Below are 72,089 nucleotides of genomic sequence, written 5' to 3'. Positions count from 1 at the left end.
GGGGCTTCCCTTCTTCCACCATCAACCCTGCTCTCAAACGCATCTCTCCCATTTCCCGCACACCTGCCCTCACCCCATCCGCCCACCACCCCACTCAGGATAGGGTTCCCCTTGTCCTCACCTACCACCCCACCAGCCTCCAGGTCCAACGTATAATTCTCCGTAACTTCCGCCACCTCCAATGGGATCCCATTACCATGCATATCTTTCCCTCCCTCCATCTTTCTGCTTTCCGCAGCGATCGCTCCCTACGCAACTCCCTTGTCCACTCATCCCCCCATCCCTTCCCACCGATCTCCCTCCTGGCACTTATCCTTGTAAGCGGAACAAGTGCTACACCTGCCCTTACACTTCCTTCCTCACCACCATTCAGGGCCCCAGACAGTCCTTCCAGGTGAGGCAACACTTCACCTGTGAGTCGGCTGGTGTGGTATACTGTGTCCGGTGCTCCCGGTGTGGCCTTTTATATATTGGTGAGACCCAAGGCAGACTGGGAGACCGTTTCGCTGAACACCTACGCTCTGTCCGCTAGAGAAAGCAGGATCTCCCAGTGGCCACACATTTTAATTCCATGTCCCATTCCCATTCTGATATGTCTATCCATGGCCTCCTCTACTGTCAAAATGAATCCAAACTCGGGTTGGAGGAACAACACCTTATATACCGGCTGGGTAGCCTCCAACCTGATGGCATGAACATTGACTTCTCTAACTTCCGTTAATGCCCCTCCTCCCCTTCTTACCCCATCCCTGACATATTTAGTTGTTTGCCTGTTCTCCATCTCCCTCTGGTGCTTCCCCCCCCCCCCCCCCCGCTTTCTTTCTCCCGAGGCCTCCCGTCCCATGATTCTTTCCCTTTTCCAGCTTGGTATCACTTTCGCCAATCACCTTTCCAGCTCTTAGCTTTGTCCCACCCCCTCTGGTCTTCTATCATTTCGCATTTCCCCCTCCTCCCACTACTTTCGAATCTCTTAATATCTTTCCTTTCAGTTAGTCCTGATGAAGGGTCTCAGCCTGAAACATGGACAGTGCTTCTCTCTATAGATGCTGCCTGGCCTGTTGTGTTCCACCAGCATTTTGTGTGTGTTGTTTGAATTTCCAGCATCTGCAGATTTCCTCATGTTCGCTCAGCAACCCTTTTAATGTGAAGTCCTGCACCCCCAATTCCCTTAGATTAATTCTCATCATCTCTCTCTGTATCCCATACTTCCTGCAACTCAGAACTACATGTTCTACTGACTCCTCTTCCTGACATTCCTCACACAGTCCTGTCTGGTGTTTCCCTATCAATTTCAGTGTTTGGTTTAGTGCACAGTGCCCAAACATTAACCTAGTCTCTTCTGTATCTACTACCTACCCTAGTACCTGCAACACTTTTTTGTATTTGACATAAATGCCTCCCTTTCCCCTCCCTGTCCCATCTTTCTTGCCACACTTGGTTGATTTTTTTCCCAGATAACACACTTAACCTCTGCTTTACTGAGGGAGGTCCATTTCTATATATTTTCTTTCTTTAACACCTTCTTTGCCAACTCACCCACCCTCTCATTCCCCTTCAGCCCTACATAAGCTGGAACCCATAGAAATTTAACCTGACCTCCCTGATTTGCAACTCTTGTGACTGACTGAAGGACTTCATGAAGTACATCTTGCCGGCCGTTTGAGTGAGAAGACCTTAAACTTGCTAGTACTGAAGATGAATCTGAGCATATCAACACTTTGACTAGTTTAGATTTCTCCACCCAACGCAACGCAACCAACACTGCCATCATCTCCACTGGACACACCGCTAACTTATCAGATGTTCTTCTGCTGATTGCAATTGCTTTTGTTGCTATAGCCACCCCAAACCCTGTCACTCCTGTCTCAGGTTCCTTAGCACCATCTGTACAGACCTAAGTATAATCACTATACTTTTCCATCACATGACAATTAAATGCACTTACCAAATCAGTTTTATATTTTCCTTTCCTTTTTACCTCTAACAAATGCCAGTCTACATCAGGCCATACAAGCTTCCATGGAGCTACAACCGGATAAACTACTGAAGGACTTATCCTTAGATCAAACACTCCACATGATCTAGCAATATCATTCCCTACCCGACTAAAGTTTTCCCTCTGAAACCTCCCATTTTCCCAAGACTCCTGCAACACTCCTTTAGCAGGGTGAGAATCATTGTGCCCCTGAAAATTAGCCCAGCAGTTTGCCATCAATTGCATCCTTCTTAATTCCAAAGGCATTACTCCCATTTCTACCTGCAGGGCTGATACTGGTGATGTTTTAAAAGCCCCACTGCACACTCTCAAAACCTGAGCCTGAATCACGTCCAGTTTCCTTATAAGAGACCTAGCTGCTGATCCATATGCTGCACTTCCATAATCCAACACAGATCTTACTAAAGCCACATGCATTCTCTTCAATGCTGAACAACTTGCTTCCCATTCCCTACCAGTCAAGCATCTCATCACGTTTATTACTTTTTTACATTTCTCCTCAACTTTCCTGATATGATCTGCCCATGTTAATCGTGAATCAAATATAACTCCCAGAAATTTAAATGATCCAACCCTTTCCAATTCAATCCCATACATCCTTAACTTCTTCCCTACCTCAATTCTTTTCCTGGTGAAAAATACAGTTTGAGTTTTTTCTACTGAAAATCTATGTCCCCAATCATAACCCACTCTACCACTTCATCAATTGCTCCTTGTAGTTTCCTGATTATATGCTCAGTGTTCCTGCCTCTTTTCCACAAGGCCCCATCATCCGCAAACAGTGACCTACCTATATCCACTGGTACCTTTGTGAAGACATCATTGATCATAATGATGAAAAGTAACGGGCAAACCCTGAGGTGTGCCATTTCCCACTATGTACTGTTTTGATAATTCTGATCCAATCCGAACTTGAATTTTTCTACCAAACAAAAAGTCTTCAATCCAATTAAAACCTCTCCCTGAAACCCCCATTTTGTGCAGTTTAATTAATAATCCTTCCTTCTACATCATATCATAGGCTTTTTCAATGTCAAAAAACACTGCAACTACTGATTCTTTATTTGCCTGGGCCTTCCTTATTTCAGTCTCTAACCTTATCACTGAGTCCATGGAATTCCTTCCCTTCCTAAAACCACTCTGATAACTTGCCAGCATTCCTCTCTTCTCAAGATCATATGATAACCTTTCAGTTATCATCCTTTCCATTACCTTACATATATTTGATGTTAGTGCTATTGGCCTGTAGCTAGTGGGTTTTGACAGACCCTTGCGAGGTTTCCTTATTGGAATGACTACTGCTTCTTTCCATGCACTTGGTAATCTTCCCTCCTCCCACACTCTGTTATAAAGATGCAGTAACTTCAAGAGCGCTCCATCTCCTAGATTTTTTAGCATAACATAGCATATTAGATATTTCTCTGGGGAGGTTGGTCTTGATCTCTTTATTGCTCTCACCATTTCTGCCAAAGTAAATGGATCATCAATTATGTCATATGTTTCTTCCTTCTTGTTTAACACACCCGGGTATTGACTCATTGTTCTTTCCCTTCTCCTTCTCCCTTCTTCAGACAAATTTTCTGAACTATGTATCTTTACAAAAGACTTGGCCATGATCTCAGCCTTATCCCTGCTGGAGACCTCTGTTTCCTCCTCAGATATCATTACTGGATATTCCCAATCCCTTCTATCTCCTCCCATCCTCTTAATCATTCTCCATACCTCTCCCACAAGTGTTGTTCTTCCTATTTTGTTGCAAAAGCTCCTCCAACTTGCCCTTTTAGCTTGACGTATAGTTCTTCTCACCACTGCCTGTGCTTTCTTATATTGAATCAAATGCTGCATATTATGGGTTCTTTTAACCAGACTGAATGCTCTATTTCTGTTTTTTACAGCCTGACAACATTCCTCTGTCCACCATGGCACTGGTTTTCTATTCATCCTATTTTTACTCCTGGGTATAAATCCTTCTGCTGCCATAATAATTGCTGAAGTCACCTGACTGTTTAATTCATCTATATTTCCAGAAATGTCAATCTTTGTCAAGGTTTCTTCACTTAACTTCTGGAACTTACCCCAATCTGCTTTTCCAGACACCCACTTTGGGATTCCACCACCTGGTCTTACTCCAACTCTTTCACCCACTGAACATACAACTGGGTAGTGATCACTGCCTACTGTTGAAGCAGTCCAAACTCCCCAGTTACTAATGCCAGCCAAGACATTAGACACTAACGTAATATCTAATACCGACTCAGTTCCTGTTGTCGTTTTTATCCTTGTTCCTCTAACATCATTCATACATACCAAATCCCTTTCTTCCAACAAATCTTCAATTACCGTTCCATTTGAATCTGTAATCGGATCCCCCCATATTGTGCTGTGAGCATTGAAATCTGCACACCACACTACTTTATGTCTGTTTGTCCTTGTATCCTTAGTAGGCTGTCCAAATCCAACCTTTTACATGGATTGTAGTAGTTAATTATCACCACTCCCTCCCCTCTCTCCCATATTTCCACCACGTATTCCTGATCGTCTCCTTTTTCCAGTACTCTATACAGTATACCTTACTTGATTAACATAGCACAACCCCCTCCTCCCCCTGGATTTATATCTTTCCTTATAATTATATACCCATATGCCACAAAGTCTAAAGCTGGTTTCAACCAAGTTTCCTGAGTACACACTACATCCGGTTTTACAACCATTTCCTTAATAAAGTGCTTGAATTCCTGGCCATTGGCCAGTAAGCTCCTTGCATTCCGTTGCAAAAGAATCACCATAATGAGTATTAACCAACCTATGACACTTCCTGGCTTGACTGATTAGTGAGGTTCTCCCTCACTTCTTCCCATGTCAGTCCTACTAACCCTAAATGGTTCACTGCTGCTTTGACCACCAGCTGAATTTTGTCACTTTTTGACTTAACCTCAGCCATACTATTAATCACTCCTGCAATGAATATTACTAGAGCTTTTTTGTCTACATAAATCCTGCCATTTGTTCGTTGCTGCATCTCTCGCATCCCTATTGCTCTCTGGTCATTAGAAGCATTATTCTGTTCTCTTGATATTCTTACAGCTTCTGCATAAGTGATCTTTCTTTTCACTCTTATTTCTTGAATTTTATTCTCCTGTCTCATAAGCTCACACCCACTATACGCCACATTATGAGCTGCTCCACAATTACAGCATTTTGGTTGCACTCCTGTTCCACACTTTCCATATTCATGATCACCCCCACATCTAGCACATCTCCTCTGCCTTTTACAGTTTTTAGCTATGTGTCCAAACCTTTGACAATTATAGCACCTCAATGGCTTTGGAAAATACACTCTTACTGGGTAACTCATGAAACCCAGGAACACTTTCCTTGGCATTCTTTCTTCTTCAAATTCAATCAATACTGATTCACTTTCCTTTTTCACTCCCTCCTTTGTTGTTTTCAGTCTTAGAACATTCATTACTGTTCCCCCTTTGATATTCTTCTTCAACTCCTCCATGTTTATACTCATTGGTACACCCGTGATCACTCCTTTACAACCACCATTTCATGCTCCCACCCTCCCTGTATATTCCACCTTGCATTTTCCTATCTCTTTTAGCTTGAGTGCTTTCTCAAGTTGTTCCTCATTCACACACCTTACCAATAGGTTGCCATCATTAAGGACTTTTGCAAATACTATTTCCCCTATCTTATTTGCCAGAGTTGTCGTTAGCACAAACAGGTTAATTTTCTTCATGTGTCTTTGCGTCTTCTCATTAAACCTAATTATGACAACACCTTCTCTCTGAACTTGTTCATCTTCATCACTTTCAGAGCTCTTTCCACTGTCATTTATTATTCTTTTATTCCCTTTGTCTCGGTTTTCATTCATCCATCCCCTCACTATCTCCTCATTCCCTTTATTTCTCCCTTCACAATAATCCATTTCTCCTCAGCTACCTACCTCTGATCCCAAATCCCTACCCCACTCCTTCTCCACTCTTTCCCTCAACCTCCCCCTCGCCTTGTCCACTATTACCAGACCTGGACGACCCCCTTCCAGCTATTCCAGCTCCTTCCCCACTCCCTTTCCCTCAACAAGTTCCAAACCACATTCATGCATGCACCCAGCAGTTCACAGCCGCAATGCCTGCCTGCCTGCCAGCCTGCCAGCCCGCCAGCCCGCACGCCCCACCTCTCCAATCTCCAGCAACCACACTCAAACCCAGGGCCACCTATATTCCAGCCCCAATATGAGAACCAGATGCCTGTGATTAAGCCCAACTGAAACAATGGACAGCCAGAAGACCCGGAGTCCAGAGACTATGGACCGGACTGTGAACTGGAACTCAAGAGTTTATGGACCGGACCATGACATACATTGCCAGAAAAAAAATTCTTTGAACTAGTTAATTTTATGTAAACATGTTTTTGTACTGCTTTATGGTAAATTCTAATAAGCTCATTAAAAGATTAATTATCATACAAAGTGAAATTAGATAAACTCTGTACCCTAATAAAATGGATATACTGTATAGAAAAAAAGCTAATGTCTCATTAATTCTTGCAGGGATTTCTAAGATGATGGAATAAAACAAGACACGCTTTAATAGTAAGTTTGGAGGGTAAAAAGAATCCATTTGGAAAAAAATTAATGCCGACAAAGGTTGGTCTATATAAAAACAAAAATCTTGCAGTTCGTTGCCAACAGTTGTTGAATACTGAGCAACTGAAAATAAACAAGTCATTATTAATACAGGCTTTCAAAATTGGCTTATTGACCTAAGGTTTTTTTTGCAGAACTTATTCTTTGGAATCCAGCGCATCCAAAATTATGTCAAAAGAAATTATTTGGCTTATTCACCAGTTTACAATCCCCAGTAATATACAGATACCTTAAGGTATCAGTGGATAAAAAAATCAACTCTCTACGAATGGAAATACAGGTAACAACAACTACGGAAGAAAAAGGGCAGGTCCTCGCCTCTTATTCCTTGCTCCCTCCTTCTCTCCGGCGTTGCTATTGGAGACTAATGCTTGTAACTCCAACTCTTGGGGAGATTAAAGTGGCCTCGGTTGGTTCAGGCGGCAGGAGGTCATCGAAATGATCCGCGAAGTAATTCGCTTTTGCAGTTTCCCACTGCGAACGATTCCTACGTCCTCTCAGTACCGAGCTCCCGAAGTGAACCCGCTGGCTTCCTGCCGCTCCCCCGCACTCAATTTCCGACCAACCTTCCCGCGAGTCGATCAGGCCTTTCTACCTGACCACTTTGTCGCGTTTCGGCGATGTTGGAAAACGCAAAAGCTTTTGCTCCCGTAGCTAAGTAACTTGAGAAACATCCGTAACATTTGGTTGCCGCCCCTTGACCCAGTGCTATCCGCCGCAGGTAGCACCGGCGGACAGAGCAGATATGACAATGGAGCGTCTGTGTGACCGCCTGACGCTGATGATTCAACCACTGTTACTGTGCCATTTTACGCAAGTGCAACCTAATCCTTGTTTGAATTTAGGGTCGGTGTGGAGTGCGGTTCTCTCAGGACCGAAAGAAGCTGCAGAGCTAGTCGACTCCATCTTGGACATTAGCCTATAAAGTCCCCAGGACATATTCAGGGAGCAGTGTCTCAGAAAGGCAGTGTCCATTATTAAGGACCTCCAGCACCCAGGGCATGCCCTTTTCTCACTGTTACCATCAGGTAGGAGGTACAGAAGCCTGAAGGCACACACTCGGCGATTCAGGAACACCTTCTTCCCCTCTGCCATCCCATTCCTAAATCTGTTTACTGAACCCATAAACCCACCACTTTTTTAATATGTATAATTTCTGTTTTTGCACGATTTTTAATTTATTCAATATAGGTACTGCAATTGATTTACTTAATATATCATTTTATTTTTATTCTATATTATGTATTGCATTGAACTGCTACTGAGTTTACAAATTTCAGGACACCTGCTGGTGATAATAAACCTGATTCTGATTCTCTAGTCATGTTTATAGGACAACAACTGATCCTGAGTGCAAATTCTGACGCGGTGGCTGAGAAAAAACAATAAACCTAATTATCTAACTGTAGTGTGAATGGAAGACAGGGGTGAGGCCTATGGGTTTCACGTCACTTGCCGGTGATAATAAACCTAATTCTGATTCTGAACTGGGCTGTTGTGATTGACTTGCATGTTGGCTCTGTCTTGTATAATCAAAAACTTGCAATCGCTCAGCATGTCAGATACATCCCTGGAAAGAAAAACAATTGGTGTTGCCTTGGATTTCCAGCATCTGCAGAATCTTCTGTGTTTACGATTTGCTACTCCACTGCGTAGTCTCCTCGAGGGATGCCTTCCCTGAAGGAGTTTAAATCTTCTCTTTGACAGGATTTCAGTGAGACCCTCTCTCACTACTACCCCAGCTGGGATCTCTATTGCTCTCCACCCCCCCCCCACTCAAGGTCAACTTTAATGTCATCTGACTACATTTACACAACCCAACATCCTCTGCACAGCATGCACCCACACAACATATATCACAAATAGCACATAGAGATATCATTCTATAAATAAGTTAATAAATATAATTAAAATGCATGTAGTCAAGTGCAGCACAGGTAAACAGTAAGTAGTAAACAGTTTGTTGTCCTAGTAACAAGACCTCGGTGGTGGCAGGGTATTCATTAGTCTCACAGCCTGAGGGAGGAAGCTGTTACCCAGTCCTAGTCCTGATGCTTCTGTACCTCCTGCCTGATGGTAGTGGGCCACAGAGATTGTGGGATGGGTGGTGGTGATCCTCAACAATGCTTTGAGCCTTTCATCTGCAACATTCCAGGTAAGTGTCACAAATGGGGTAAGGGAGACCCTGATGGTCTTCTCCGTGTTTTTTACTGACCCCTGTGGGGCCTTGCAGTCCAATACCACACAATGATGCAACCAGACAGGACACACTCAATGGTGCTCCTGTAGAAAGTTATTAGAATGGGGGTGGGCAGCCTGACACAACTCAATCTCCCCAGAAAGTGTAGACGCAGAAATGGCAGATGAACTTAATTGCATCTGTCTTGACTGTGGAAGGCACTAGCAGTGTGCCTGAGGTCTGTGAGTGTCAGGGAGCAGGAATGAGTGCCATTGCTATTACAAAGGAAAAAGTGCTAGGCAAACTCAAAGATTTTAAGATGGGTAAGTCAACTGGACCAGATGGACTACATCCCAGAGTCCTGAGAGAGGTTGCTGAAGAGATAACAGATGCATTGGTCATGATCTTTCAAGAATCACTTGATTCTGGCATGGTCCCAGAGGACTGGAAGATTGCAAATGTCACTCCACACTTTAAGAAGGGAGGAAGGCAAAAGAAAGGAAATTATAGGCCAGTTAGCCTAACCTCAGTGGTTGGGAAAGTATTGGAGTTATTATTGAGGATGAGGTTTCTAGGTACTTGGAGACCAATGATGAAATAAGTCAAAGTCAGCATGGTTTTTGTAAAGGGAAATCTTGCCTGACAAATCTGTTAGAGTTCTTTTAGGAATTAACAAGCAGGGTGGACAAAGGAGAGGCAGTGAATGTAATTTACTTGGGATTTTCGTAAGGTATTTGATAAGGTGCCTCACAAGAGGCTACTTAAAATAAAGTCCTAAGGCGCTACAGGAAAGATATTGGCATAGATAGGGGAATGGCTGACAGGCAGAAGGCAGCAAATCGGAATTAAAAAGAGCCTTTTCTGGTTGGCTGCCGGTGACTAGTGATGTTCCTCAGGGATTAGAGTTAGGGCCATTGCTTTCACATTGTTTCTCAATGATTTGGATAATGGAATTGAAGGCTTGGTGGCAAAGTTTGCAGATGATACAAAGATAGGTAGTGCTAAGAAAGCAATGCGATTGCAGCAGGACTTAGACAAATTGGAAGAATGGGCAAAAAAAAGTGACAGACAGAAAACAATATTGGGAAATGTATAACAATGCATTTTGGAAAAAGGAGTAATAGTGGGGACTATTATCTAAATGGAGAGAAGGTTCAAGTATCAGAGGTGCAGAGGGACTTAGGAGTCCTCGTGCAAGACTCCCAGAGGGTTAATTTGCAGACTGAGTCTGTGGTAAAGAAGGCAAATCCAATGTTGGCATTTCTTTCAAAGGGAAAAGAATATAAAAGCAAGGAGATAATGTTGAGCCTTTGTAAGACACAAGTCAGGTCGCACTTGGAGTATTGTCAATAGTTTTGGGCCTCATATCTCAGAAAGGATGTGTTGTCATATCAAGAGAGACCAGAGGAAATTCATGAGGATGATTCTGGGAATAAAGAGGTTAACATATGAGGAGTGTTTGGTAGCTTTGGGCCTGTACTCACTGGAATTTAGAAGAATGCGGGGGAATCTCATTGAAACCTACTGAATGTTGAAAGGACTAGGAAAGGTGGATGTGGAGAAAATGTTTCCTCTGGTGGGGGTATCCAGAACTAGAACGAACAGCCTCAAAATTGAGGGGCAACCTTTTAGAACAGAGTTAAGGTTTTTTTTTGGCCAGAGGGTAGTGAATCCGTGGAATGCTCTGCCACAGACTGCAATGGAGGCCAAGTCTGTGAGTACACTTAAGTCAGAAGTCATTCGTTTTCAGATTGGTCAGGGCATCAAAGGATATGGTGAGAATGCAGGTGTATGGGGTTGAGTGGGATCTGGGATCAGCCACGATGGAATGGCAGAGCAGACTCAATGGCTGAATGGCCTAATTCTGCTGCTGTGCCTTATGGTGTTGTGGGTCCAGATTAGATCGTCCATTATGTGCACACCAAGGTGTCTTTCCCCTTCCTTTCCACTCCTGGAGAGGGTCTCCGCTTGAAACGTCGACTGTTTATTCCTCTCCATAGATGCTGCCTGACTGCTGAGTTCCTCCAGCATTTTGTATTGATTGCTCTGGAGTTTCAGCATCTGCAGAATCTCTGATCTAGGCTGCAGGTAACCAGAACCGAGCTCCTCTCCACCTATGATGAGACCAGGGAACTACTTCTGATACGTACTTTCTGCTATATTTAAGATTTTCAGCATTCTAAAACACTTCATTTAGAATAAGAAATGTATTGTCCTCACCTGGCCAGGCCTTTATGTGGTCCTAATTTAAGGTTTTAAACTAGTCTCAGGAAAGGGGGGGGGGGTGAAGAGAGGAGTATGTGGATAGGGGAGAGAAGGGGAATGGGGAAAGGTGAGAGAGAGATTTAAAGCAGTAGGAAAACAGATTAAACGCTTGAAGCAAATAAAGAAGTTAAAGTTAACTAGCCCAGTAAGCAGGATAGGTAGGGGGAGTACAGGGACTGAGGAAGTTCTGATAAGACTAAACAGCATTATTTTAATGCAAGGTGTATAAATTGGCTTATTATTGTCACAAGCATCACAGTACAGTGAAAAATTTGTTCTGCACACCATCCATACAGATCAATTCATTACAACAGTGCATTGACGTTGTACAAGGTAAAGCAATAGCAAAGTGCAGAAGAAAATGTTACAGGTACAGAGGAAGTGCAGTGCAGGTAGATAATAAGGTGCAAGGCCATAATGAAGTATGTAGATTGTGAGGTCAAGGGTCCATCTTCTTGTACTAAGGGACCATTCAATAGCTTTATAACTATGGTATAGAAGCTGACCTTGAACCTGGTGGTACATGCTTTCAAGCTTTTGTATCTTCTACATGATGGAAGAAGGGAGAGAGTGCCCAGATTGGGTGGGATTTTGATTACGTTGTACACTTTGCCACGGCAGTGAGAAGTGGAGATAAAGTCCATGGAAGGGACTCCATGGACTCTTAAGTCAATGATGTGCTGAACTGTGTCCAAAACTCACTAAAGCTTCTTGCAGTCAAAGGCAGAGCAATTGCCGTATACTTACTATGATGCATCCAGAAAAGGGGATGCGTTCTATGGTGCATTGATAGAAATTAGTGTAAGTCAATGGGTACATGCTAAATTTCTTTAGCCAGCCCGTTAAGAAAGTAGAGGCACTGGTGAAGTTGTTTGGCCACAGCATCAAAGTGATTGGACCAGGACAAGCTTTTAATGATGTTCACTGCTAGAAACTTGGAAGTACTCAACCTTAGCACCAATGGTGTAAACAGGAGCACATGCACCACCCTCCTTCCTGAAGTCAATGACAAGTTCTTTTGTTGATATGGAGAGAAACATTGTCATGACACCATGTCACAAGGCTGCCGATCTCCTTCCTATACTTTGACCCATCATTATTTGAGATAGGGTCCACTCTGGTGGTATCACCTGCAAACTGGGAAATGGAGTTAGAGCAGACTCTGGCTATGTAGTTGTGAGTGCACAGGGAGTAGAGTGGGGGCTGTGGATGCAGCCCCATAGGCAGATTTGTTAAGAGTAATCATGGCAGAAGTGTTACTGCCTATTGTTACTATTGTTGCAGGTAGCAACATTTATACCTCCTTACATTTCATCAGGAAGTCAAGGATCCAGTTGCAAAGGAAGCTATTGATCCCAGGTTTAGGATTTGGAAATGAGTTTGCTTGAAATTATAGTATTGAATGCCAAGCAATAGTCTAATGTAGTAGGTGCTTTTACTGTCCAGATATTCCAGAGATGAGTGTAGGGCCAGGGAGATGGTATCCATTATAGATTTGCTTTGATGCTAGGTGAATTGCAGCAGGTCAAGGTTGCCTGGGAGGCTGCAGTTAACGTATACCAAGACCAGCCACTCGAAGCACTTGATGATGGTGGATGTCAGAGCCAGTGGACAGAAGTCATTAAACACATTGCTTTTCTTAGATACTGGGATGATAGTGGTCTTAGAGTATGTGTGAACATCAGACTGAAGCAGGGAGAGGAAATACCTCCACCAGCTGACCCATGTAGGATATGAAAACACAGCTCAGGATATCATCTGGGCCAGATGCTTTACACAGGTTCACTATCTAGAAAACTGGCCTTAAACCTTTGAAAATGACCATGGGTTCAGGTGCATTTTAGGTGCAGGGCAGGTGGTGACATTTCATTCTCCTTCTATTCAAATCATGCTCAAAATGTGTTAAGCTTTATCAGAAAGGGATGTGCTGTTGCTAATGATGCTGCCTAACTTTGCTTTGTAGCCTGTTATAGCATATAAACCCAACCACAACTGTTCGCTGGTCTTGAACCCAATTGTGATAATGGTACAGAGGATGCATAGGATATTGCCAAGACTGGATAGGCTGGGACTGCTTTCCTAGAGCAAAGTTGAGGGATGGCCTTAAGGTTTATAATCATGAAGGGCATAAATGCAGTGGATGGTCACAGTTATTTCCCAAGATAGGGAAGTCTAGGGGAAAGATTGGAAGAGGTTCTGTGTGTGTTTTTTTGTGGGGGGTGGAACTTGGGGGTTGATGATATTGCTGTCTTTCTTTTCTTTCTTAGTTTCAAGGCTACCAGGAGAACTGAAGAATCTTGGAGTTGTATACTTTGATAATAGATTAACCTGTGATCAGAAAAGGAAAGTGAAGATGAACCAAAGGAAATATAGTGAGCAGAGAGGATTTACTGCAAGAACTATACTGAAAACTATGGCTTTTGTCAGTAGATGGTTTGATCTAGTAAAATGTTCACACCCACAGTATAGCGTGTCCAGTAAAGAAGAGGTATCACTGATAGTGGCATTTAGATTTTTGCGGAAGTGCTGAGTTCGGAAGTTACTATCTATTTCAGAACGTACGACAGAAAATCCCGCTATTCTTTGCAACTGGAAAGCCCAGGCCAACATAAAGAGTGGAGCATGTTTTTTTCCCACTTTATAAGACACTGGATGTCATTCAGTCCGTTGTGTTTACGCCAGCTCCCAACAGAGCAGTTTCATCAGCCCTATTCTCATTTTCCCTACAGCTATAAAACTTGTTGTATTGTGGAGATCCATCAGCTTCTCTTTGATTCTTTATCATCTAGGAGTAACTTGCATCTTCAGCACATGGGAGGAAACCACAACTTCTGATGGAAACCCACATGGTCCCAGTGAAAATACGCAGACAACACAGACAATGTCAGGCTCAAAGCCAAATCACTGGAGTTGTAAGATAGAAGATCACCACACTACTCCATTCCTGCTGGAGATCCTAAACTCTAGGCAATTCTTTTGTGTCTATTCAGAATTAAGTTTTGTAGATGATTAGGAAATTCATGTTTCAATAGCTATAAGGCTTTGACTCCATCTGTTTTGGATCACAAAATTAAGGCTGCACACCCATCTAAACACTGTTGTATAAATATTATATACAATCCTAATACTCATTATTTATTGTAGAACAAAATCTGGAATCTGTGTTCTGAAATAAAACATATTGTGACTTTAAGAGAAAAATGACAATGAGGAAAGACTGAACAAACTGGGATTCTTTCTTTCTAGGAGTGGGAAAACTAAGTGATAAGCTGGAATATAAAACATTATAGCTCCCGAAGGGAAAACAGGGTAGGCAGACAGCTATTTTCACAAGTGGATGACTTATTAAATACATAGAAAAAATATCAGATGGCATACTTGAGTCAAGCAGAGTAGGAGGCAGTTATTTTAACAAATGGATGACTTATAAACATGTAGAAAAATATCCGATGGAATAGAGACATGAGGAAAATGGATAGGAATAGGGTGGGATGGAATAAGATCAGGAAGTTACTTACATTGTGAATTAACACCATCAAAGATCTGTTGGACCAAGTGATGTGCTGTAAATTAGTTGTTGCTTCTTTGAGTGCAGATGTTAATAGACTAGAAATTTTACTGTGGTTAGGGATTTTCAAAATGGATGTTATCAGCAAAAGGCTGAGGTGCTCAAGCTAAAGTTATTTTCACTTTTAGTTTGAACAACAGAGAACAATGAAAGAGGACCTGAAAAAGCTGGCAACACTCCACAGGTCAAACATCATACACAGCATATGCAAGAGCAATTAGAAAACGTTAAACACTTCAAATAATTCAACTGTAAGAATACTTCAACTTGGTCAGAATATTTAATTAAATTCATGGGACACAACTTCCCACACACAAAGCCATGTTGACAATCCTTTACCAGTCTTTCTTTTTTCCAATGCAGATAGATCCTATCATTTAGAATCCCCTCAGTACCCACCATTAGGCCTCTAGTTCCCTGGCTTCTCCTTGCAGCTCTTCCAAAATAAAGGCACAACTTTAACCACCTGGCAGTCTTCTGATACATTATCTGTGTCTCTTTTTCCCTGACAAAACCATCAATATTCCTTGTTATCCAGGGTTCACTAATCCTACCAACCTTGCCTTTCACTCTAATGAAAACATGTTGACAGCCCTGCACTCTTCTTTTCTCATGTTTAAATGCTCCTGTCTACCAGCAAGCCTTTACCTACATACAGCCTCTCCCAGTCAACCTTTGGAAGTTTCTGTCGAATGCCATTAAAACTTAACCTTGTCCCAATTTTGGACTTCAATTTTTAAGAACCAATCCTGTCTATTTCCATAAAAAATTTAAAACAAATAAAATTATGGTCACTGTTCCTGAAGTGCTCCCCCACTGACACTTCAGTCACTAGACCCAACTCATTTCCCAAGAGGAGTCCAATTGTTGCGCCCCTTTTAATAGGGCAATCTACATATTGTTTCGGAAAATTTTCTCAGTTACAATTGAAGAAATTCTGCCCCATCTAATCCCTTAGTCCTAGGGCAGTCTCAGTCTATATTAGGGAAGTTAAAAATCAATATTCTATCAGTATCATTATTATCAACGGTCTCTCGACATATGTGTCCTCTAACTGCCACTAATTATTGGGTTCGGAGTACAGTCCCATCAAAGTGTTTACCCTCTTCTTATTTCCAAGCTCTACCCATATAGCTTGACTGGACATTGCTCCAAGAATATCCTTTCCAAAGACCATGATATTCCAGCATTTAATACCATCATTCCCACAATACTGATTGAGAAGTTGTAGAACCTGGGCCTCTGTACCTTCCTCTGCAATTGGATCCTCAACTTCCTAACCAGAAGACCCAATCTGTGCGGATTGGTGATAACATCTCCTCCTCGCTGACGACCAACACTGGTGCACCTCAGGGGTGTGTGCTTAGTCCACTGCTCTAGCCTCTATATACCCATGACTGTGTGGCTAGGCACAGCCCAAATACCATCTATAAATTTGCTGATGATACAGCCATTATTGGTAGAATCTTAGGTGGTGACGAGACGGCATACAGGAGTGAGCTATGCCAAATAGTGGAGTGGTGTCACAGCAATAACCTGGCACTCAACGCCAGTAAGACGAAAGAGCTAATTGTTGGCTTCCGGAAGGATAAGACGAAGGAAAACATACCAATCCTCATGGGGGGATCAGAGGTGGAGAGAGTGAGCAGTTTCAAGTTCCTGGGGGTCAAGACCTCAGAGATCTAACCTGATCCCAACACATCAATTCAGTTACTAAAAAGGCAAGACTGTGTCTACACTTCATTAGGAGTTTGAAGAGATTTGATATGTCAACAAAACACTCAAAAACTTCTATAAATGTACCACGGAGAGCTTTCTGACAGGCTGTATCACTGTCTGGTATGGGGGGGGGGCTACTGCAAAGGACTGAAAGGAGCTGCAGAAGGTTGTAAACTTAGTCAGCTCCATCTTGGGCACTAGCCTACAAAGTACCCAGGACAAGGAGCGGTGTCTCAGAAAGGCAGCGTCCATTACTAAGGACCTCCAGCACCCAGGGCATGCCCTTTTCTCACTGTTACCATCAGGTAGGAGGTACAGAAGCCTGAAGGCACACACTCAGTGATTCAGGAACAGCTTCTTCCCCTCTGCCATCCGATTCCTAAATGGATATTGAACCCTTGGACACTACCTCACTTTTTTAATATTATAGTATTTCTGTTTTTACACGATTTTAAATCTATTCAATATACATATACTGTAATTGATTTACTTATTTATTATTATTATTTTATTTTGCTTTTCTTCTTGTAATTATGTATTAAATTGAATTGCTGCTGCTAAGTTAACAAATTTCACGTCATATGCTGGTGATAATAAACATGATTCTGATATTCTCCCTAATCAAATTCACAACCCCATCCCCTCTCATCTTCACTGCCTTCATACTTGCAACCACCTCCCCACAAATAAAAACGGATCAGGCACATTCACCCACCACCCCCCCCCCCCCCCCCGCCCCGATCCCTTAATCTGCCGCTGTTTGGCTCCACATTCCAGCCTCTGTCACCATCACTGCCATCCCTCTCCTATCTGACTCCATCTGCCAATGAATTCCACCTCATCCAAACCCACCTATTGCTTGACAACTCTTGCCCCAGCCCTCCACCCTCATTTCTTCATACTGGCTCTTTCATCTACCTCAGTAGAGGTGAAAGATCTCGATTTGAAAAATGGTCTCCATTTTCCTGCACAGATAATACCTGACTCACTGAGTTCCTCCAGTACCCTTTTTTTTTTCCTCGTTCTATATTCTGAATCTGCAGTTTCTTGTCTTCCCTTAAGTGTTATGCCTCATTGAAAAAATAAGCTGAAAGTAAAACATTTCTGCCCTGAAACTGGTTCAATGTTTCAGATCTAATTATTTCTTGAATAAAAAAAATCTGTTATTTTATCTTCTGGCTTCTAATGAGTTTACATGTGCATTCTAATCTTCAATTTACCCCATTAAAATGCATATGTTCATGAAAAGCTGGAGCTCTGATCATTTGTTTTGCCGTCTACATGGATTCTGCATCATATATGACTTATTGTTCAATGCCAGAGTTCTGCATGCAGGGGAAATTGGAAAGCATACTGCAAACAGAAGTAAATTATTCTGAGTTGTTTTCTTGTAGGTCAATGTCAAGCACTATTGCATTGGAAATTTAAGCCTGGTGCCTAGGAATGTACTCCCTTTGTAATCACTGTGGTGATTCCTTCAGTGAAGAATAACCATAACATTCTTCATTAAGATATAAAGTGTATGTCGATGTAAAACCATGGTTTTAAACATTACCAAAGTGAAGTATGAAGGTGCGGGCTTGAGCATAAAAATGGATAACATTTGAGGAGCAAACGTTGGAACATTCCTTTCAGAGCCAAAGCTTTGAATGTTCTCAGAATGTATTGCTAGGGACAGTGGTGGAGGTAGATACAAAAGAATTGTTTTAGTGGATCTTGCATGGGGACGTGAATATGCAGAAGTGCTGGAATTTGGACTCTTTACAGGCAAAAGGAATTAGCTTAATTGGTTCAGCACAATATTGTGAGCTGTTAGCATGTTCTTGTGCTGCACTGTTCCAAGTACAAGAACTGCCATAATCGTAGCTTACAAAATGAATATATGGATAGTATTGAATACAAAGAGGAGGCATGTAAAGTAGTCAGGCCTGAGGATTGAGAGCAGTGTAAAACCTCAGCAAAAATAAAACACAATATTCAATTGTGACAAAATGTGAATATAAATAAACTTACACAGAACACAAATTTGTGCAAAGAAAACCGAGTCAAAGTGAATGTAGGTCCTTAGAATCAGATAAAGACATTGATTTTGTTTAAAATTTGTTCCTTTGAAGGACACAAACAGCTTTCTAGAAATGCTCAGGAATCAAATGTCTAACAAAAAGGTAAGACATTTTAAGGAAATTATTACTAGGTTTTAAAAAGAGTGTACTAAAGAACTTAATGGCATTCAAAGACAATGAATTCGGAGACTTGTTAGTTTGTTGCACCATAGAGTACCAAAAGAAAGAATCATGGAAATGCACTGGATGTCATTGCAAAATTTTGAAGCATGGAATACCTCTTCCAGATTGAAGGGCAGCAGACACAACATATTATTTAAGACGCTAAGTTTAAAATCAGCACCCTGCAAAACACTAATATTTATTGTAAAGGATGGAATTAATAACATTAGCATGGACTAATGAAAAGGAAATCATTCTCGACAAACTTACTAGAAATAAATTTTTGTGGGCCGAAGGGCCTGTATTGAGCTGTAGGTTTTCTATGTTTCTAATTTTGCTTTTCCCCACATACAGAATGTGGTGAATATCTGGAATAATCTGTCAGAGTTTGTATTGAAGGCAGATACACTAACAATGTTTGAATAGCTAATTAGAGACAGGGGGATATAGACCTAATGTGGCTAAATGGGATTAGCGTGGATAGGCATCATGTTTGGTATGAATGACTTTATTCCTTTGCTGCACATTGCTGATTCTACAAGGAAATATCAATGGGCGTAGAGTACTTGGATTCTTTAAAAGAAGGCATTTTGTAAAGTTTCACATTGGAGCTTTGTGTGGAAAATTGAGCCTCAGCTAATCAATGAGTTTTTTTTTCCAATGTTTTGAATGAGGAAACTATTATTACTAAATCCACCAATGGAAGGAAGGATGGAGGATGTAAAGAGGCTTGAGACTATGATGGCACTCGACAGTGACTTCTTCATATTCATCTGCAGAAACAACTTAATTTCTAACTTTAAAGCCTTTCTTTTTCCTTTTCAAGGTGGATGGAGTTCTGTCGAAGACCCTGACGTAGAGCTACACTCAAACTTCAGCTCTTTGTGGCAGTGGGACGTGCTCCAGGGGGCTCATGATTGGCTGTTTCTCGCTATCTGAAGGACACAGCACAGAAACTGAGCACGCCTCTGGGTTCCAAGGTTTCACGGCCCTGGGGATGAACCGATTCTGAGCCAGTGCTGCCAGCTGAAGCATTGAGGGAGAAAACATAACATCAGGAACAGCAGACCAGCCGTTGGAGGCTCTGTATTCGGTGAATCATGCGCTCTCTCTTTCTCTCGGTGGGGGAGAGCTTGTTGCAATTCTCTAGTCAGAGACTGATGTGGCAGACTTTAACACCATGATCAGTGAGTTGTTTGCCTTCATTGATCTCCCCTCTTGCTGCGAAAGGGGGACTCCTCTCTGTCCCTCTATTGTTGGGGGGGGGGGAAGAAGAGAGCATGTGGTATGTCGAAATGCCAGGTGAATGATTAGTTTTAGGTGTACTGCAGATCATGGTCTTTCTTGGGGGGGGGGCTTTGCTATTGCTAGCTTGGTGGGTGGAGGGAACTGATGCTTTTTTGCTAAAGTGGATGAGTGGCGAGTTGATGCCTCCTGCTTGTGCGTGGGAGGGGTGGGAGTAAAGGGGACTTAGGGATTCTAACATTTTTACTGTCACTCATCCTTTGGGGCACTCTTCTGTTTTTGTGGATGTCCGTGAAGAACAAGAATTTCAGGTTGTACATTGTGTGCATCTGGATATTAAATGGAGAGATTAAACTATTGAATGTGATGTTGGCAAGTGAGCAGGCAAATATGTGGCAGTAATGTAGACAAAACTAATATAACCTACATTGACAGGGAAAGAGAAAGGCAAAGTATTATTTCAATGGTAATAGAATGAGAAATATTGATACCGAAAATTACAAAAGTGACACCTGCACAGCCGCTACTGAGAGCAAACAGACAGCAGTTAAGAAGGCAAGCCACATGTTGGTCATCATCATGAGTATTTAGGCATGAAAGCAATCTAGCTGCGGTCACACCATGACTTTGGATTTAATGCAGGCAGGTAAGTAAATAACTGAACAAACTTTGTAATGTTGGCTGAAAGGGAATTGTATAAATGGAAGATTTTTTTCTTTACTTTCAAAGCAGGTAAAGGGTAAATTATGTTTTGCCAGCCATATTGAGGAAGAATGTCAATAAGCATTTTAAACGTAGAGCTGAAACGTGGTAAATTGAAAGCTATCAAAATTAAATGGTCACAGATATTTTTTTAACCATGGAGTACTAGTTGAAATTTTTAGGTTTTGAGTCAAAGTAATTTTTCATTTCCTCACTGCAATATTTTCACTTTGGAGGACAGTCTGTATTCTCCACAGATTTACCCACAGGGAGCTCAAATATGATGTAGGGCCTTAGCCAGTTTATAAATCACTGTACTATTAATAATCCTTGGGGGAAGACTCCAAAAACATTTTTTAAAATAAAACACAGGGTAACTAAATGTTATTAGCAGCTTTCTCAATTTACATTTCAAAATAAAAGCTTGCATAGCTAAGGCAAAATCCAACATACAGCAGATCATGCCAAATTGGTTTCGGATTGATGGCTTTGCATCAGAAATGATCACCAAACTGAAACATTATATCTATCAATCTATAAACTTCCTTTATTTGCCACAATCTTCATCTCTGCAACGCTAAACATGTGGTTTGTAAACTTTCGTAATGCTGAGGGTTTCAAAAGATAAAAATTAGCTTTATCCGTCACACGTACTTAATGGTGAAATGTATCATTTATATCAAATCAGATCAGCAAGGATTGTGCTGGGCAGCCTGCAAGTGTTGTCACTATAGCAAGCCCACAGCTCACTAGCTCTAGCTCTGTGTCTTTGAAAATGTGCAAGGAAACCGCAGCACGCAAGCAAAACCCCATTGCACTTAAGTAATTCCACGAACCATTTACATTACCATGAAACAATTTTTTGCTGATCTACTGATTAATGTTTTATTTTATTTTTAGTCCAGATTAGGATTGTAAATTGTATTTTATTTTTATAGGAAACCAAATTATTCGTAGCAGATGAAGAAAAATATTTGCTTGGTTGGTACTAGTGATCACAAAACCATGTGAAATTTATTTCCGTTCCAGCACTCTGATTCCCATGTATCTTTCCTCCCACATTTATTTCTATGAATGTTAACAGATAGTGAAAGAAATCCAATTAAGCTAGTTTAAAAAAAACCCAAAGAAAAAATGTGGTAAAGTTAACAAATGGAGAAAGATTAGGATAATGTGTCACACATCAATCACTCTTTAATAAATGCTGTAGGGAACTTGTGCTAATGTTCTCATGGCATATTAAACTTTTTTATGTTAAAAGTTGAACAGCAAAATATTTTTAGATATATATATATATATATATATATATATATATAATGTCCAATTATATAACTATTTTAAGAAATAAACAAAAGCATTTGCCAGTTGTCAATTAACAAGATCAAAGTACAATAGTTGCTTTCATCCATATACCGCATGCCTATCTCATCGACATTCTGGAATTGTCTATGATTTCCTTTGAAGGATTTATACAGAAACCTATTGCTTCAGGGAATAAAATGAGCAGGAAAGACCAAACTGGAAATGATTATAAGAATTCTGCGAAGTAACGGTTTTGATGGACTGGTGTTCTTTTCCTAATATTGATTGACACTTCCTTAGTTCAAAAGCTGTAGCTAGGGCAGAATTTGTTAGGTATGTCCAGGAAGGATTCCTGACACAAAATGTAGACTGGCCAAATGGAGGAGAGGTCATCATGGATCTAGTACAGGAGTTTCCAACCTTTTTAATGCCATGGCCCCTACCATTAACCAAGGGATACATGGCAACCAGGCTGGCAATTCCTGATCTAGCACTAGGCAACAAACCTAGTCAGCTGACAGATCTCTTCATAGGCGAGCAGCTTGGTGACAGTAACCACATCTCCTTGACATTTACCATATGTTTGGACAGGGATAGGAGCAGAAAATACATAAAAGTATTTAATTGGGGCAAGGCAAATTAAAATACTATTAAGCAGAAACAAAGCCATAATGAAATGTCAGAGCAGACACAATGGGCCAAATGGCCTAATTGTGCTCCCATGTCTAACGGTCTTATCATCCAGGAGGAACATAACAATTATTCTTTCAAGAGCTCTGTTATTTTCTGCTCAAAACTTTGAAAAACTTAAAGACACATCCACCTGACCAAATGGCAAAAAAGCAAGCACCAAGTCTTAACACAATGACAAAATAGTGAAGATGTTTCTAGTGCGCAATAACAATAATAAATATAAAAGTACAAGCAAGTAGTTTCATGGCAGCACCTTGACTATTGGATGGAATAGAAGCTAGTCTCGCTCATGCACTAGTGTTCATATACACATAAACTATGTATAATTGATGTTATACATCTTCACAAGAAACTGCAGAGTTATACACAAAGCCCAGCATATCATAGAAACCAGCCCCCCCCCAACACAGTAAAGCAGACAGCACCCACTTTCTTCTTGCCACTCCTATTGAATGGCCTGAAAGTACAACCAAGCTCAAAGAAATTTATCCTGCTATTCTCAGTCCCTTGAATGGAACTTGTACAAGATACTCTTAACTGCAAGATGTAACCATATAACAATTACAGCACAGAAACAGGCCATCACGGCCCTTCTAGTCCATGCTGAACGCTTACTCTCACCTAGTCCCACCGACCTGCACTCAGCCCATAACTCTCCATTCCTTTCCTGTCCGTATTTTACTTTAAATGACAATACCGAACCTGCCTCCACCACTTCTACTGGAAGCTCGTTCCACACAGCTGAGTAAAGAAATTTCCTCTCGTGTTACCCTTAAATTTTTGCCCCCTAACTCTCAACTCATGTCCTCGTTTGAATCTCCCCTACTCTCAATGGAAAAAGCATATCCACATCAACTCCATCTATCCCCCTCATAATTTTAAATACCTCTATCAAGATCCCCCTCAACCTTCTACACTCCAAAGAATAAAGACCTAACTTGCTCAACCTTTCTCTGTAACTTAGGTGCTGAAACCCAGGTAACATTCTAGTAAATCTTCTCTGCACTCTCTCTATTTTGTTGACATCTTTCCTATAATTCGGTGACCAGAGCTGTACACAATACTCCAAATTCAGCCTTACCAATGCCTTGTACAATTTTAACATTACATCCCAACTCCTATACTCAATGCTCTGATTTATAAAGGCCAGCATACCAAAAGCTTTCTTCACCATCCTATCCACATGAGATTCTACCTTCAGTGAACTATGCACCATTATTCCTAGATCACTCTGTTCTACTGCATTCCTCAATGCCCTACCACTTATCAAATATGTCCTATTTGGATTCTTCCTACCAAAATGTAGCACCTCACACTTATCAGCATTAAACTCCCATCTGCCATCGTTCAGCCCACTCTTCTAACTGGCCTAAATCTCTCTGCAGGCTTTGAAAACCTACTTCATTATCCACAACACCACCTACCTTAGTATCATCAGCATACTTACTAATCTAATTCACCACCCCATCATCCAGATCATTAATGTATATGACAAACAATATTGGACCCCGTACAGATCCCTGAGGCACATCACTAGTCACTGGTCTCCAACCTGACAAACAGTTATCCACCACTACTCTCTGGCATCTCCCATCCAGTCACTGTTGAATCCGTTTTACTACTTCAATATTTATACCTAACGATTGAACCTTCCTAACTAACCTTCCGTGTGGAACCTTGTCAAAGGCCTTACTGAAGTCCATATAGACAACATCCACTGCTTTACCCTCGTCAACTTTCCAAGTAACCTCTTCAAAAAATTCAATAAGATTTGTCAAACATGACCTTCCACGCACAAATCCACGTTGACTGTTCCTAATCAGACCCTGTCTATCCAGATAATTATATTATACCATCTCTAAAAATACTTTTCATTAATTTACCCACCACTGACGTCAAACTCTCAGGCCTATAATTGCTAGATTTACTCTTAGAACCCTTTTTAAACAATGGAACCACATGAGCAATATGTCAATCCTCCGGCACCATCCCCGTTTCTAATGACTTTTGAATTATTTCTGTCAGAGCCCCTGCTATTTCTACAATAACTTTTCCCAAGGTCCTATGGAATATCCTGTCAGGACCTGGAGATTTATCCACTTTTATATTCCTTAAAAGCTCCAGTACTTCCTGCTCTTTAATTGTCATAGTTTCCATAACTTCCCTACTTGTTTCCCTTACCTTGCACAATTCTATATCCTGTATATGTACTTTGTTCGGCTCCTGTGCTTTATAGTTCACTTGCACTACTACACTGACTCTGTAGCGTTTACACCTTATTCTGAAGTCCTATTGTTTTTCCTTGTTCTACCTCAATGCACTGTGTAACTATTTGATTTACGTAGATGAACAGTGTGCAAGAAAAGCTTTTGGTACATGTGACAATGATAAACTAATAGCAATATTTATTGTATTTGTCCTCATCTTGTTATGTACTGTGTTGCTGCTGCCAAAAAATTTTAACTTTCAGAGCACTCACTCCTTATCAATGTCTATAACAATAAACTAGAACTTTGAATTGAAAAGTGATATTAAACCTGATTCTGATATTACTGACATTTATTTATTTATTCTTATTTAAATAAACTACTTATTTAGTTAAATTTGGGAACTGACCCACGATAATATCAAGAGGTAAACCACAAATACTGAATTCTCTGACAATAAGGCAATATACTAAACACAAGAATGCAAAACAAAAATTTCTGGCAGCATCACGAACATTAAAACAACTTTGGTGCAACCCTAGAGTGATAAAAAAGGACGGGGAAAAAGCTAGAGCTTTAAAAAATACTCTTCAAAACTTTTGCAGCAGTTGAAGAGTTAACTTATTTCCAAGAAACAGCCTTATTGGAATCTACTGAGTATAATGAAGGTTATTGGTGGATAAACAAAACTACTGCTGATTAACGGATGCTGGAGTAAAATAAAATGGAGAAAAATCACATATTAAGCAAAACTATAAGGAGAAAATGTCCTTTGAATCTCCTGATGATAATTAAACATAAAAGTACAGCATTAAAAGAAAAAGAGGTTAACTTATGCTGACAAAATATGGAAATAAAGTCGACAACTACAGGTACTGCAAATCCAAACTAAAAACTGAAAATACTGAAAATACTCAGTAGGCCAGACTGCAGCTGTGGAATAAGAAGCAATTAATGATTCAGGTTAAAGACACTTGATCAGAATTGAACAGAAGAATTAATTTCTGTATCCTAGCATGAGAAATGATAAATAACACACTGCGGGATTATTGGCCATTATTCAACACTACGCTGTAGATTTCGACATATGTGGTGCATCCCTAGTATGACAGAAAAATGTGCTTTGTTAGCTTTAAGGTTGAACAAGAAATAACAACACTAACATTCCAGATAGATCAAGCTCTGCAAATAAAATATTTAAATCCTTGGCTATAAATTTCCATGTCTAAATATTTTAGATTAGAAATTTTATTTTTAATATCTAAGATCAAAGACTGAGATAAATTGATGTCAACCTTTGTTTCTGAATAACCTTAGCATAAATCAATGTAGTGCCTCATCAGTCAAAGAACTGCTTTCTCCCCAATATGATGACTTGCATTCGCCAGTTCACAAATCTGGAACTAATTAAGTCTGACTTGTTTAAAATAAAATTGAGTGCTGATGAAGAGTCCCAGACTGAAATGTCAACTGTTCATTTCCCTCCACAGATGCTGCTTGATCTGCTGAGTCCCTCCAACATTCTGTATGTCGCTCAAGATTTCCAACATCTACACAATTTCTTTTGTATTGTTTTGTTTAGTTGCTAGAGGAATTACAAATAATAGACTAAATACAAAAATACATCTACCCAAGGACAATCTTAAAATCATGTTTTAATGACCATACAAATAAAATACGGGAATTAATATATGGCAGAGGTCTGTTTCCCTATGATCACCATCTTCTGACTTGGCACAGTATCAATATTTTCTAACAAATATATAGATGAATAATACAGAAGAGTCTGTCATGTTTGGTGTGTACAAGATATAGAAGAATTCGGTTTACTACCACTCCCCAACTAACCTAGCACAGCTTGAGCAATTTTGCAAGAAATGGGCAAATCTTGCTCCATCATGTTGTGCAGACTTATATAACCATATAACAATTACAGCACAGAAACAGGCCATCTCGGCCCTCCTAGTCCGTGCCGAACTCTTAATCTCACCTAGTCCCACCTACCCGCACTCAGCCCATAATCCCCCACTCTTTTCCTGTCCATATACCTATCCAATTTTATCTTAAATGACACAACTGAACTGGCCTCTACTACTTCTACAGGAAGCTCATTCCACACAGCTATCACTCTCTGAGTAAAGAAATACCCCCTTGTGTTTCCCTTAAACTTCTGCCCCCTAACTCTCAAATCATGTCCTCTCATTTGAATCTCCCCTACTCTCAATGGAAACAGCCTATTCACGTCAACTCTATCTATCCCTCTCAAAATTTTAAATACTTCGATCAAATCCCCCCTCAACCTTCTACGCTCCAATGAATAGAGACCTAACTTGCTCAACCTTTCTCTGTAACTTAAGTGCTGAAACCCAGGTAACATTCTAGTAAATCGTCTCTGCACTCTCTCTAATTTATTGATATCTTTCCTATAATTCGGTGACCAGAACTGTACACAATATTCCAAATTTGGCCTTACCAATGCCTTGTACAATTTTAACATTACATCCCAACTTCTGTACTCAATGCTTTGATTTATAAAGGCCAGCGTTCCAAAAGCCTTCTTCACCACCCTACCTACATGAGACTCCACCTTCAGGGAACTATGCACTGTTATTCCTAGATCTCTGTGTTCCTCTGCATTCCTCAATGCCCTACCATTTACCCTGTATTTTCTATTTGGATTACTCCTGCCAAAATGTAGAACCTCACACTTCTCAGCATTAAATTCCATCTGCCAACGTTCAGCCCATTCTTCTAACCGGCATAAATCTCCCTGCAAGCTTTGAAAACCCACCTCATTATCCACAACACCTCCTACCTTAGTATCATCTTAGTAAATCCAATTTACCACCCCATCATCCAGATCATTTATGTATATTACAAACAACATTGGGCCCAAAACAGATCCCTGAGGCACCCCGTTAGTCACCGGCCTCCATCCCGATAAACAATTATCCACCACTACTCTCTGGCAGCTCCCATCTAGCCACTGTTGAATCCATTTTATTACTCCAGCATTAATACCTAACGACTGAACCTTCTTAACTAACCTTCCATGTGGAACTTTGTCAAAGGCTTTGCTGAAGTCCATATAGACTACATCCACTGCCTTACCCTTGTCAACATTCCTCGTAGCTTCTTCAAAAAATTCAATAAGGTTTGTCAAACATGACCTTCCACGCACAAATCCATGCTGGCTACTCCTAATCAGATCCTGTCTATCCAGATAATTATTAATACTATCTCTAAGAATACTTTCCATTAATTTACCCACCAATGATGTCAAACTGACAGGTCTATAATTGCTAGGCTTACTTCTCGAACCCTTTTTAAACAATCGAACCACATGAGCAATACGCCAATCCTCCGGCACAATCCCCGTTTCTAATGACATCTGAAAGATCTCCGTCAGAGCTCCTGCTATTTCTACACAAACTTCCCTCAAGGTCCTGGGGAATATCCTGTCAGGACCCGGAGATTTATCCACTTTTAAATTTCTTAAAAGTGCCAGTACTTCCACCTCTTTAATTGTCACAGGTTCCATAACTTCCTTACTTGTTTCCCACACCTTACACAATTCAATATCCTTCTCCTTAGTGAATACCGAAGAGAAGAAATCATTCAAAATCTCTCCCATCTCCCTCGGCTCCACACATAGCTGACCACTCTGATTCTCTAAGGGGCCAATTTTATCCCTCACTATCCTCTTGCTTTTAATATAACTGCAGAAACCTTTTGGATTTACTTTCACCTTATTTGCCAAACCAACCTCGTATCTTCTTTTAGCTATTCTAATCTCTTTCTTAAGATTCCTTTTACATTCTTTATATTCCTCGAGCAATTCCTTTACTCCATGCTGCCTATATCTATTGTAGACATCCCTCTTTTTCCGAACCAAATTTCTAATATCCCTTGAAAACCATGGTGCTTTCAAACCTTTAACTTTTCCTTTCAACCTAACAGGAACATAAAGATTCTGTACCCTCATAATTTCACCTTTAAATGACCTCCATTTCTCTATTACATCCTTCCCATAAAACAACTTGACCCAATCAACTCTCTTTAAATCCCTTCGCATCTCCTCAAAGTTAGCCTTTCTCCAATCAAAAATCTCAACTCTAGGTCCTGTCCTGTCCTTCTCCATAATTATATTGAAGCTAATGCTAATCTCTAGTCGGTACTTCTATGTATTGTTGCAAAAAATATCCTGCACACATTTCACAAACTCTAAACCATCCAGCCCTTTTACAGAATGAGCTTCCCAGTCTACATGTGGAAAATTAAAATCTCCCACAATCACCACCTTGTGTTTACTACAAATATCTGCTATCTCCTTACACATTTGCTCTTCCAACTCACGCTCCCCATTAGGTGGCCTATAATACACTCCTATTCGACATTTTCATATGAATTAATTTGGTCTCTTCCAGACGTTTTCTCTTGTTATTCTTGTTCAGGTATGGAGTTCCGGAGTTTTTGACACTATCATATACATATAAAAGGTTATTATTGCCCATGTTAGTTTAGTTTAGGTTTAATTTTTTTTTCAATATATATTCTTTTTTCTTGTATTTTTTGTTATTTTTTTCTTCTTTTTATAATTATTCTTATTCTTTTTCATGTATAATCAATATAGGTTAGATTGATTAATGTACTATTTTTTTTGCTGATATTTTAATAAGATATTGTTATTTTATTAATAATTCAACTTTAAGTCTAATGTACTCATAACCTATTCAATATTACGATATTTTTTTATATGAAATTCTATAAAAAGATTGAAAAAGAATACACTCCTATCAGTATTACTACACCTTTCCCATTCCTCAATTCCACCCAAATAGTCTCTCTGGAGGAGCTCTCTAATCTATCCTTCCAAAGCACCGCCATAAGATTTTCTCCGACAAGCAAAGCAACACCTCCTCCTCTGGCCCCTCCTACTCTATCACACCTGAAACAACTAAATCCAGGAATATTTAGTTGCCAATCACACCCTTCCTGCAACCATGTTTCACTAATAGCTACAACATCATAATTCCAGGTATCAATCCACGCTTTAAGCTCATCCACCTTTCTTACAATGCTCCTAGCATTAAAATAGATACATTTAAAATACTCTCCACCTCCTCCTCTCTTTTCATCCCTAACAATGCATTCAAATTTATTATCCTTTTCTTTCTTCTCCCCTACATCTTCGGGCTGAGCGCATCCCTTCTCCATCACCTGCCTTTCCTCCCTCACACACTGTCTATTTACTTGCTCTACTGGTGAACTAACCTCCTCTCCCATAGTTTCCTCAAATTGATTCCCACCCCCCCCCCCCCATCTTACTAGTTTAAAGTCTGCCCTGTAGCCCTAGCAAACCTCCCCGCTAGGATATTGGTCCCCCCAGGATTCAAGCGTAACCCGTCCTTCTTGAACAGGTCACGCCTGCCCCAGAAGAGGTCCCAATGATCCAGAAACTTGAATCCCTGCCCCCTGCTCCAATCCCTCAGCCACGCATTCATCCTCCACCTAATTCCATTCCTACTCTCACTGTCGCGTGGTACAGGCAGTAATCCTGAGATTACTACCTTTGCGGACCTTCTTCTTAACTGCCTTCCTAACTCCCTATACTCTCATTTCAGGACCTCTTCCCCTTTCCCTTTTATCCAAAAAATTACTGGAGCGTGGAGCGGGCTGCGGGCGGCACTGGTGGATCAAGAACGATAGGGTCTTTTAAGAGACTCCTGGATGGATACATGGAGCTTAGAAAAATAGAGGGCCATGGGTAAACCTAGGTAGCTCTATGGTAAGGACATGTTTGGCACAGCTTTGTGGGCCGAAGGGCCTGTATTGTGCTGTGGGCTTTCTATGTTTAACAGCTGCAAACCTCCAAGAGGACCACAACCTTCTTGTGGTTTGGAGGCTTGAATACCTTAATGAGTCAGGGCCTTGTGCTTTGAATCTTGGTAGTGTCAACCATGCCAAACAGGTCAAAGGGTAGAGGTCAGACTGAGAGTGGTCCACTGGTCCACCAGGCATGGGGGATTCAGCTCAGAGCTAACAATCCTGACCGGTCAAACAAAACTGTTACAGAAACAGCAATGAAGAATCCTACATCTGAGTGTGATGGTATTCCTGAGTTCCCACCCAGGACTTGCATTACTGACAGTAATCCAAGAGGGAGCTACTGACATGGTGAAAAGAAGCTGTGACTGCTGCCAGAGATGAAAGGCCTTCATTGTTCTACATTCCAGTGGTGTAGCTGGCAAAAGAAGAATAGCTGCAAGAGGTGATTCAATCGTACTGAGCAGCGGGGGGGGGGGGGGGGGTAAATACTTCTGAATTATTGGCATTTCAGTTTTTGTATTTTTAGTTTTTCCTGCTTTTTTTGGGCTATACTGTGACAAAAGGATATAAGTCAATCATTCCTCAGAAACTGATTGGAAAGCTGAGACTACTGGGCCTGAACACCTCCCTCTGCAACTGGATCCCAGACTTCCTGACTGGGAGACCTCAGTCAGTCCGGATCGGGAGCAGCATCTCCAACACCAACACACTGAGCATGGGGGCTCCCAGGGCTGCGTGCTCAGTCCACTGCTGTTCACTCTGCTGACCCACAACTGTGCTGCAACACACAGCTCAAACCACATCATCAAGTTCGCTGATGACATGATGGCAGTGGGTCTCATCAGCAAGAACAACGAGTCAGTTTACAGAGAGGAGGTGCAGCGGCTAACAGACTGATGCAGAGCCAACAACCTGTTTCTGAATGTGAACAAAAGAGATGGGTGTTGACTTCAGGAGGGCAAGGAGCGACCACTCTCTGCTGAACATTGACGGCTCCTTGGTAGAGATTGTAAAGAGCACCAAATTTCTTGGTGTTCACCTGGCAGAGAATCTCACCTGGTCCCTCAACACCAGCTCCATAGCAAAGAAATCCCAGCAGCATTTCTACTTTCTGTGAAGGCTGAGGAAAGTCCACTTCCCCCGCCCCCCATCCACACATTCTAGAGGTTGTATTGAGAGCATCCTGAGCAACTGCATCACTGCTTGTCTTGGAAACTGCACCATCGCGGATCGCAATACCCTGCAGCGGATAGTGAAGTCAGCTGAGAAGATCATTGGGGTCTCTCTTCCCGCCATTACAGACACTTACACTACATGCTGCATCCGCAAAGCAAACAGCATTATGAAGGACCCTATGCACCTCGCAAACACTTCTCCCTCCTGCCATCTGGGAAAAGACACCAAAATGTCTGGGCTCTCACAACCAGACTGTGTAACAGTTTCTTCCCCCAAGCCATCAGACTCCTCAATACCCAGAGCCTAGACTGACACCAACCTATTGCCCTAAACAGTGCCTATCATCTTGTTTATTATTTATTGTAATGCCTGCACTGTTTTGTGCACTTTATGCAGTCCTGGGTAGGTCTGTAGTCTAGTGTAGTTTTTTTGTGTTGTTTTACGTAGCTCAGTGTAGTTTTTGTATTGTTTCATGTAGCACCATGGTCCTGAAAAACGTTGTCTCGTTTTTACTGTGTACTGTGCCAGCAGCTATGGTCGAAATGACAATAAAAAGTGACTTGAACTTGAAAAATTCTTGGTTAAATTGATCAAAATCCCTAGTTATAATACTCATTTATGTGAACAAAGGATTGGGGGCCAAATACTTTACAAGACACTGTATGGAGATTGGAAGGCAGCAAATGTTATCTACAAGACAGGAGGAAGGGAGAAAACAGGGAGCAATGGTCAAAGATACAATACAATCATGGGACCTTGTCATTTTTCTTGATGGTCTGGCGAGATGGTGAGCATGAACAACATTAGTGTCCAAGACAGAGACACAACTGAAGTCATCTTCAAGTTTTCCTTACAAGAGGTACAGTGTGTCTTCCTAGTTTTGACAAGCGCACCTTCATTCTTGGACCTGGATATATTGCATACATGGTGAAATATGCAAAAAAAACCAAGAGTTACACAGCCTTTACAGTCACTAAGACTCCTACCAAGCTCATTTTAAATCCATCTTGCTTCCTTTTTATCTCATGTGATTCTACTTCTGAGGAAATTGTCTAATGCCTTGGTAAAATCTATGATCCATATCTAGAATTTAACACTTGTTGTTAAATCTGCACAGCATCTCAAATCAAGTTAGTTAGACACAGCCTTCTGTTAACAAATCAATATTGATGGACTTGATTGATCAGTGTTTCACTTAAGATTGATTTACACTCCGAATGTCTTCCATTAATTCCCCTCCAGTAATATTAAGCTGACTTACTTCTTTCTAATCATCCACACTTTGTCTTATTTCGCCATCCTTTTCAAAAAAAAAGGTCTTCATGGCCTCTGGCGCCATCAACTGTGGTCAAAGAGGATTGAAAAGTAACATACTATTTCCTCCTTGTACTCCCTCTCTGAATAGCCTAGTACAGGGGTCAGCAACCTTTACCACTGAAAGAGCCACTTGGACCCGTTTCCCACAGAAAAGAAAACACTGGGAGCCGCAAAACCCGTTTGACATTTAAAATGAAATAACACTGCATACGTTTTTTTTTTGCCTTTATGCTATGTATAAACAAACTATAATGTGTTGCATTTATGAAATTGATGAACTCCTGCAGAGAAAACGAAATTACATTTCTGCATGCAACAAAAACATTTTGAACTCCGAAAAAAAGACGTTGGGTTGAAGGTTACTCTTAAGTAAAATACTCAATGTCTATTTGAGTCCTTCTTGTATTTATGAAAAACGCCGAACTTAAATTTTCTGCCAGCAGCAAACCAAAAATAACATCAGCCAGCTGTCAGCCTGAAAAATAAAAGGACTATTTCACTGAACAATGAAAAAATATGAATATACGTAAAATAATAGGCAATTAAAATATTTATCATACTTGGTTAATGGGATTTCTGCTCCTGGACCTCAGCGGACAGCGTCTGCACATCAGGGCTGTATGACGTCACCTTCATCTTTACACAGGATCGCAAGCTGTCATCTGTGAGGCGTGCGCGATGTTTTTTAATAAAGTTCATGTTGGAGAACACCTGCTCACATACATATGTGGATCCAAAGATCGACAGGACTCCAAGCGCATACTTTTTCATGTTTACATAAATGTCGGGCATAGCATTCCATGTTTCGAACACAAGTTTGTCCGGATTTGGGAGGTTTTCAATATCACTCCATTTGTGATTCTGAGCAAGAACGGCCTTCTGACGGGCAACATCTTCAAGGTCTGCTGTCAAGCGTCTAAACTTGGACACCCATATGTCTTTGTCGGCTATGTCGGCCAGTTCCATCTCAAGATCAGGTTGACTCACACCTGCCAATGCAGTCGTATTCAGTAGGGAAAGATCGATGCTTAAGGGAGTGACCGGGAAGGATAATGTGTTTTTTTCCTCTCTGAACTCACAGAAGCGTTTCCCAAACGATGTTTGCATTGCGATGATTGCAGAATGTAAATACTCCGAAATTATCATGTCGTGACCTTGTTTGAACTCTCTCAAATTGGGGAAGTGAGACAAAGTGCCTTTCTGTAAATCTCTGGCAAGCACTGTCAACTTGCGCTCGAATGCCAAAACATCCTCCAACATGTGCAGGGCTGTGCGTCCTTTCCCCTGAAGAGCTGTGTTCAGCGTGTTCAGGTGCGCTGTCATGTCTACCATGAAGTGTAGCTTTTCCAGCCACTCTGGCTGTTCCAGCTCAGGAAAGGTGAGCCCTTTGCTGCCCAGGAAAGTTTTCACTTCTTCCAGACATGCGACAAAGCGTTTCAGCACCTCCCCTCTTGACAGCCACCGGACTTTGTTGTGCAGCAGGAGATCAGAATATGCGCTTTCCAGCTAGTCCAGTAACAAACGGAATTGACGGTGATTTAAATTTTTTGCCATTATTTTATTGACAATCTGAATAACAACATCCATTACTTCTGTGCATTCCGGAGGAAATGTTTGAGCGCACAGTGCCTCTTGGTGCAAGATGCAGTGAAAAGTCAGCAGCTTTCTGTCCAGCGACTTCTGCAGTAAAGCCACAAATCTCTTGTGTGTTCCCGTCATATTCGGTGCCCCATCAGTAGCTACTGACACCAGATGGGTGGTCTTTATTCCTTTGGCTCTTAAACAATTCAAGACAGCCTCACAGATGCCCTCCCCCCGTGTTTGGTCTTTTAGAGGTATCAACTCAATCATTTCTTCCTGTGGCCCGGCAGAGTTTACATACCGGCAGAACAGCGCTATTTGTTCAATATCACCTTTGTCTTTAGACTCGTCACAGGCAATCGAGTAGGCCACAGCTGAATTGATGTCTTTAATTTGCTGTCTTGTGATGTCTTCTGCCATTTTTATGGTTCTGTCTTTGACAGTCTTTGCAGAGAGGGGCATATCCCTGATTTTCTGCACAATTTCACTCTTGTTTTTAAAGTCCGTGAATAGATGTTCTGAAATCTTAATGAAAGATTCTTTTATATATTCACCATCTGTAAATTGCTTCCCGTGCCTGACTATTTCCTGAGCGGCAATATAACTAGCGTATGTCGTTGATTTTCCAGACTTCATCCATTTCTGGAAATGATTTTTGCTCAGATCAACCTTCCGCATCAGTTCCGAAACGGCTTTTTTTCTGTCATCTCCATCCGGATATTTTTGAGCAAAGGCTGCGTGTTTATTCTGGAAATGCCTTGCGACATTTGACTTTTTGTTGTTTGCTAGTTTCTCATTGCATATTAAGCATACCGGTAAACCAGTCTCGTCAACAGTGAAAGCAAATGAATCTGTCCACGTATCATTAAACGTTCTGTTTTCTTCAGTCACTTTTCTTTTTTTAGAATTCTCCATAGTTGGCTTACCTTGGATCGAAAAATTAAAGAAATCGCGCACTGACGGGTGTCAGGTATTGGCAGTGGTGACGTATATTAATAGCGATAAAAACACATTGTAGCGGTGTGCTCACGCAGTCAGTAAACTGCAGTCGAATAACTTTATTCGAACTGAACAGCCTTGCTTTTAAGCCTCCCTCAACCCAGCCCCCATGGGCGCGGATGCTGCAAAAGACGCGTACTCACAAACCCCCGTAGGCTATCTCCCTTAGCCAGAACGGTGGCTAATTGTGAGCCGTTTCGGATGTGCCAGGAAATGTGTCACCACAAAGTCTTATTTAGATTGTACAAGATCACCATAATCTTCAAATTTAGAATTACATTTCAAAAACTAACAAACTAACATAAAATACATTTTAATTAAATACTGACCAATTATTTCCCAAAGCCACAGGGAGCCGCAGCACAGAGGTGAAAGAGCCACAAGTGGCTCCGGAGCCGCGGGTTGCCGACCCCCGGCCTAGTATATTTTATCCAAACCTAATAACTTACATTCTTTAAAAGATGTCTGAATCCTGAATATCACACATTTCACACCCTACATCCTAAATATCAATGTTTGCATCCTCTTATTCTATGAAGAAACAAAAAATTTCCATTTCCAAAGTTAAAAATTGTGATTTCATTGTCTAATAGCCCACCCTTTCCCCCCTTCCCCCTTTATAATTTTCTTTCCCAAAATATATTTATAAAATCCATTTTGGTTTCCCTTTATTTGACCAGCTGCTAATTACATCCTTTGGTAAAGCTATCCTTACACAAATTCAGAGCTTTTTAAAATCATGGTATATCTTTGCCTTTTTTCATATCTATACTAAATATAACTAACTAATAGATATTGTTTCTAAAATGTTCTCCCCCTCACTATTTTCACTTGCCCGGGTCCATTCCCTAAATCTTAATCTGAAAATGCTCCTCTTTTTCTCTGATGGAAAAAGTTCCAATAAGTCAGCTCCAACATAACTTTCACATTGCTACTCTAAAGTTAGAGTAGTTGAATTCATCATTACTAAGCCTTGCTAGGTTTATACTGATTGGAAATTTGCCTGAATCACTCTTGCTCAGATCGTTGAGGATCTACAGCAGCAAGATTGTTCATTCTTTGCTTTTTTATTTTAACCCAGTTGGCCTCATTTATTGATGTTCTATTATACTCTTGTAAACCAATGCTCCGAAGCTCCCACCATTTATAGCCAGTCAGTAAACACCATGGCATCTGGAGACAACATAGCATCTTAGGATCACATCTGTATTATAGAAACACCCTCTTGCCCCTTACCAATTGAGTCCTCAACCACTGGAGCTTTCCTCTCCTATCTACCTCAGTGCAGTATTTCATTCATGTTCTTGGCTCTGACTCAATCTCAATGGCTCTTCACATGGCCTTAGACCACCTGAAACATACAAACACCTGTGTCAGGATACTGTTCATCGACTATGGCTCAGCATTTAACACCATCATTCCCACAAACCTGATTGACAAGTTACAGAACCCGGGCCTCTGTACCTCCCTCTGCAATTGGATCCATGACTTCCTAACCAGAAGACCACAATCTTGGTGATAATATCTCCTCCTCACTGACGGTCAACACTGATGCACCTCAGCAGTCTGTGCTTAGCCCACTGCTCTACCCTCTCTATACCCATGTGTTGCTAGATATAGCTCAAATACCATCTATAAATTTGCTGATGATACAACTATTGTTAATAGAATTTCAGATGGAGATGAGAGGGTGTACAGGAATGAGATATACCAACTAGTGGAGCAGTGTCATAGCAACAACTTTGAACTCAACGTCAGTAAGACAAAAGAGTTGATTGTGGACTTCAAGAAGGGTAAGATGAAGGAACACATACCAATCCTCAGAGGGATCAGAAGTAGAGAGAGTGAGCACTTTCAAGTTCCTGGGTGTCAAGATCTCTAAGGACCTAATCTGGTGCCAACATATTGATATATTTATAAAGAAGGCAAGACAGTGGCTACACTTCATTAGGAGTTTGAAGAGATTTGGTATGTCAACAAAAACATTCAAAAACTTCTATAGATGTACCTCATAAGCATTCTGACAGGCTGCACCACTGTCTGGAATGGGGGGTGGGGGGTTGCTACTACACAGGACCAATAAAACTGTAGAAGGTCGCAAATTTAGTCTGCACCATCTTGGGTACCAGCCTACAAAGTACACAAGACATCTTCAAGGAGCGGTGTCTCAGAAAGGCAGCATCCATTATTAGGGACCTCCAGCACCCAGGGCATGCCCCTTTCTCACTGTTACCATCAGGTAGCAGGTACAGAAGCCTGAAGGCACACACACAGTGATTCAGGAACAGCTTCTTTTCCTCCACCATCCAATTCCTAAATGGACATTGAACCCATGAACACTACCTCACTTTCTTTTTAATATATATTATTTCTGTTTTTGCATGATTTTTAATTTATTCTATATATACTGTAATTGATTGATTTATTTATTTTCTTCTATATTATGCATTGCATTGAACTGCTGCTGCTAAGTTAACAAATTTCACGACACATGCTGGTGATAATAAACCTGATTCTGATTTTGACTGCACTCCTCAGGAAACTTTGTCACTCCCACTATGAGCTACAAGGCAGAATGCTGCATTTGGGACTCCTCTTCTTGTATACACATACCCACTGTGCCAGCACTTAAGCTGTGGGGTGATCATCTTCTTAAGCATTCCAGATTCAGATTAGTTTATTGTCATATACACCAGGATGCAATGAAATTTCTCGTTTGCATGCCAAAATCCAGATCTCTACTTTCTCTGCTTGATGACATTTCTTGCATGTATGGACCTCTCGAGCACAAGAAGCTTCCTGGAATTCACACGTGGAACTGAATATGAAACCAGCTGGACCAAGCTATTATTAAAATAGCTAACTATCCAACAATTCCTTCAAATCAATATACTGTCCTACATACGATTCTCATCTACTCTTTCTTTTTAAACCAAATATTTGTCATACTGTTCTTCATCGCTTCATCGACATGGCAGACTTTAAACATTGTAAACCAGCAAGTTTTTTGTTGTCATCTCCCCCCCACCCCCCGCCGGCTGGGAAAATGGAGACACCTCTTTCTCCCTTATTAGGAAGAGAGAGAAAACCTGTGGTATGTTGAATACTGGGTGAAACGCTAAGTCTTTGGGGTAACTGCAAATCTGTGTCTTTGCTGTTGCTTTGCTCATGTTTGAGTGCCCGGTGGCGAGTACCGATGCTATTTTTTTTTGTGGGGGGGGCAGTTTTGTTGCTTGCTGCCGCTTACACGCGGGGGGGGAGCTCGAGGGGACTTTGGGATTCTAACATTTGACTGTTGTTCATCCTTTGGATCACTCCTCTGTTTTCATGCATGGTTGCGAAGAAAAAGCATTTCAGGGTGTATATTGTATACATTTCTCTGACATTAAATTGTACCTTTGAACTTAAGCAGATTTATTGATTAACAGTTGATGTCTTCCAGTATTGCTGATTTAACAGACAGCCCTTTTGAAAACTCAGAATGAAAGCACAGTAATCAACTTTCTGCTAGCTTCTCATGTCACCAATATCCTTTAATTATTTTTCAAACCGACAAATTCCTTCCTTCCCTTCCAACACATTTCCCTCACAAATCTACTACTCCCACTTAGATCCATTCCTCCTGGTCCTCCAATAAAACCACCATCCCTGCAGTCCTGATCGAAAAGCTACAGAACCTGCACCCCTCTACCTCCCTCTGCAACTGGATCCTCGACTTCCTAACTGGAAGACCACAATCTGTGCGGATTGGTAATAACATCTCCTCCTCGCTGACAATCAACACGGGCACACCTCAGGGATGTGTTTTGACCCCACTGCTTTACTCTCTACACCCATTACTGTGTGGCCAGGCACAGCTCAAATGCCATCTATAAACTTGCTGATGATACAACCATTGTTGGAAAAATCTCAGATGGTAACAAGAAGGTATACTGGAGCAAGATATACCAGCTAGTTGAGTGGTATCACAGCAATAACTTTGCACTCAATGTCAGTAAGACCAAAGAAATGATTCAAAAAGGGTAAGATAGCAAGGGAACCACATACCAATCCTCAGAGGAATCAGAGATGGAGAAAGTGAGCAATTTCAAGTTCCTTGCTGTCAAAATCCCTGAGGTCCCAACACATCAATGCAGCCACAAAGACAGCAGCTGTATTTGATGGCAGGAACATTGTCTTCTCTAACTTCCGTTAATGCCCCTTCTCCCCCCATCCCTGACATATTTAGTTTCCCCCCCTCCCCTGCCATCACTCTACCTGTTCTCCATCTCCCTCTGGTGCTCCCCTTCCCCCTTCCTTTCTCCCTAGGCCTCCCGTCCCATGATCCTTTCCCTTCTCCAGCTCTGTATCCCTTTTGCCAATCACCTTTCTAGCTCTCAGCTTCATCCCACCCCCTCTGGTCTTCTATCATTTCGCATTCCCCCCCCCCAACTTCCAAATCTCTTACTATTTTTCCTTTCAGTTAGTCATGACGAAGGGTCTCCGCCCAAAACGTCAACTGTACTTCTTCCTATAGATGCTGCCTGGCCTGCTGCATTCCACCAGCACTTTGTGTGTGTTGCTTGAATTTCCAGCATCCGCAGATTTCCTCGTGTTAGCTGTATTTCATTAGAATTTGAGGAGATTTGGAATGTCACCTAAAACACTCCAAAGTTTCTACAAGTGTAGCATGGAACGCATCCTGACTGACTACATCACTGTCTGCACAGTGTAGAGTTGTAAAATTAGTCAGCTCCATCAGGGGTACTGCCCTCCAGAGCATCCAAGACATCTCCAAGGAGCGTCGCCTCGAAAACTAGGCGTTCATCTCTATCGACCCCCACCATGCAGAACATGCCCTCTTCTCACTGTTACCATCAGGAACGAAGTACAGAAGCCTGAAGGCACACACTCAGTGATTTAGGAACAGCTTCTTCCCTTCTGCCATCCGATTTCTCAATGGACGTTGAACCCATGAACACTACCTCACTAATTTTCAATCTCTGTTCTTGCGTTGCTTATTTAACTATTTAATATATGTACACTGCATATAATTACTGTAATTCAGTTTTATGTATATTTATCAAGTATTGCATTGTACTGCCACTGCAAAGTTAACAAATTTCATGACGTATTCTGGTGATATTAAACCCGATTCTGACTACCAAAAGATGCTCCAATTTACACGATCAGAATAAGCAAGCACGTTATCTAGATAATTTTTCAGTTCATGTTGGACAAAGAAAATGACTGAGCTGTGAAATATGTGCAGAAATGTGATTCCAAGAATAAATATTTCTTCTCTCCATTAAGAAGATGGTCTAACTAATCTGTGCTAACAAATCTCACTATTCAACCAAGAGTGCTGCCACAGACAAATATCGGAAACCTAAACTGCAAAACCACATGAAAATAATGAGCAAAGAGACAGAGAAACTTGAAGATTTGGGTTTATAAAGAGAGATAGTTATACACTTGTAGTGGATATGGAGTTCCTAGAATGTTCCTAAAAAGTTCCTAGAATGAGCTAGAAGCCTTGTAGCATTCCAGCTATAACCAGACAGCCAAAAGGATGCATTCTACTTAATGCCACACGTAAGGATTCACCAGCTGCTAAAACAGGAGACAATCCGCAGAATTGAAACACTGTCATAAATTGTTCAAAACAGTTTTCCCAAAAATCTGCTATTCTTGCTATTAAGAAAAAGCACTCAAGATTTGTACTGTCAATGTTTCGGGCCGAGACCCTTCGTCAACAGTGCTTCTCTTTATAGGTGCTGCCTGGCCTGCTGTGTTCCACCAGCATTTTGTGTGTGTTGTTTGAATTTCCAGCATCTGCAGATTTCCTCATGTTTGCTCAAGATTTGTGTCACTTTCCTGCAGATTGTGTTGCAGGTTTGTATTCTAGATTTGTATTCTACAACTGTTTTTTTTAAACTGTGCTCCTGATTTCAGTGCTAGGCATACTCCACTTGATAGCTTTAACTCTAAAGATTGTCTGAAGTCATTTTATTGAATTGAAAATGTTTCCGTTGAGAGAACATGTGTGGGGTTTCATCTATAAAGCAATTGCTCTGTAATTCAAAGAATATTTATACTTCCAGGGTTTTCCCTTAGTTTTCTGAAATCCAACAGTTAAGAGCACCTCTGATCCTGACCAAAGTGTCACATTTACAGGCATCACAGATGAAGAGTACATATTTACAGTCAGGAAGTCAAATTCTATGTCATAATGCAAATGTGAGCAGGCATTAAGCACAGCCAAAACAACACCCAAGATATAATGCCTTTTGATAAGGTACAGACAGTTCTCATGAATTGAACTGAAATTAGTCTCCATCCAAGACACTGATGAGGTCAAAGTATTTTTCCAATATGGAATAGGTGCTTCATGGACATTTTCTACATCACAAATGCACAATCTTAAATCAATCTTAAATCTTAAATCATGATTAGCACAAATCTCATAAGGGCTATATGGAGTCAAACGGTCAAAACCTACTAAAGTCATTGAAGCGTCGACCAGAAAGTTGAAGTCTATAACCACCAAGTATTTTTCTTCCTCACGGCCTGTAATTTCAGAACCCTTTACATAAAGATCAAGTTTCACAACAGTCTCATTTCTGTGCTCTTCACGAATTTTCACATTGTCAAATCTAACACCAACTAATTTTTGACAGGCCCAGCGTCCTTCAAGAGCACCTTTTGCAGTTACCTGTTGTTGAAGGATTTCATGGTTCATTTGACCAAGTGCAAATTCAGCAAACAGCGCAAAACTGGAATCACTCACTACTGGTTTTTCAAAATCTTGGCAAATGCAAAAGTTTGGAGAAATCCTTGGAATGATGTCACAGGTCCTATTGGGAGAAACTGGACTCAGCAACCCATCAGTATTTATCCCATATTTCACACTATTCTCTTTCATGGCTCCAGCACCTGGTAATAGACCTTGTAAGGTATGATGAATATCAAGGAGGCTGATCAACCTGTGTTGGTTTGTATGCAAGGATCGAATCCTCTCTTCACCTAGTAAAGCAGCTGCTGTATCTGGGACAATGACAAAAAGTGTGGTGTGGAATAGCTCTATTTGAGATTCTGTAGACATCGAGACAAACTTCCCATAGTTATTGCCGTGGTCTGAAAGAATGAAGGTTAGAGTGTTTTGTTGATCAGCCAAGTAAGTTACGTGTTTGGACAGGTCCTCATCTACTTGCTTTAACCTGAGACCTGTATCTTCATGATTAGTGTCCAGCATAAGAAAGCTGAAAAAGGGCTTTTGCAGGAAAGACAAACGAGTGACGAAGTACTCAATATACTGGAGGAGGTAGGTGTGTTGATGGATACCATTGTAACATAGAGCAGCAGGACCATGGAACATGTCCTTCACCCCATTTTCTTGAAGAATATCACAGCTAGAATATGAAACATCCATCCTGTCAATTCCACTTCTCCTGGCTGCTTCCAAAAGCAGCTGTGCCCTTTCTGAAAATGGTGCTTTTTTGTTAAGAGCTCTTAGCTCTTTCACCAAACCCCAATCCCACTTCCAGCACATGTCTTCCAAATATAAAGTCTCATATCCAAATCTTTTAAAGTTTCCAAGTGTCTTGTTGAAATCCACAGCCTTTGGTGGCAGACCAAATGAACTGAATGGTTTAAGTGGCTTGAATGACTCACCACCAAACAGAGCCTGAAGAGACTCAAACGTCCTACTTTTTATACCTTGAACCAGTTCAAAGTCAAATACTTGTCCAGTTTTGAACACATTAGTATTCAGATTTCTGAATGCATCAATAGTTTTTGGTAGACTTCTATAAAAATGGTGCCTGGATACAGAATCCAAGAGTAAAATATTCACATTCAGTGCTGGTTCATTTGTAAGTTTGTTGATGGATCTGTGATCTTCACGCAGAACAGGAGGTAGAATAAGAAGTTGCGACATCTTCCTCCCATGATGGCTGAGGCAGCGTATAAAACAGTAACCATGGTGGTAGGTCCTCCAGTCCATTAGCAGCTCTTCATTAATAAATATCACTGCTTCCATTGTGGATTTAAACTTCAACCACTGATTAACACCCAACTCTTCATTGTACAATCCCACAACTACTGAAGATGATTTACTGCACAGATCGTGGTGACAGGTTGCTTCAGGCTTTGAGGGATTATATTGCTTTGAGAAAACAAAATTTAAAAAGGTGTAAATTGCAAGTATTACAATTCCCACCACAAAGCTTCTGATCAAACAATAATTAACAGAACCACACAGGCTGGAAACATTTCTAGTTGGGTTTCATTTTGCACTTAGTTAATTGATCAATGGTTAGGTTTCAACAAACCCACGTATTTCATAGAGAGCACCCCTCACAGAATGGTGCTGGATTTGAACTCTGAACTCTGGTACACCCCAAGCCTAAGTGTTGCACTAACTGCTACACTACCATGGTGCCCAATAATCTTAGTATGCATTCCTTCCAGGTGATGAAAGGTTATTTCTCAATTGAATTTAAAATTCATACCATAATCGTACAAATCACATCTGAGAGCTGGTGGGAACAGTTGGCAGGCTCTTTATCAGCGAACAACTCTTTCATGATGCGACAAGAACCTGGTACAAACTCTGCTCGGATGCAAGCTACCTCCTCCTGCGGCTTCTCTTTCTCAGACTGCAGCCTGAAATCTGGACAGATGTCATCATATGTGGAAGTTTTCAACCTGGTGGCAACGGTGCTGAAATTCTGTATATACTGTGAAATGTACAAAATATTCAGTTAAAGGCAAAGAATACACTTTCATGTTTCTGTATCAATTCTTAAAAATTACCTCAACCATTACCACTCTCCAGGCTCAATCAAGTTCAGCAACCTACACTATGGAATGATCAAATTACATAGCCTTCATCTTAAATGAAAGTTTAAATAAAACACATATTCAAGAAGATTGGTGCAGTTCTTCAGATGGGGACTGTCATCAAATGATATTGGGCATAATAATACTTTCCACTACTTCAGAATATTTATTAGCCCAATATCCACCTCAAACAACTTGCACACGGTGCCCACTGAGTGTATGTCTGTGGTCTTCTGCAGGTGTACCACTTCAAACTTCAAGACTTCAAAGTCTGACATGTCATGCATTCAGAGAAGTTCTTCAGAGAGTTAACCTCTCTCATTAACAAGGCATGTTCACCCACAGAACTGCTGCTCAGTGGATGATTTTTTGTTTTTTCACACCAATCTCTGTAATCTCCTGTAGACATGAAAATCCCAGATCAGCAGTTTCTGAGATACTCAAATCATCCTGTCAGGCACCAACAATCATTCCATGATCAAAATCACTTAGATCACATTTCTTTCTCCATTCTGATGTTTGGTCTGAACAACAACTGAACCTCTTGACCATGTCTGCATGCTTTTATACATTGAGTTGCTACCACATAATTGGCTGATTAATTAGTTGCACTAATGAGCAGGTATACCTAACAAAACGGACACTGACTATGTTTACCTCATGAGTGCTCGATGTGTTTTTCAATGGCATTACTATACTAAACAATATTACGTTCACTGTTCTCTCTAATAGAAATATGGTTTTGCACCCATCAATGTTACTGCTCTCAGAGTTGAGCTTTGACCTTGAACTTAGCTTCTATCTTCTGGAGACCACTTGGGCTTCCACCAGGTTCTCCAATTTCTTCTCAGAACTGGTAGATTAATTGTTGTACATTACCCATCAGTGTAGCTTAGTGCCAAAGTATTTGGAATTGACATGTACCACCACATCTGGCTCAAACCCTTCCCCACCCTCATTCCAATCACAGAAACTTTGCAGGTTCTTGTAGTCTCCTTTGCCCTGGCACCAGAGAGACAAAGTAACATAGGGACTAACATTGACCATTGCAGAAATGAGTTTCTACTGTATTTCAATGACTCACTCCTCCCAATTGTCATGGTCTGCACCACACTCCTTCTAGCTGCCTCCTCCAGTCTCTCCCTCTAAACCTGGCAACTTCCTCAAATCTTTTCTGTACCCTTTCCAGTTTAAGCACATCTTCCCTAAAACATGTCAACCAAAATTTAACTCGAAGTGTGGCCTCACTAACAACTTAGACAGCTGCAACATTATGTTGCATAATGATGAAAGCCAGCAAGCCGAATGTCTTTTCTTTTTTAAAAAAAACCCTATCCACCTGTGACTCCTCCCTCTATCAATGAACTACGCCCTTGTACTGAGTCCCTCTTTTCAATTACACTGCCTAATGCCCTACCATTCATGGTACAAGTCCTATACTGGCTGACTTTCCAAGTGCATCACTTCATGCTTGTTTGTACTGAAATCTATTTGCCACTCCTCAGGCCACTTCCACAAATGATCAAGATAACCTTCTTCACTATCAAAAGGATAGTGTCATCAGCAAATTTTCCTTGTGCATTTACATGCAAACTATTACATAATAATGAATAACAGGTTTCCAACACCAAACCTTGCAGCGTATCACAAGTCACCGGCTTCCATTCAGAGAAACAGCCTTCCCATCTCCCAGCCAACTTTGAATCCACTTAAATAGTTTTCCGTGGATTCCACTGGACATCATCTTTATCTTTAAGGTACAGATTACTTTATTTGTCACATGGACATCGAAATATCAAAACATACAGTGAACTGCATCCTTTGTTTCGAATCAAATGAGTGAGCATTGAGCTCAGCAGCCCACAAGTGCTGGCATGCTTCCAGACCCAACAGAGTTCACCAACCCTAATCATACATCTTTGTAACATGGGAGGAAACTGGAGCATCTATGTTCACATGGAGAACACAGAAACTCCTTACAGGCAGCGGCAGAAATTGAACCCAGTCAGAGATTGCTGGCGTTGAAAAGTGATGTGCTAATCACTGCACTACCATGCCATCCATAACCAGCTTACCATGCATAACCTTGTCAAAGGCTTTGCTAAAGTCCAAAATAGACAACGTCTACCCTCAGTTACCTTTTTGGCAACTCCTTCAAAAAAAACAACTCAAAGATTTGTCAAGCAAGACTTGCAATGCTGACTCTTCCAAATAAGACCATCTATTCAAATGCTGGTAGAATATGTCCCTCAGAATTTCCTCCAGCATCTTCTGCACCATTGCCAGGCTGACCCTTCTGAAGTAATGGAAGATGAACTACCTTTTAAGGTTTGAATCTGACTAGACAAGTTCTAGCCCTCCCTTACCTCTCGCACTTTCCCCTGCTATTCTAGTGGATGTAACACGTCCATCTACATCCTCCTTCACTGCCAACCAGGGACCTAAACAGTCCTTCCATGTTAGGCAAAGGTTCACAATATCTCCTGCAACCTTGTCTACAGCACTCACTGCTCCCGATGTGACCTCCTCTACATCAGCAAGACCAAATCACAGCTCGGTGTTCATTTTGCAAAACACCTATGCTCAGTCCACAGTGGTCATCCTAAGCTCCCAGTTGCAGACCATTTCAGCTCCACTTCCTATTCCCTCACTGGCCCATCCACCCTTAGCTTTCTCTATTGCCAAGATGAATCCCAACACAAACTAGAAAAGTCACACCTTCTATGACACATACAACCCAACAGAATGGCACTGAGTCTTCCAATATTAGGTACCTCCTCCCACCCCCCGCCAACACCACACACACTACTTTCCTTTATCCACTCCCCCCCCCCTTACTCCCTTCCCTTCTTCTACTGATCCTCTGGCCCACATATCTTTGTCCCCTTTGCACACTTTGCTCCATCCACCCAATTCACAGTTTTTGCACCCCTACACTTACCTGGTTCCAAATGTTGTACACTTCTTCCCTGGTGGTTCCCACTCATCTCTTTTGCATATCCAAATCTAGCTCTGATAGCGCTGTGTGGTCCTACTTATCTCTCTCCAATAGCTGTCTCTCATCCTCACACTCCCCTCCCCCACTTTGCTCCATCACAACTTAAGTCAGTGACAATAAACCCGATTTTGATTCTTATTGTAGACTGTTTTGAACCTACACTTATCTTTTTATCTTAGTTTCACAGTCTAACCTAAATATTTAAGTCAGTGATTAAACAAGTGTTAATTTCTTACTACCATCCTGTATTTTATTAGTCACCAAATAGCACTTCTTCCACTGCTTCATCAAATTCCTGCTCTCTATTTTTGGTACAAGCTACCCTCTTGAAATGGTGTGTTGTGCTGTGTATATTAAACACAATGAGAATCAAGGGGGAAACCTTCGACTATACTAAACACAAAACATGATTGTGGATTTTAGAGAGAAATCATCTCAAGTCTTGGGATATCACTACTGGAATCTCTCAGGGCAGCATTCCCAAGTCCAAAATTTTGACATACTTCAGCAATGACCTTCCCACCTTCAAAACTTCAGAACCAGGTGTTTGTTAATAAAGAAAAAAAATAAAGGTGATGAAGATTAGCATTGAAACATTCAGTGAAATACATTGTTTATGTCAAATCAAATCAGCAAGGATTGTGCTGGGGCAGTTTTCAAGTATCAACACCCTCCCAGCACCAACATAGCATACCCACAACTTACTAACCCTACATCTTTGAAATATGGGAAGAAAAGAGGGCACCTGGAGGAAACTCACACAGTCACGGGGAGAACATACAAATATCTTGCAGACAGTGGCAGGAATCAGTGATTGCTAATGCTACAAAGTGAGCTGTCCTAATTACACATTGTTCAATCATAAGTCTTCAGATAATGAAGGTCTTCACATGATAAAAAAACCCAAATAATATTCAGGTTTCTGCTGCAACAAGGTAAGAACACTCAAATTCTAGACAACAACCAACTCCAAGAAAAGAATTTAATAATCTCTTCATATTCAGTGACAGCAGCATCATCATCAAAATCAATTTTACAGGATATCATTGACCAAAAGCTTAGTATTTTCCAATGAGTTGTTCGTCCTCTACATTCCCAAATCCTTTCTAACATAGACTTATAGCGAATGATGGAGCACAGCTCCACAAAGCCTCCCCAAATTGTAATTTTAACCATCTAAAAAGTGCAAAGGTAACAGCCACATGGGTAAAAGACTAAGTTCCACTTCAAATCACAGGCCATCCTGACTTGAAAATACACTGTAGTTCTTTCATCATGAGTCAATATCCCTGAATTTACTGTCAAGTACTGCGAATGCACTTTGACCGCACAGACTATAGTAAAGCAATTCATGAAATCATCTCCACCATCTTAACAGCACTGAGGAATGGCTCTTTAAAAATGACCTCACCAATGTCCACATATCTGTATTACAATTGAATTCTATAGTAAAATCTATAACAAAATAGGTTTGTTCCACAATTTCACATGCATTTAACACCACTAAAACAAAGGCGCTTACACCACTCAAGAAACTAATATGACCAAACGTAATATTTCCAAGACCGGCTGAACATGTAAAAACAAATTGCTATTAATGGATTATTCCTATGAAAGCATGATTTGGTGACGAATGTATATATTGGTCTTCTGAGTGTAATAAAGCAACAATCTTATCTAGCAGAGCAATATGGAAATTAATATTTATATTTTAGTTTTTAAGTAAATGTTTCAGACTTTCAAAGTAACGAGAAGTAGTCACGTAACAAATGTTTATAGAAGTCATGACTAATGTAGGATTTATCACAGGCAGGCTAGTACTTACAGCGGTTGTCTTGTCCTTGTTTGCTTGACTTGATGTATGGTGAATTTGAGTAGGTACTTCAAGGAAGGAAAACTGTAAACAAGCCTGCTCAAGAGAGGTTAAGGATGCACATTAGTTGAGAATAACAATGTCAATCAATACAGAGGTGGGTGTAACATACAGTGGGACAACTGCAGATCAGGAACATTAATCAAATTCTAAAATGGAATTGGTATTTTAACAATTCTTATATAATAAAAGCAGTTGTCACTTGGCATACTGATATCCCAAATTTTCCAATATAATTCACTTATGCACACTATATTTACTTCAGACAATATACACTTTCTTCATTGTTTACCCTCACCTCCCATTTTTTCTTTCCTCCACCTCATTTTGTCAAAGTTCACTTGGAAAGAGAAACATCTGAAATGACCAATTAAATAGGTTAATGGAAAGATACATTAAAATAAAAATAAAATCCAATTTATATGGTACTTTTTATGACATTGGTGAAGCCTGAAATAGCTAAGGAAGCACTATTGAAATGAGGTCCCTTTCAGGGTCATGCAAAGCACCTTTAAAATGAAGCAACAAGCAATTCAATATTTGCAGTCTTTTGATTCTACCCATTAAAGTGGAGTCAAGTTATTAATGATACCACAATAAAACAAAGAATTGGTCGAGTAATTGGATAGATTTATCAGCTGCTCACTAATTAGATAGGTGACTATGACAGCTGGGAAACAACATCCATGGTCAACCCTGACCAATAAGGGCCTCTTCCTCAATAATCATAAATACTAACAATGAGTAGCATCTCCCAGTGCTGTCCACTGACTGACCAGTATCTCACTAGTAAAGACCAGAGTGGACATCGGACCACTGGAAAGGTAGCAATGGAGGGACAAAGAAATGGCTGACAATATGTATTTTACATCAGGATTCATTGTGGAAGACACTAACAGTATGCTAGAAATTCAAGAGTATCAGTGGGGAGAAGTCAGAGTAGTTGTTATTATTAAGGAGAAGGCGTTTGGGTAGCTGAAAGGCCTTAAGGTAGATAAGTCACCTGGGATAGATGGACTACACCGCAGGGTTCTGAAAGAGGTAACGGAACAGATTGTAGAGGCATTAGTAATATGCTTTCAAGAATTAATAGATTCTGGAATGGTTCTGGAAGACTGGAAAACAGCAAATATTGCATCACTCTTTAAGAAGGGAGGGAGGCAAAGAAAGAAAATTATAGACCAGTTAGCATTCCTTCAGTGAATAGTAGAATGTTGGAGTCAATTATTGATGAGATTTTAGGGTACCTGGAGGCACATGATAAAATAGACAAACGTCAGCATGGTTTCCTTAAGGAGAAATCTTGCCTGACAAATCTGTTAGAATTCTTTGAGAAAATAACAAGTAGGATAGACAAAGGAGAGTCAGTAGTTGTTTTATAAATGGATTTTCAGAAGGCTTTTGACAAGGTGCCGCACAAGGCTGCTTAACAAAATAAGACCCATAGTATTACAAGAGAGATACTACCATGGATAGAAGATTAGGTGACTGGTAGGAGGCAAAGTAAGAGAATAAAGGGGGTCTATTCTGGTTTGATGCCACTGCTAGTGGTGTTCCACCGGAGTCTGTGATGGGACCACTTCTTTTTATGACTTAGATGATGAAATTGATGACTTTCTGGCCATGTTTACGGGCGATGAGAAGATAGGTGGAGGGGCAGTTAGTGCTGAGGAAGCAGAGAGGCTGCAGAAGGACTTAGACAGATTGGGAGAATGGGTAAATAAGTCACAGATGGAATATAGTACAAGCAAGTATATGGACATGCACTTTCCTAGAAGGAATAAAGATGTAGCTACTTTCTCAGAGGGAAAAATCAGAGATGCAAAGGGACTTGGGAGTCCATAAGATATAGGACCAGTAGGCCATTCAGCCCATCAAGTCTGCTCCACCATTCAATCATGGGCTGATCCAATTCTTCCCGTCATTCCCACTCCCCTGCCTTCTCCCCATACCCTTTGATGCCCTGGCCAATCAAGAACCAATATCTGCCTTAAATGCAACCGATGACTTGGGCTCCACAGCCGCTCGTGGCAACAAATTCCAGATTTACCAGCCTCTGACTGAAGTAATTTCTCTGCATCTCTGTTCTAAATGGACATCCTTCAATCCTGAAGTCATGCTCTCTTGTCCTAGACTCCCCTACCATGGGAAATAACTTTGCCATATCTAATCTGTTCAGGCCTTTTAACATTCAGAATATTTCTATGAGATCCCCCCTCATTCTCCTGAACTCCAGGGAATACAGCCCAAGAGTTGCCAGGTATTCCTCAAATGGTAACCCTTTGATTCCTGGAATCATTCTCATTAATCTTCTCTGAACCCTCTCCAAAGTCAGTATATCCTTTCTAAAATAAGGAGTCCTTGTGCAGGATTCCTTAAAGGTTAACTTGCAGGTTTAGTTGGTGGTAAGGAAGGCAAATGTAATGTTAGCATTCATTTCAAGAGGACCAGAATATAAGGGAAAAGATAAAATGGTGAGCCTTTATAAAGCATTGGTTAGACCACACTTGGAGTATCATGCATTATGTGCCCCTTACCTACGAAAAGATGTGATGATATTGGAGAGGATTTGGAGGAGGCTCATGAGAAAAGTTTAATGTATAAGGACTGTTTGATGACCATGGGCATGTATTAAGGGGTGCTCAGAAGATGTGGATGGGGAGCTCATTAAAGCCAAGTGAATATTGGAAGGCCTAGATAGAGTGGATGTTTCCAATAATGGGAGAGTTTACAACTTGAGAACATAATCTCAGAATAGAATGACATCCCTTTCAAGCAAAGATAAGGAAGAATTTCTTTACCTGAGGAAGGTGAATCTATGGACTTAATTTCCACTGATAACTGTGGAGGCCAAGTCATTGGGTATAATTAAAGCCGAGGTTGGTAGGTTGCTGATTAGTCAGGGCGTGAAAGTTTATGAGGAGAAGGCAGGAGAATGTAGTTGAGAGGGTAATAAATCAGCCATGAAGGAATGGCGGAGCAAGCTTGATGGGCTGAATGGCCTAATTCTGCTTATATGTCTTATAGTCCAATCCACATAATATATGGTATACCCCCACCAACTCATGAACAGCATCACATGTAGTGTCACCACAAATTAATCCTATTCATTCGCCATCCTCCTCTACAATTTGTTTTCCCTCTAATCTCCATTTCCCAATACTAAAATAAATTAGAATAGTAAAAATATAAAGATGAGTCTTTCATGTGCTTCGTGTCAAAGGTACATTTTAGATCCATTGATTAATCAATGTAAAGCGCATAGGACTCAAATCTTACAAAATTAAGTACAAGATCCTGGTACAACCCTTTCTATTTTCAAAACAAGTCATTTTGGAAGGAGTGTCTGTCTCCATTGTTCCCTATCGTCCACTGCATTTCTTTTTACCCCCCTCCTTTAACTTTCTGACCTCCTTTTTCTACCCCTTTTAGCTCTCAAGATCTCATCAACATCATTATCAGACGGGAAGAAAAATCTAGCTGTAAAACAACTTGACAGAGAAGAAAAAAATTCAGAGGGCATTTAAATTGGGATATCTGCATTTGTTTTGGCTGTGCATTAATCTATAATTAAAAACTCCTCAAATATAATACCTGCTGTCTTTAACATAACCTAAGTAACTTCTACATGAAATGGTGAAAGGCAACCTTTCATGAACACACAGGAAAAAAACTCCAGTCTGTAGCATACAACCCCTTCTGGAACAACAATCACAACTCAGCAAGTCAGACAGTATCTATGGAGGGGAATAAACAGTTGATGTTTCAGGCCAAGACCTTTCATCAGGATTGGAAAGGAAGGTGAAGGATGTAGAATAAGGAGGAGGGGAAGAGGAAGGATTGCAATCTGGCAAATGATGGGTGGGAGAGGAGGGGGATGAAGTGAGAAGCAGGGAAATGATAAGTGGAAGAGGTAATGCATGGTTACAAGACCAGAACTGAACAATCAGCACAATTGCTATGGAAATGAGAGAAGAATTTGTGAAGACCTTGAAGGCCTGGTTACTTTCACAGCAAATAGCACCTTAGCCTGTGAAAAAGAGCAAAACAGAAATACCTTTGGAGCTTAATATTTATTTATTTAACAGTTAAGCGTGTATAAGGCCCTTTAAACCACACCACCCCAGCAACCACCGACAACCTCGATTAAACCTAACCCAATCACTGGACAATTTACAATGACCGATTAACCTACCCAGTACATCTTAGGTACAGGGGAGGAAATCAGAGCAGCTGGAGAAAACACATGAATTCCATGAGGAAGATGCACAGACACTCCTTACAGAACAGCGTGGGCACTGAACTTTAAACTCCAACACCATGAGCTGTAATAGCGTTACACTAACCACTACATGGCGTAAGGCATACAAGCTGCACCAGGATTTGTTAGGTTGAAGGGATAAGGACTGAATACTGAAGCCTTATCTTTCTGAAGCTAGTGAACTCATATTCTCTTTAAATACAGGTAGTGCCCTGATTCACATCTTTACTGTTATGCTGTAGGTATTTCACTCAGCAGCTCTGTAAGAGCTGTTGTTCTGCTTTCAGCCTGTTTGGGTTACTGTTGAAGATAAGGGATGATGTGGAATCCAATTAGCGGGAGGTTTTTCTTGGTGAGGGATAATAAGGTTGGTGTTGAGTTTTTTGTTCGAGAGGAGATGAAGAGAGAAGCCGCTGGGGAAAACCAGTCATAGCGTACAATCCAGTGGGAGACCCGTTTGTTGGAGATGGATTGCGAGCGACGTTTCTGCTTTCACGTTGACCGAGGGCCCAACGTGTGAGTGACAGAGAAGTTCAAGATGAGCTCCAATCTGACTGCTTAATTAGAATGGGCTCTTTTCTTTTTGCTATTCCTTATTAACCCATTAGTTAAGATTCATAAATATGATTCCTTTAATAGTATGCAGTGTACTGTCTGATATTTCGTGGCATCAATTTGTAACGGGGTAGTGATTACGCAGCACCTACACAAACAGGGGGTGGGGGGCTCACGCCTCGATCTCACATGTTTGGTGGGGCCGCAGATTGTCTTCCTTAGGCTTATGCAGCCAAAGAAACCAGAGTGCTTCATACATAAAAAATAAAAACCAGAAATTAGTGGCGTTGTGCATTACTATAGTCCAAAATTAATTGACACGGATCTATTCGTAACATACCAAATAAAGGTCACAATAATAAGTGACAGTGAGTGATCTTCCCATAAATTATGACTAAATTTAAGACGTATTTCTGCATTTTAACCAAGCAGAGGAGGAAAGAACCATCCATCATATCTTTTGTTAATTCATATATCGCCTATCTCATTCATACAGAACATTACAGCACAGTACAAGCCCTTTGGTCCACAATATTGTACCAACATTTAACCTACTGTAAGATCAATCTAACCCTTCCCTGCTAGATAGCCTCTATTTTCCTACCATACATGTGCCTATCTGAGAGCTTCTTAAATGCCTCTAATGTACCTACCTCTTCCCTCACCACTGGCAAGGTATTCCGTAAACTCAGCACTCTGTGTAAAGAACTTGCCTCTGATATCACCTCCCATATTTTCCTCCAATAACCATAAAATTATGTCCCCTTGTATTAGCCTTTACCATAGTGGGGGGGGGGGGGAGTCTCTGGCTACCCACTATCTATGCCTTTTATCATCTTGTACACCTCTATCAAGTCACTTCTAAACCTACTTTGCTCAAAAGAAAAATGCCCCAGCTCACTTGACTTATCTTCATAAGACATGTCCTCTAGCCCATGTAGAATCCAAGTAAATCTCTCTGTACCCTCTTAAAAGATTTCCATGTCCTTCCTATAATGAAGTATCCAGAACTGAGCACAATATTCCAAGTGTGGTCTACCCAGAACTTTTCACAGCCTCTGGATGCCCCCAAAGCAAAGTACTTTAGAAGCGCTCGAAAAAGCGTGAAACAGACTTTTAACGTTGTAAGCCAGCAGGTTGTTGTTATGTTTCCCGCTCACTGTGAAAATGGGGACACCTCCCTCTCCCTTGCCAGGGCGAGAGAGACCTTTTGAGTGGTCAATTGTTGGATGAAATGCAAAGCTTTTGGGGTAACTTTGGTCTGTGTCTTTCCTATTGCTTAGCACACGCTTGGGCTCAGTGATGGTACTGATGTGCATTTTTTTTGCTGGTGGGGGTGGGGGGGATCATTGCTTGCTGCCAGTTACGTGCGAGGGGGGGAGCTGGGCGGGGGGGACTTTGGGATTCTCACGTTCAACTGTCATTCATTCTTTGGGGCATTCCTCTGTTTTTGTGGATGTTTGCAAAGAAAAGGCATTTCAGGATGTACAGTGCCATGCAAAAGTTTGGGCACCTTTGGTCAAAATCTCCATTACTGTGAATAGTTAAGTGAGTAGAAGATGAACTGATCTCCAAAAGTCATAAAGTTAAAGACGAAACATTCTTTTCAACATTTTAAGCAAGATTAGTGTATTATTTTTGTTTTGCACAATTTTAGAGTGGAAAAAAGGAAAGGAGCACCATGCAAAAGTTTGGGCACCCCAGGAGATTTGAGCTCGCAGATAACTTTTACCAAGGTCTCAGACCTTAATGAGCTTGTTAGGGCTATGGCTTGTTCACAGTCATTGTTAAGAAAGGCCAGGTGATGCAAATTTCAAAGCTTTAGAAATACCCTGACTCCTCAAACCTTGTCCCAACAATCAGCAGCCATGGGCTCCTCTAAGCAGCTGCCTCGCACTCTAAAAATTAAAATAAATGATGCCCACAAAACAGGAGAAGGCTATAAGAAGATAGCAAAGTGTTTTCAGGTAGCTGTTTCCTCTGTTCGTAACGTAATTAAGAAACGGCAGTAAACAGGAACGGTGGAGGTCAAGTTGATGTCTGGAAGACCAAGAAAACTTTCCGAGAGAACTGCTTGTAGCGTTGCTAGAAAGGCAAATCAAAACCCCTGTTTGTCTGCAAAAGACCTTCAGGAAGATTTAGCAGACTCTGGAGTGGTGGTGCACTGTTCTACTGTGCAGCGACACCTGATCAAATATGACCTTCATGGAAGAGTCATCAGAAGGAAACCTTTCCTGCGTCCTCACCACAAAATTCAGTATCAGAAATTTGCAAAGGAACATCTAAACAAGCTTGATGTATTTTGGAAACAAGTCCTGTGCACTGAAGAAGTTAAAATAGAATTTTTTGGTGCAATGAGCAAAGGTATGTTTGGAGAAAAAGGGTGCAGAATTTCATGAAAAGAACACCTCTCCAAGTGTTAAGCACGGGGATGGATCGATCATGCTTTGGGCTTGTGTTGCAGCCCGTGGCATGGGGAACATTTCACTGGTAGAGGGAAGAATGAATTTAATTAAATACCAGCAAATTCTGGAAGCAAACATCACACCGTCTGTAAAAAAGCTGCAGATGGAAAGAGGATGTCCTCTACAACAGGATAGTGATCGTAAACACACCTCAAAATCCACAGCTCAAGAGGAGCAAGCTGAAGTTTTTGCCATGGCCCTCACAGACCTAAACATCATCAAAAATCTGTGGATAGACATCAAAAGAGCAGTGCATGAAACACAACCCAAGAATCTCACAGAACTAGAAGTCTTTTGCAAGGAAGAATGGGTAAAAATCCCCCAAACAAGAATTGAAAGACTCTTAGCTAGCTACAGAAAGCGTTTACAAGCTGTGATACTTGCCACAGGGGGTGTTACTAAGTACTGACCATGCAGGGTGCCCAAACTTTGAAACTGTAAAAGATGGAAATAAAAAAGTAATCTTGCTTAAAATATTAAAGAAAAGTGTCATCTTTAACTTTATGCCTTTTGGAAATCAGGTCATCTTTTACTCGCTTAGCTATTCACAGTAACAGAAATTTTGACCAGGGGTGCCCAAACTTTTGCATGCCACTGCATATTGTATACATTTCTCTGACATTAAATTTGACTTTTGAACCTTTGAAGTGTGATGTAGTACTTTGTTTAATCAGCCTATGACCTATGCTTTATTACATTTAACTCAGTGGAGACCAACCAGTCACAAATGTAGGAGACCAAAAGACTATGTTTGCAAAAATTTGACCCATATACTGTGAGGAAAAAAGTTATAAATTCAAAAGACATAAAGCTATTTCTGATTAAATAGTTTAATCTGTTTCCAAGGCGTTCCTGAGAAAGTTGCTTCAAAAAAAATCTTGGTTTCCTAATAGTGACATAGTTAATTCAGAAACAAAGGTTCTGAACTTAAAGAAGGGTAACTTCGAAGGTATGAGACGTGAATTAGCTAAGATAGACTGGCAAATGATACTTAAAGGGTTGACGGTGGATATGCAATGGCAAGCATTTAAAGATCGCATGGATGAACTACAACAATTGTTTGTCCCAGTTTGGCAAAAGAATAAACCAGGGAAGGTAGTGCACCCGTGGCTGACAAGGGAAATTAGGGATAGTATCAAGTCCAAAGAAGAAACATATAAATTAGCAAAAAAAAAGCGGCACACCTGAGGACTGGGAGAAATTCAGAGACCAGCAGAGGAGGACAAAAGGCTTAATTAGGAAAGGGAAAAAAGATTAAGACAGAAAGCTGGCAGGGAACATAAAAACTGACTTTAAAAGCTTTTATAGATACATGAAAAGAAAAAGACCGGTCAAGACAAATGTAGGTCTTTTACAGTCAGAAACAGGTGAATTGATCATAGGGAACAAAGACATGGCAGACCAATTGAATAACTACTTTGGTTCTGTCTTCACTAAGGAGGACATAAATAATCTTCCGGAAATAGTAAGGGACCGAGGGTCTAGTGTGATAGAGGAACTGAGGGAAATACATGTTAGTAGGGAAGTGGTGTTAGGTAAATTGAAGGGATTAAAGGCAGATAAATCCCAGGGCCAGATGGTCTGCATCCCAGAGTGCTTAAGGAAGTAGACCAAGAAATAGTGGATGCATTAGTGATAATTTTTCAAAACTCCTTAGATTCTGGATTAGTTCCTGAGGATTGGAGGGTGGCTAATATAACCCCACTTTTTAAAAAAGGAGGGAGAGAGAAACCGGGGAATTATAGACCGGTTAGTCTGACATAGGTGGTGGGGAAAATGCTAGAGTCGGTTATCAAAGATGTGATAACAGCACATTTGGAAAGAGGTGAAATCATCGGACAAAGTCAGCATGGATTTGTGAAAGGAAAATCATGTCTGACGAATCTTATAGAATTTTTTGAAGATGTAACTAGTAGAGTGGATAGGGGAGAGCCAGTGGATGTGGTATATTTAGATTTTCAAAAGACTTTTGACAAGGTCCCACACAGGAGATTAGTATGCAAACTTAAAGCCCACGGTATGGGGGTATGATATTGATATGGTTAGAGAATTGATTGGCAGACAGGAAGCAAAGAGTGGGAGTAAACGGGACCTTTTCAGAATGGCAGGCAGTGACTAGTGGGGTACCGCAAGACTCAGTGCTGGGACCCCAGTTGTTTACAATATAGATTAATGATTTAGACGAGGGAATTAAATGCAGCATCTCCAAGTTTGCGGATGACACGAAGCTAGGCGGCGGTGTTAGCTGTGAGGAGGATGCTAAGAGGATGCAGGGTGACTTGGATAGATTAGGTGAGTGGGCAAATTCAAGGCAGATGCAATTTAATGTGGATAAATGTGAGGTTATCCACTTTGGTTGCAAGAACAGGAAAACAGATTATTATCTGAATGGTGGCCGATTAGGAAAAGGGGAGATGCAATGAGACCTGGGTGTCATTGTACACCAATCATTGAAGGTGGGCATGCAGGTACAGCAGGCGGTGAAAAAGGCAAATGGTATGTTGGCATTCATAGCAAAAGGATTTGAGTACAGGAGCAGGGAGGTTCTACTGCAGTTGTACAAGGCCTTGGTGAGACCGCACCTAGAATATTGTGTGCAGTTTTGGTCCCCTAATCTGAGGAAGGACATTCTTGCCATAGAGGGAGTACAGAGAAGGTTCACCAGATTGATTCCTGGGAAGGCAGGACTTTCATATGAAGAAAGACTGGATCAACTGGGCTTATACTCACTGGAATTTAGAAGATTGAGGGGGATTGAGGGGGAATACGTTATTGAAACGTATAAAATTCTATAGGGATTGGACAGGCTAGATGCAGGAAGATTGTTTCTGATGTTGGGGAAGTCCAGAACTAGGGGTCACAATTTAAGGATAAAGGGGAAGCCTTTTAGGACTGAGATGAGGAAAAATTTTTTCACACAGAGAGTGGTGAATCTGTGGAATTCTCTGCCACAGGAAACAGTTGAGGCCGGCTATATTTAAGAGGAAGTTAGATACGGCCCTTGTGGCTAAAGGGATCAGGGGGTATGGAGAGAAAGCAGGTACAGGGTTTTGAGTTGGATGATCAGCCATGATCATACTGAATGGCGGTGCAGGCTCAAAGGGCCAAATGGCCTACTCCTGCACCTATTTTCTATGTTTAATGCAAGAAACCTTTTTTGCTGTATTCTAAGCAAGTTATATATACTTAAACTTTTAAAGACATAGACGAATGAGAAAATCATTTTAAGAGACCAGTTCAAAAACAGGAAAAATCATTATGTCGCACTATTTATCCCTAATGAAGATACAAGATGTTGATCAGCAATATTGGAATGGACAAAGGTCTATAAATGAGAATGTTATTGAGCAAAAAAAATCAGACTGAAGAGAAGTGTTAAAAATGAATTAGCTGAATGTGTTTTTATACCATTAATCTAAATAGAGAATAAATATAGTATGTGTAAGGTCAGAGTACAATATGTATAACAGATGATCTATGTCACAATTCTTTGTGTGTGCAATCAGTTATCCAAAGAAGCCCAGCCAGTCATTGGAGACAGCATCTAGTTACAAAGGTGATAATCAGGCTAAACACAAAACAATATTCAGTGTTGATTGATAACTATGTAAGTACATATCTATTAAACTTTACATCAGGCATTTCAACCAAAGATAGTATATCACATAATTCACCAAAGCTATACATTCTTCAGACAACCAAAATCTCAGGTTTCTGAAATGTATGATCTAAATCACGTGAAAGAGAATCCATCCATCAGAATTCTTTTAAAATTAATAATGGGATTAAAAATTGACAATTTAGTCACAATTAAAGAGGAAATAGGTGGCACTAGAAGAGTAATACTAAGTGGATAGCAGTTCCACATTTTGAGAGCCTGAAAAAGGATCTAGTACTAGTGTATATGACACTAAACTCTTCCCAGGCTTCCAGCTGGGTCAGATGTCGATTTTAACCAGCACTTTGATGACAAACTCTGCCACCTTCATGATGATGAAACCTGAGAAGAGTTTATGCATTTTGAAATTCTACAATGAATGCAAGAACCACACACAGCAGAGAAGTAGGAGTTGCAAGGAGCTATGACATGCTGTGTAACTAAAGTGGGGGTGCCCAAACAGTTCAAGTGAGAATATCACAACAGCGCACATGTAGGAAACAAATCTCTAATGGCTAAACCCCTATAAACAAAAAAAATCCACCTTCTTGTTACCCCAGACTATGGACGAGTAAGCACTGCATATAAGAACATTATTACTAATGTGATTTTATATAAAAAGTTAACACTTAGTTCATCATTGCTAATCACGGAGTTCAAGGTAAGTGTTCTCTGTAAAAGATATGCATGGATACAGTTTTAATTATTTCCATAATTGAGTACATGAAGTTCCCAGTCATTACCAACCTATCTTACATGTTCATTTGATTTATCAGTGTATGCAGTTTCGGTAGTTGTAAAAGACTTACGTTTATTTATATGCATTTTTTACTTCCTCCAGACATTTGACTTGTCAATGTTGTTATGCAACAAAACACGACCATTGGCTTTTGCTAGGTTTAATGAGTTGAAGTTGTGGCCAGGTCGTATTCCTGCAAAACTGGCCAAAGTTGACAATAACAAACTTTTTGTAAACGTAACATGATTGCCACATTGTATCTAGCTCAAGCTTTGTCAGAAATGTCCCACAAGGAATACAGGGATAATACCGGTTACTACTGTACCTACCAAGGAGAAAAGAGCGCAGCACAGAAGAATGCACCAGGTACACCGTTTACGATTTCGCCGAGACATTACTGTTCACTCGACATTGCCACCTGCAGCAGCACCTCACAACAATATAGCTGGCCTCTCACTTGGTCGACTTATTTGTTCGTACATCTGCTCTGGCAACGACACACCAAGACATCAAGTTGACGGAAGGCCCATTGCTCCGAAAGTTCAGGTCAACGCCCCCAAGAGACAACAGCGCGCATGCGCCTAGAGCAACGAATCAAACCCCGGGACGGGAGCGAAAGGGGCGAATAGTGTAACCATGGCGACAGCAAAACCGAGGGCATAGTGTAAACAGGGTGACAGCTTCCTACCACTAAACATGTCTTTACCTCCCTTTTCCCTCCGCTTTCCGCTCCTTCCGCGATCCCCTTGTCCATTTGCCCCTCTCAGCATTTACCCCTGTAGGCGGCCGAAGTGCTCCGCCTGCCCACTCACCTCCATTCGGGGCCCCAGACAGTCCTACCAGGTGAGGCAACACTCCATCTGCAAATCTGCTGGGGTCCTCTACTGTGTCCAGCGCACTCAATGCGGCCTCCTTTATATTTGGTAAATTGGGGGACCACTTTGTCGAGCATCTCCACTCCATCCACCACAAGCGGTACTTCCCGGTGGCCAAAGATCTTTTCCCATTCCCGCTCCCACATGTCGGTCCATGGCCTCCTCTTGTGCCAACAGAACTCACCCTCAAGGTTGATGAGCAACACCTTATATTCTGTATATAATATCCAACCAATGGCATGAATATCGATTCCAGTGAACAAATACCACCCCTTCCCCATTCCCCACTCTGACATTTCACTTCTTCTCACCTGCCTGTTACTTCCTCCTGAGTCCCTTCCTACTTCCCTATCTCTTATTGACCACTCTCCTCTCCTATCAGATTCCTTCTTCTCCAGCCCCTGACCTTTCACACCCACCTGGCTTCACCTGTCACCTTCCTTCCCTTCCCTCCCCCCCCACCTTTTTATTCAAGCATCTTCCCCCCTTCCTTCTTAGTCTTGAAGAAGGGTCTTAGCCCAAAATGTTGAGTGTTTACTATTTCCCATCCATGCTGCCTGACCTGCTGAGTTCCTCCAGTGTTCTGTGTGTTTTGCTGAGGGTGACAGCATAACCAGAGAAAAATGGCGACCTTATAGCCCAGGGGCCTTTATAACAGGAGGAACAATATAACCAAGGCATCAGTGTAATTAGGGAAGCAACGTAACTGAGTCAATTGTTGAACCTGAGAACAACTGAACCAATGTGACAGTGTAACCAGCGGGACTATGGAAACCGGTGAACAAGGTAACTGATAGCAGTATAACAAAATCAGAAGCAAGTTTATTGTCACATGACATGTGTTTTGCTGCAGTAGTGCAATGCAGATACAAAATTACTATAATTTACAAAATTAAATAGTGCAAACATCGGAATAATGAGGTAGTATTCATGGGCTCTTGAACTGTTGGAAATCTAATGATAAAGCAGAAGCTGCTCCTGAATCAATGAGTGTTGGCCTTTAGTCTGCTGTACTACAGTAATGAAAGCAGAGCATGTCAAACATGGCGAGGGTCGTCAACAATGGATGTCGTCATTGGTGGCGAGGTTTGTGCCTGTGTGGAACTGGCTGATTTTACAACCCACTGTAGGCTCTTGTGACCCCGTGTATTGGAGACTCCATACCAGGCTGTGATGCAGCCAATTGGAATGCTACAGTGCATTCATAGAAATTTGCAAAAGTCTTTGGTGACATACCAAATCACCTCTAACTCCTAACAAAGTAGAGCCAGAGGTGTGCCTTCTTCTTGATTGCATCAATGTATAGGCCCCAGGACAGATCCTCACAAATTTTGACACCCAGGAACTTGAAGCTGCTGACTCTTTCCATTGCTGACATCTCCCTGAGGACTGGTGCACGTTCTCCTGACATTTCCTTCCAGAAGTCCACAATAATTATGTTGTGTGCAAGATTGTTGTGGTGTCACCAAACAACCAGTCAAGCTATCTCATTCCTAAAACACATCTTGTTTCCATCTGTGATTTTTTTTTTTACAAACAATGATGTCATCTATGAAATTATAAATGCCTGATATTTGTTTTGCTGTTATCTGGGTTCTCCAAAGCAGAGTAGAGAGCCAGTCAGATTGCATCTGCTGGAGACCTACTGCAGCACAGGCAAATTGCAGAAGGTCCACGTCCTTGCTCAGGCAATAGTAAAGTCTAGCCATACCAATCTCTCAAAGTTCTTCAAAACTGGGCTGAGAAGTGGCAGATGGAGTTCAACCCAGGTAAGTGTGAAGTGGTTCATTTTGGTAGGTCAAATATGATGGCAGAATATAGTATTAAAGGTAAGACTCTTGGCAGTGTGGAGGAATGGAGGGAGCTTGGGGTCCGAGTCCATAGTACATGGAACTTAGTAAAATAGAGGGCTATAGGTAAGCCTAGTAATTTCTAAGGTAGGGACATGTTCGGCATAACTTTGTGGGCTGAAGGGCCTGTACTGTGCTGTAGGTGTTCTGTGTTTCATCACATTCATGTGAGTGTTATCGGGCAATGATCATTGAGGCAACTTATCCTACTCGTCTTTGGCACCTGTATCTTCGAAGCCCATTTGAAGCAGAAAGGAACCTCAGACTGCAGAAGTGAGAGGTTGAAGTTGTCCTTGAATATTCCAGCCAGTTGGTCGGCACAAGTTTTCAGTCCCTTGTCAGGTACAGTATCAAAGCGTGCTGCCTCATGACGGTTCACCCTCTTGAAGGGTGTTCTGAGGCTACGTCCACACTAGACCAGATAATTTTGGAAACGCTGGTTTCGCATAAAAACGATAGGCATCCACACTGAGCATTTTTGAAAATACTTCTGTCCACATTAAAATGGATATTTCGGCGAATCTCCTCTTACTGGGCATGCGCAGGACACATCTACCGAAAACAAGCGACATGTTTGGTGTTGAATCTCACCTTGAAAGACTTGATGCGTGTTTGTTTAGTAACAGACTAGAAAAACTTAAATGATAGACAGCTGTTGACTCTCATGCAGGAGGACTTAAAACTAAAAAAAACAAATACTAGAGTGTATGGAGGCAACCAACAGGAAGTTCACAGACAGTATGACCCAGCTGACGACGAACATTGAAAAACTGGGTAACTCTGTTGCATTAATAAAGCCCCTTGTTAAATGTATAAAACATGTCTGCATCAGTATTATCTTGTAATTCCATACAATGTTACATTAGGCTGTTACATATCTATTGCCAGAGAAGTACTTGTATAAATAGGTAAACCACCTTCATAGGAGCAAGGACAGAAAACAGGGCAAAGTGAGTATGCTTATTTATTCAGTAAGTTATGGGTCAAAGTATTTGTTGAGTACATTTCTAACTCTTCTGGCTTCAGTCTCGTTGCTGTCTATTCTGAAATTGTTAGGTTGCGTTCAAAAAAACAATGAAATGGCGCACTGCCATCACCATCTGTTCCGGCATGTCATGACAGCGTTTATAGATTTCTCTGGTTACCCCATTCACACTGCTCCGGCCAATCTGGCGTTTTCAAATTTACACACTATGGAGGACGTTTCTGAAAAGCTCCAGTTTTGGGGGAGGAGAACGCTGTTTTAGTGTGAACGGAGGGTCAAAACAAAGAGAAAAAGCTTCAGTTATGGATTTATCCAGTCTAGTGTGGACATAGCCTGTCATTGTCCTCTGTAACAGAGATCACTGGGTCATCAAATTTGGAGATTTGCATAGGTCTAATGCTATTCCCCTTTTCAATGAGTGTGTAAAAAACTGTTAAGCTCATCAGGGAGCAACATTTATGCTATTAGCTTTTGCCTTATAGGAAGTGAGAGCATGCAAACTCTGACACAGCTGTCATCCTTCAGATTATATCTCCAGCTTCACAAAGAATTACCCTTATTACTTTCACAATGGCCTTCTGTAACACTTCCCTGGATTTCTTTTAAGTTCTTGAATCGCCAGTCTTGAGTGTCACAAATCTAGCCCTCAGCAGATTTTGAATCTCCTGCTTTATCTAGAACTTCTGGTTTGGGAAAACACAGTATGCTCTGAAAGGCACGGACTTATCCACACAGGTCTTGATGAAGTTGGTGATTGCTGTGGTCTATTCATTCAGATCCAAATGCAGTCTGGTCTACCAATTCAAAGCAGTCCTGAAAGTACTCCTCCACCTCCCTTAACCTTAGCAGTCCTCCCACTGGTGCTACAGTCATCAGTCTCTGTCTATTTGCTAACAGCAAAAGTAAAGCTAGGTGACTGGACTTACGAAAATATGGACGTGGGATGCAATTGTAGGCATTCTTGATGGTGGCATAACAGTGATCGATTGTGTTGGCTCTGCTGGTTCTGCAGGTGACATATTAGTAGTAGTTATCAGAGACTTCTCCAGGCTAGTTTGTTTGAAGTCCCATGCAATGATCAGGAAGGCATCAGGGTGTGCTGTCTCGTAACTGTTGATCATTATTGCTGGTTTGAAGTTTTCTAGAGGAGGAATGTGCACTGCTATCAGGAACTCCCTTTGCATTTAGTATGGACAACACTTGACTACCAGATTAACCAGATCAGAAGAGGAGGTCTGAGACAGAACCATTCATCTGTGCACTGGCATGAGTTAATCATGAAGCAAATACCACCACCTCTGTCTTTTCTGATGCCACAGGAGGTGGAAGGTGAAGCCCTCAAGTTAGAGTGCTAAGTCTCAAGTGCTGGGATCAATCATGTCTTTGTTAAGCAGAATAAATAACAGTCCCTGGTGTACTTTGCTTTTGCTCTGAGGTCTTCAAACTTTATTCATTAGCCAGGGGAATGATAGGAAGAAGGGGAGGGTGCTTTGAGCCCTGTGTTTCAGTTTTACCTGCAGCCTTCCCCACAACTAAGTTTCCTGAGACAATGAGGATGTCCCTTGAACTTCCAACTGTTACACTTGCTCCTTGGGTAGCTGGAGTTCCAGGTCTGTCAGTTCTGAAGATTGCTAGTCCTTTTAAATGACTTGAAACAATGCTTCTTACTGCAGACTCTGAGGCTGCAGATTTCAGCTGTAGCAATTGTAAACAGGAATACTAACTTGATAATTCTCTTTGTCAGACATGGATATGTTGGTCCATGGCCTCCTTTTCTGCCACAGTGAGGCAACACTCAGATTGGAGGAGAAACACCTCATATACTATGTAGGAAGCCTTCAACCTCATGGCATAAATATAATTTCTCCAACTAACGGTAATTTTTTCTGCTTCTTCATCATTTCTGCACCCTGGCTTCTTATTTCTTCTCCTCATTTCCCTATCATCCTCCCTGGTGCTCCTCCTCCTTTTCTTTCTCCCATGGTCCACTCTCCTCTCCTATCAGATTCCTTTTTCTCCAGCCTTTTACCTTTTTCACCTATCACCTCCCAGCTTCTTACTTCATCACCCCTGCCCCACACACCTAGCTTCATCTGTCACCTTCCAGCTTGTACTCCTTCCTCTTACCCCACCTTCTTATTATGCCATCATTCCCCTTCCTTTCCAGGCCCAATGAAGACTCTCGGGCGGAAACAGTGACTGTTTATTCATTTCCATAGATGCTGCCCGACCTGCTGAGTTCCTCCAGCATTTTGTGTGTGTTGCTGTTGATTTCCAGGATCTGCAAAATCTCGTATTCACAAACTTTTGATATCTCGCTCTTCCTTTTCCCCTCAGATTGCTGAAGTTAACCACAGAAAACATAGGTAATCAAAATAAAAAGAAGAATTTAACTCAAGAGACTAGAATGTCACCTGCACGAAATGTGTACCTGGACGAGCAATTGGGGAAATTATGTAGCTAGAGATATCAAAATAACCAGAAGTTGAACAAAGAGACGAAAGTAACCAGAGCAAAAAATGAAACAGAGAAATATCAAGAGATCACTGCAACTGAATGTGACTATATTAACAAAGAAAAGGATGTAATCAGAGAAGGAATAACTACAGACTATAACCAGCAACATCAATATTATCAGCAAAGCCTGGGAAATTAATATAACCTGGTGAGCAATGCAATCACAATGCAGCCTTTGGCAGAGACATGCATTAAGTCAAACCATGGTCAGCAGGTGTGAGGTTCATGAGGTTTCTAAGAAAGTGTCGCCAGGGTGAAGACTGTGTGGCTTCAATAAAAATAGGGAGATTTATAAACATTTTACCACTTAACATTCATCCATTTGTTACTTGCACACAGATTCAAAATTATCTTGCAAATATAACTTGAATTATGCTAATATGTAAATCATGCTTAAGTAAGTGCAATCACTTAAATAACTGCCCATGTCTGGCATAATTAAATGTGCTGATTTTACTGTTCAGCAAAATGTGAATGCACGACCAGAAAAAGTAAGGTCTTTTATTCAGTGTCTTTAGAGTTTTCGAAGAACCCCATTTATTACAAATCCCTAATGTAATGGAGAGCTGCCTTCTTGAAATGCCACAGTCCTTCCATTGTGCTGTTGGGGAGAAAAATTCCGGGCTCAATTCCGGCTGATGACAGGAGGCAAACAATATATTACCAAATCAAGGTGATGTGCATCAGGAAGAGGAATCTGCAGGTGGCGGTGTTTTCATTTACCTGTAGTAAGTCCCTTTCTTAGTGGTAGAGGATGTAGGTTTGAAGGTGCTATCAATGTAGCCAAATGAGGGCTCTATGCACCAAGTCAATGTTTAGAATCTACTATCCTGGATAGCAACAAGCTTTTTGAGAGTTGCTGTGGCAATGCTTGCGAGGCAAGTGGACAATATTCTGTCATCAGTTATTGGAGCAGAGTTAGGCCATTCAGCCCATAAAGTCCATTCCATAGTCAGCTCAGTTTAATATAGAATACGATTCAATGATCTTGCAAATAGAGTTGGAAGTATGGTGGAAAAGAAATCATAGATCTACAGTGAAACACAGGGATGAAACTATGAAACAGTGACAATTAAAACTCTATGCCAGATTGTTTTATTACCACATAATCAAGTTCAGTCAAACAAATTATCTGGTAAATGGCATTAAGTTTTCCGTAGACAATTTAATGGTAAATTAGTGTCCCTCTGTACTTTACAAATAGTCATGATGCTCTGCGCATTCTTACAAATGTTAACTTCAGGTGGGTGCCATCACCAGGGAAATAGAGTGCACCGAACCACTGGATACTGACTACCACCTAAAAATACAATGAACCTGATCAGAAACTACCTTTGTACTTCCTGGTATGCAATATACTGAAATTGGCACTTGTCTTTCATAATTTAGAATGCCAATTAAATTCCTTTCATTTTGCATTTTATAATCAGATGCACTTGGCCATCTTTAAATTAAAATGTATTAAAATGGTGACATTATTTTTTCAGGTTATATACTTGGGAGGAAATAGGTATGTCCAATCCTTCTTGGATGGTGGCTTTCATTGTGGGTGATCAGAGGAGCCTGCAGCTGCCCTTTCTACACACCAGCATTCTGCCTTGTTTCACAGTCAATGACTTAGACAGTGACGTATGTGTTGTCCTGTTCTAGCTAATGTCCAGCTCACTTTGAATTCACCTAATTGTCATTCAACAAGTATGATTCATATTTCCTCTTTCCCTCACCGTTGGGGGAAATAAAAATTTATTTGAACCATGCATACAACTCTCCTTCAGTCAATGTCATTTGAATAGATAGTGAAATCAAATATTTCACTTCATTTATGTCTTTTACATTTGTTTTTCATCTTGAGTGTGATTGCTGGAACTGTCGGAGCTTGTCATCTGCATTTTGGGTATATCAGCACTCTTCAGTCTCCAAGAGGATTCCAGGAGGCAGAGGCAGCGTGCGGGGCACGAGCCGATGGTCGACTCCATTTCACTGATTAAAGCTTCTATTGTTTTACGATTAAAGTGAAGAGGGAGATTGAAATATCAAGGCGAATGTAGAAGTTGAACGCTGACTGCTTGCCTTTTGATTGCTGGTGAGATAACTCTGCTGCCGGAGAAGTAAATTTTCAGGAAACTTCATATGGGAGACCGTTTCGCACAGTGCCTATGCTCCGTCAGCCAGAAAAAGCAGGATCTCCTGGTGGCCACTCATTTCAATTCTACTTCCCATTCCCATTCTGCTACACTCAGGTTGGAGGAGCAACACCTAAAAGTCCATCTGGGTAGCTTCCGGCTTGACTGCATGAACATTGATTTCTTGAACTTCTGGTAATTGTCCCTCTCTTACCATTCCCTGATTCCTGTTTCCCTCATTCACCTTATCCTGCCTGCCCATTACCTCCCTCTGGTGTTCCAACCCCTTCCCTTTCTTCCATGGTCTTCTGCCCCCTCCTGTCAGATTCCCCCTTCTCCAGCCCCTTAACACTTTAACCAATCAACTTCCCAGCTCTTTACCTCACACTTCCCCCTCTCTTAGTTTCACCTATCACCTACCACCTTGTACTTCTTCATCCCGTCTTCTCACCTTCTTGCTTGGACTTTTCATCTTTTTTTTCCAGTCCTGATGAAGGGGTCTCAGCCCGAAGCGTCGACTGTTAGTTCTTTTCCATAGGTGCTGCCTTGCCTGCTGAGACCCTCCAGCATTTTCTGTGTGTTGCTAGGATTTACAGCATCTGCAGATTTCCTTGTGAAAGCTGCATATGATAGTTCCAGCTATAGTAGTCCATCATCCATACATGGCATTTTATTAATAGAAATTTATTTTATGGAGAATGTTAGTTTATAATCACATGAGAAACATCTAACTGGAATGAAATAGGCAAGCTACACTCCTTAAATGATAGCCAGCTCTTATTGTTAATGAGGTCTTTGCCATTGATAGTTCTGAAACTCTAGAAGATAAGAGCATCCTCATATCCTTCCTCCTTTTCATGGTCTAAAAATCCACAGATTTTCTGCTATACAAGTTGTGGTTGGTGTAAACATGTGAAGTCTCCTGTTCCCTCTATTCACCTAATCTCACACTTGGCACAATTTTACTGTCATGACAGCCAGGAATTGCAAACTAGCTGGATCCCTGTGGAGAACAGGAAGTGAGTACCTAATCTAACCTAGAAATTCCTCTTGATAACTCTTTTCAAAAGAAATTGCTGTGTTTTTGAAAATTGACTTAATGTGGTGGAGAGGATTCGCTATTTGCCTAAGCACCATCAGAAATTCACCCCCCCCCCCAATCTTTTGACATAATTTAGTTTGTGTTTGTATATTGATTCCAGTGATAGTTCAATTACCACACTTTACTGCAATTTTCCAGCTCACTATTCTAAGCAATGGCAATCCCGTTTACTTAGGAACAACCAGCTCTTAAAATTCCTGTCTTCCTCTGAAATTGTGCTATTTAAAGAACAAAATTCAGACTGTGTCCTTTAATCTTGCTGAGCTCTGTGATTTACTGGAAGCTCAAATACAGCCTTGCTGATTGTTTCTTGTTCAGGTCAAGATCAAGCTTCCTTGGCTAGAGACCATTCCAGGCCAAGAGAAGCAAACAATGACTCGCTACCAAGAGACAATGCTTGCTACTCACAGCTGCATCATCCAAGCTTAAAAATGGTTTAAGATTAAATTAAAAATGATTTCAACTGATTTTTCTTCAGCCCAGAGGCACAGATAGACCAGGACCAGGGCTTCTTTGGAATTGCAGCAGTTCCCAAAGTGAAGGCATTTAAATACTGCACTTATGCAGTTTTAATCCTCTCAGAGATCTCCTGGTGGCCTCCTTCTAAGACAACCTGACGACTCACGAAGATTGCTTTGGCTTTGCAGCATAGAAAGCAGTGTATCTGGATACTGTATATCACAGCTTTGCTACTCCACCCAAAAGCATAAGAAACTGCAGAAAGATGTGAACACAGCCCAGTCTATTACATAAACCAGCCTCTGTTCCCTTGACTCTGTCTACTCACCCCACTGCCTTGAGAAAGTAGTTAATGAAATCAAGGCCCCTCTCACCCCAGTCATTCCCTCTCCTCCTTTCACCCACTGGGCAGATAATACAAAAGCTCAAAAGCACAAACCTCCAGACTCAAATACAGCTTCTATGATAGTGTTATCAGACCTCTCATAAACTACAAGTGAAGACATACAAAAAAGCTGGATGAACTCAGCAGGTTGGGCAGCATCCGTTGAAAGAAGCAGTCAACGTTTCGGGTAAAACCCTTCGTCAGGACTAAAGAAGGAGGGGGCAGGGCCCTATAAAGAAGGTGGGGGGAGGGTGGAAAACCAATCAGAGGAAAGATCAAGGGGTGGGGGAGGGGATAGGCAGGAGAGGTGAAGAAGGAATCTAAGGGTTAGATTTCATCTAAGAGTGCTGAGTTCATCCAGTTTTTTTGTACATCTTGATTTGACCATAGCATCTGCAGTTCACTTTGTATAAACTACAAGTGAACTCTTGATCTCTCAATCTACCTCATTGTGATCCTTGCAGTTTGACTGTTTATTGTAATGCACTTCCTCTCTCGTAGCAGAATATTCTGCATAGTGTTTCTCCTTTTAAGCCCTTGGTGTACTTTTGTATGAAATTATCTGTCTGGATAGCACATGAACAAAACGTTTTGCACTCTATCTCAGTACGTAGTTATAGAAAATTACAGCACAGAAAATAGCCTTTCTGCCCATCTAGTCCATGCCAAACTGTTTAATCTGCCCTCTCCCATATGGCAATAATAAACTAATTTCAATTCTAACATGTGCACTCAGGACCTGTTCTCCACCAATCTAAATCCAT

The 72,089-nt window shown here is 41.1% G+C and overlaps 1 protein-coding gene and 1 long non-coding RNA gene across 3 annotated transcripts; one reads left to right on the top strand and one right to left on the bottom strand.

Moving 5' to 3' along the window:
- Nucleotides 1-41,071: 41,071 nt before the first annotated feature.
- LOC132404518 (uncharacterized) lies at nucleotides 41,072-61,577 on the bottom strand. 2 transcript variants are annotated; one of them, XM_059988680.1, is made up of 5 exons: nucleotides 61,359-61,577; nucleotides 49,650-49,708; nucleotides 49,304-49,387; nucleotides 44,150-44,377; nucleotides 41,072-43,803 (listed from the first exon to the last, which is right to left on the bottom strand). In XM_059988680.1, exons 4-5 carry the CDS (start codon nucleotides 44,222-44,224, stop codon nucleotides 41,695-41,697), a joined length of 2,184 nt encoding a protein of 727 aa, XP_059844663.1. In that variant the 5' UTR covers nucleotides 44,225-44,377; nucleotides 49,304-49,387; nucleotides 49,650-49,708; nucleotides 61,359-61,577; the 3' UTR covers nucleotides 41,072-41,694. The 2 variants fall into 2 exon arrangements, with proteins under 2 accessions (XP_059844663.1, XP_059844662.1); XM_059988679.1 differs by lacking the exon at nucleotides 49,650-49,708.
- A 135-nt stretch (nucleotides 61,578-61,712) lies between these two features.
- Nucleotides 61,713-68,937, top strand: LOC132404345 (uncharacterized). The gene is made up of 3 exons (XR_009515506.1): nucleotides 61,713-62,690; nucleotides 67,077-67,404; nucleotides 68,744-68,937. It is a non-coding gene; the product is annotated as an uncharacterized LOC132404345 (long non-coding RNA).
- Nucleotides 68,938-72,089: the final 3,152 nt, after the last annotated feature.

This window comes from Hypanus sabinus, chromosome 14 (assembly GCF_030144855.1).
Source record: "Hypanus sabinus isolate sHypSab1 chromosome 14, sHypSab1.hap1, whole genome shotgun sequence".
In the NCBI taxonomy this organism is placed as follows: domain Eukaryota; kingdom Metazoa; phylum Chordata; class Chondrichthyes; order Myliobatiformes; family Dasyatidae; genus Hypanus; species Hypanus sabinus.
The sequence above is the reverse complement of the archived record's forward strand: the minus strand, read 5'-3'. Positions and strand labels throughout refer to the sequence as shown.

Excerpts from the sequence above, each read along its gene's own strand:
- LOC132404518 (XM_059988679.1), bottom strand. The coding sequence starts at position 61,424 with ATGTCTCGGCGAAATCGTAAACGGTGTACCTGGTGCATTCTTCTGTGC. Across the intron at positions 49,388-61,358 it reads GCTGCGCTCTTTTCTCCTTG|GCTTGTTTACAGTTTTCCTT; the intron begins GTAGGTACAGTA and ends TCTCTTGAGCAG. Across the intron at positions 43,804-44,149 it reads ATGTGATTTGTACGATTATG|CAATATAATCCCTCAAAGCC; the intron begins GTATGAATTTTA and ends GTTTTCTCAAAG.